The sequence below is a fragment of the Podarcis vaucheri genome, assembly GCF_965113315.1.
Source record: "Podarcis vaucheri genome assembly, chromosome: 1".
NCBI classification, from domain to species: Eukaryota; Metazoa; Chordata; class Lepidosauria; order Squamata; family Lacertidae; genus Podarcis; species Podarcis vaucheri.
In genome coordinates, this window is record NC_138759.1 from 120,470,811 (window position 1) to 120,542,899 (window position 72,089).

Here is a 72,089-nt window from a genome sequence, read left to right on the forward strand (position 1 = left end):
CTGGAGCCAAGCTTTTGTGAAGAACGCTTTTGATGCTATGTCTATTTCTACCCCTCAAAAAGTGAGAGAGCTCAACAAACAATGCACAGTCAAAAGGCAAGTTGATAAATGCTGGGTCGACGCCAGCAATGGCATAAGGCAGCCATGCCCAAAGGAAGCACATGTTCGTACTTGTGGCAGCTCACCCGAGCCTTGAGGGCAAAGAAAAGGGAGTTCTCCTCTTCCGTTCTGCTCCTCCAGAATGAAAAGAAGCTAATCTTTAATAGGAGGTGCAGTTTAAATATTGTTAAGTCCATTGCAAACACAGTTTTTCTTCACTTTAGGCTCCCCATTCCAATATATGCATTACTTTATTTCACATAAAATATTCAAGAGTTGAATGAGAGTTGTTTCATCTCAGTTCCTGGAACAAAACAAAGTTTTGCTGAAATGAAGTTCTCTAGCACAGTGCATAAGCCCTGTTGCATTTGATGGGACTTATTCCCAAGAATAAGGGAATAATAGAATAGGGACGCGGGTGGTGCTGTGGGTTAAACCACAGAGCCTAGGGCTTGCTGATCAGAAGGTCAGCAGTTCAAATCCCTGCAACGGGGTGAGCTCCTGTTGTTTGGTCCCAGCTCCTACCAACCTAGCAGTTCAAAAGCACGTCAAAGTTCAAGTAGATAAATAGGTACCGCTCCGGCGGGAAGGTAAATGGCGTTTCTGTGCGCTGCTCTGGCGCCAGAAGCGGCTTAGTCATGCTGGCCACATGACCTGGAAGCTGTCTGAGGACAAACACCGGCTCCCTCGGCCTATAGAGTGAGATGAGCGCACAACCCCAGAGTCGGTCACGACTGGACCTAATGGTCAGGGGTCCCTTTACCTTTACCTTATTCCCAAGAAATGTGAGTATAGGACTACAGACTTAGAGAATGAAGTTGAAATCCTATGCTCACTTACCTGGGAATAAACCCCGATGTGCTCAAAGGGACTTACTTCTGGGTAGACATGCACAGGATTGCACTGCTGAGAATATGAAATTTGTGGATTGAATTTTAGCTGTGCCATGAGCTCAGCAAGCGGCCGTAAGCAACACTCTCAGCCTTAACTGTACATCTACAATTAGGATAATGCTGGGTGATCATGCAAGTTTGGTGTAAGGAATACAAGATAACGTATGTAAAAACACGCCATTCTAAAGTGCTAAATCAGGCTTCCTCAACCTTGGCCCTCCAGATGTTTGGAGATGTCCCTGACCACTGGTCCTGCTTGCTAGGGATCATGGGAGTTGTAGGCCAAAAACATCTGGAGGACCGAAGTTGAGGAAGCCTGTGCTCAATGTATAAAAATGCTGCACTTGTGAAAATCTAGGGCTATATGTAAATTATTGAATGAGATGATCTTTGGGGTTTGCAGACTGCCCTGCTCTGAAGCCCTGACAATCAGCTGAGTTATAGCCACCCCTCAAATGCCAAGCACAGCCCTCTGCAAGCATTGACCAGCTGACAACCAGAATTTTACAATCAGCAGGGCTCTGCAAACCCCATTTTGGCCCAGCAGTATCTTCACCAGCCCCACACTATATAGAATCACAGAAACCAAGGGCCATCTAGTACAACCCCCTCCATTCATGTATCAAGTAAAAGACAAGTGGACATGGCTTCGCAAAACCAACTCACAGGCCAAATATTTGGCCCACAGACCAAAGGTTTCCCACCAGTTATTAACATGTTCAGGTTAAGAGGTGTTATATACAGCAATTCTGACCTCACCAATTATCTACGGATGAGCAAGCCACACAACACAGTTGCATTGATCTTAAAGGTGGCATCACTTCACCTGTTTCCCATGCTCTTTTATCAGGTTCTTCCCCAGCGCAAAATTGGTTATTTAGGCTTGACCAAAAGTGTGTCCTTCAAAAAATATACCCAGATGGTCCCTGCGCACAGCTTTCTCTTATGCCAAATTTTCAAGCAATGATACAATTTAAACTACGAGCGTTTTCGGTTTTTCAACCTGCACCTAGAATCACAGAATTGTAGAGTTGGAAGGGACCACAAGGGTCATCTAGTCCAACCCCCTGCCATGCATGAACCTTTTGCACCAAGTGGGGCTCAAACCCCAAACCCTGCGCTTAGGAGTCTCATGCTCTACCCCTTTACAGCTGATTCATCTGCAGCATACCCTCCAACATTTCTCCAATGAAAATAGGGGTATCCCATTCCATAATGATAATTTTACTATTTATACCCCACACTTCTTACTGGGTTGCCCCAGCCACTCTGGGCAGCTTCCAACACCTATAAAAACACAACAAAGCATTAAACATTGAACAAACCTCCCTATGCAGGATTGCCTTCAGACAGCTTGAGGGTCGGATAACTCCATACCCCACAACATTTCTCCAGTGAAAATAGGGACATCCTAAGGAAAAGGGGATCAAATCAGAAACAGGGGCAGCTTCTCTAAATCAGGGACGTCCCTGGAAAATAGGGGCACTTGGTAATAACTGAGTACTTTCATTGCTTTTCAATAATATTTGTGGATTCCTCTGCCCCCCCCCCCCGCTACGCCCATGGGCACAGGAGATGGGCAGGAAAGGGGGAGGAAATGAAGTGACAGGCAACAACTCCAAATGTGAACAAATCCTTACCTAGTTTGGAATGGGGCATCGGTTATTTTTATTTTTGGACTGCTCTTTTGTGCAAGCATGGTAGATCACAGGTGTTATGTGTACATGTAAACACATACCCATGAATCTCAGGTTTCCTTGCTTGGAGCAACACACACACACACACACTGCTGCTGTTTTGTGCAAATCTGGTAGATTAAGAAACTTGTATTTTTTTAATTAAAAAAACCCACACACTAAAGGTGTGTGCTCACAGGTATACAGATACCAGTGTGCATACCCATAATGACCTCCGGCAAGGCCAGCCTACCTATGAAGTGGTGTGAAGTAACTGCCTTAGGCAGCAGAAGCCCCCCAGGCAGCACCCTCAAAGGCGCCTCCTGCCATGGCCACACCTCTGCCAGAGAAGTGGTGCCAGGATAGGTGCTCATATCCTGCGAGATCTTATCAAAGTCTTGCAAGATGTTGAAGAGAGCAAAATATCTCAATGTGGGTGAGATCTTGCACGCTCTTTCAGGGAATCGGCGCCTAGGCCAACACTGCAGTGCTAGTACAGCTGCATCGCCACTGGCAGGTGGTACAGTGGTGGTGAGTGGAGGAAGAGGAGGAGTTTGGATTTGATATCCCGCTTTATCACTCCCCTTCAGGAGTCTCAAAGCGGCTAACATTCTCCTTTCCCTTCCTCCCCTACAACAAACACTCTGTGAGGTGAGTGGGGCTGAGACTTCAAAGAAGTGTGACTGGCTTGCTAGCTAGGGGAGGAGGTGTGTGATTCGTCAGCTGGAGTAGAATCAGAACAGGTGAGGGTCACATGCCTTGTCAAGCCCAGAAGGTATGGCAGGAAAGGCATCCTGGCCAGGCATCATGAGATTTGGGTGAGATCTTGCAAGTTCTTTCAGGGAATCAGCACCAATGCCAACACTGCTTCTCCACAAGGCGACACAGCTGGTGGCCTTGGTGGTGGTGGCTCCCATACCCTCCTACATTTATCCAATGAAAGTAGGGACGTCCCATTCCATAATGATAATTTTACTATTTATACCCCACACATCTTACTAGGTTGCCCCAGCCACTCTGGGCGGCTTCCAACATATATAAATACACAATAAAACATTTTTAAAACTTCCCTAAACAGGATTGCCTTTAGAGGGCTCAATTCTGCAATGAAATTAGGGTCAGCGGCCCTAAGGAAAAGTGGGACATTCCAGGATCAAGTCAGAAGCAGCTTCTCTAAATCAGAGACGTCCTTGGAGAATATGGACACTTGGAGGGTCTGCTGCAGCAATCTGCAGATAATCATGTTTAGTCACATGAACTTAAGGCAATTTCTGAAGATTAAATCTCTGTGTTAACAGGGAAGAGAAGGCCAGACTGTGGTTGTGCTTGTTTTTCTGAACCAGGTGGCAACCCAATTTAAAAGCCTCTCCCTCATTTAAGCGGCTTGTTTACTCCGTCCGTCCGCAAGAAGAGTTAAGGAAAAGTTGGGGACAAGCATATCTTGTGATTGTCATGAGAGACATGTATCTCAGCTGTGTGTTGGCATGACTGGGCAAAGCTTACACACCCACAAAATGCCAAAGGATTCTTTCCTCTTCAAAAAATGGCTCCGTTCAAATGCTGTTCAAACCAGGCATCCTGCCTTTTTCAACGTGCTTTCCTGAAGGGGAGCATATAAACACTTGCTTATTTTAGCACCGCCCTTCGGCGTTGCTGCTCAACCGACCTGAAAAGTTTGCATTCCCTGAGGGGGAAGGCCCTTTTGTTGCCCTACACCCCCGTCGGCATTCTTTGTTAGCAGTGATCAGGAATGCGCAAACACACTGGGGCAGGTTTTGTTTTGTTCCAAACCGAGCCTTTTCCGAGAATCTCGTTTGGCTTAATGGATCCCCAACTCTAGTTCTCCATCAGGTAGTGGATCCTGGAGCAACAACCCGGATCAGCCACTTTTTTTTTCCAAAACACCCAGTTCCCTTCCGACATTTTGATCAGTCCCTCTCGTTTTCTGCAGCAACTCTTGATTTCCCCCCCTATCATAACACAGCCCGCCATAACAGGTGGTTGCTGGGTCCTTCGATCCCCATTTTGGGTTTTAGCCAAAAATAACACACACACACACACACACACACACACCCATGCACAAAAAAACTCCATGCAAATCCGCGATCGGGGGTCGGTTGGGGAGAGGGAGGTATTTGCCACACACACACACACCGGCGGAAGTTGGTGTCCTTGGGAGCCTCACCCTGCCTGCTGGCTCCACACCTCCATCCCCCTGGTGGAGAAATCGCAAGGCGGGCACAGGCGGCGAACAAACTTCCGAATAAGCAGCGCCTCCGCTTCCCCAAAGCTGAGCGGATCGTGTGCAGCCCGGGTTCCATCCCCGACAGGACCCCAAGGAAGTGGGGAAAGCACAGAATCGCGGCTGGCAGCGACGGATCCTTTGATCCAAGCGAGCGCGCCGCTTCGCATGGCAGCCTGTGCGCGCGCGAGTGGGGTTGCTTCTGCCCGATCGCACCTGCGGGCCTTGCGCGCGCCGCGAGGGCGCAACACGTTTGCACCCCCCCCCCAAAAAAAAGAAGCAAGCAAACAACTTAAATCGACTTCGGAATCTGGCGATCAGCGCTTCAGCCCAGCCAAGAGACAAGACAGAGGATCCGCATTGAGGCTTCTCGGGAGCCAGAAACTGTTCCAGTCCAGTACGCGGCGCATCTAGGGCTAGGCAAGCCGAGGTACCCTATGGGGATTCCCCCCCCACACACAATTTACTCGCCCCTCTTCCAAAAAACCCAGATGCAGGCAACTTCTTCCCCCACCACGGACCCACTTACAGCCTCTTGTCCTCGGGCTGCAGCTGCCGGTGCATCGCCAAGGAGAAGCCGAAGAGGCTTCCGGAGTCCCCGCTCCACATGACCACGTTGCCCGTGTCCAGGTTGAAGGCGAGGACGAGCCCCGGCAGGAGGGACAGGTAGAGAAGCGGCGGCATGGGGCCGGGAGGGTGCGCCACGCGCGGCTGCAAATCCCAGGGAAGGGCTTGTCGCTGGATGGAGGGCGAGGAGGAAAATCCCAGGCTTCCTCGCCCGGCTTGGCTGCCCGCCTCGCTGCCACTCCGTGAATGAGCTCGTTGTTCTCTCCGGAGACTCGCTCGGGCTTTGCACCAAGTGACGAACAACAAGCGCGGAGCCCCGCCCCGTCTCTCCCCCCGAGCGCGCACGGCTGCCTTGCCGCGCTCTTGCCCTGCCCTGCCCTGCCCAGCCCAGCCCGGCCTGCCGGAACTCCGCTTTGCCTGTTGCCCAGAAAATCTGAGTCAAGGCGGCTGGAATCGCTCGGGCTGACCGCTCTCCAGGAACAGATTGGGGCGTGTTCATAAGAATCGCAGAGTTGGCACGGATCTCGAGGTTCATGTAGTCCAAACCCCTTGCTGCAAGGCAGGAATTCTGCCCACAGGACTCGAACCGCCAACTTTCTGGTTAACAGCCAGAGACTCACTGTTCTCCAGTGTTAGGATGCGGTCCAGCTTCACTGTTGTTAGTGTGTTGCTGTTGTTATTATTGTTATTATTTATTAAATTTATATATGCCACCATTCTTCCTTATGTGAGATCCCGCCCCCGCCCCCCCAAACCAGAGATGACAACTTTCTGGAACAGATGGTGGAACCCGGGTTGGCTTTCTGCCAAAATCTTTTCCATGCTAAACATACCCAGCTCCTTCAACAGTTCCTCATAAGGCTTGGTTTCCAGACCCTTGATCATCTTGGTTGCCCTCCTCTGCACACCTTCCAGCTTGTCAACATCCTTCCTAAATTGGGGTGCCCAGAATTGGACACAGTATTCCAGGTGTGGTCTGACCAAGGCAGAATAGAGTGGTCTAGGGCAGTGTTTTTCAACCACCGTTCCGCGTCACACTAGTGTGCCGCGAGATGTTGCCTGGTGTGCCGTGGGAAAAATTGAAAAATTCAAAAGATTTTTTTTTTTAAAAAAAGTCAAATTTTCGCCTACTAGGCGGGCGCCGGACTGTGTCCACCCTATTTTCCATCCGTCCTGGGTGGGGATCAGATCGGATGGGATCGGATGAGAGCGGACAGGCGGTCCACTCTCATCCGATTCCCCATAGAGAGCAGCGGGGCTCTGACATCTCTCTCTCCACACACAGTGGTGGTGTGCCTCGTGATTTTTTTCATGAAACAAGTGTGCCTTTGCCCAAAAAAGGTTGAAAAACACTGGTCTAGGGAGATGCAGTTAGCCCTGCGAGCCCCAACTTGTAGTGGCTATTTATCTATTTACAGTGGTGCCCCGCAAGACGAATGCCTCACAAGACGGAAAACTCGCTAGACAAAAGAGTTTTCCGTTTTGGAGGTGCTTCGCAAAACGAATTTCCTATGGGCTTGCTTCGCAAGACGACAATGTCTTGCGAGTTCCTGCTGGCTTTTTTCCCTTCCCCCCTTTTTTCTAAGCTGCTAAGTCGCTTATCAGCTGATCCGATCAGCAGATAAGCCGTTAAAAGCCGCTAATAGCGCTAATCCGCTAATCCTTCAATGGGCTTGCTTCGCAAGACGAAAAACCGCTAGACAAAGAGAATCACAGAACGGATTCTTTTCGTCTTGCGAGGCACCACTGTATATCCCACTCCTACAAGGAGTTCAAGGCACCCATAGGCAATGAATCTTCCCCCTCGCCCACAGACATTTTATTCTCATAAGGACCCTGTCAGCTCAGTAGAAAGAAAGCATAGCATATAGCCCAAAACCTCTCAGTGAACTTCATGGTTGGTAGGTTGGTATTTGAACATGGTTTTCAGCACACCTAGACCAAGATTCCGGTGCCCACAACACACTGGCTGTCCGCGAAAGCTAAGCCATAATAATATGTCCTCTTGAAGGCCTTGCACACATTCCATGCTCCTGTGCCAAGCCAAAAATTCTAAACCAATAGGAAACTGAGTGGCTCCATTCTTCCTCGCTGCAGACGGTGTTCAGCTGTCATTTCCTGCAGCAAACAACTGAGGTGTGTGAATGACGGGCACATGCCCTTACACACCTATGTGCACACGCACCTGGGAGCCTTAACCGGGCAGCGCCTGCGTGACATGAATGCATGAATGTTTCAAGGTCCTGTGGTTCAAGCTCACTATCTGGCAACCTAAGACCACCTGACCCTGCAATTGTGTTTGTTTCAGGTGTTGCCCTGATGCCTCCGTAAACAACCACCTAAAGTATGAATGACAAGACACATCTTCTCCACAGCTCTCTGGTTATATGTGCACTTAAGGCCGACTCCGTTGCAATTGGTATATTTGCCAGAGGACAGGTTGATGTGTTCCACCCACAGCAAATACCTTTGCCACATCCAATGTGGAGCTGCTCCTCAACTTTCTAGGTATCTCTCGGCTTCTTTGCTCTTGCTTGCTTTCACCACAAAAAAAGCTTTCCTGGTATCAGCAAAAAAAATTGTAACATATCAGCTGTTCAGGGGAAGCCAGCTAGAGTTCACTCAGTTTCCTATGTTCCTAATTATCAATAGAAAATAAAGACTTACAGATTGATTAGAGCTAAGGCTGGAAAGTTGTGGTTACCTGGTTGTAATGTGGTTGGTTTTTCCAATACAATATGTTGTATGGAATATTAATGTGTTATATGATTCCCCCTTTCTTCCCAGGGCATACAGTTGTACCTTGGATCCCGATCCTGAACGCCTTGTGAGTTGTTGAACGTTTTGGTTCCCGAACACATTAAACCTGGAAGTGACTGTTCCGGTTTGCAAATGTTCTTTGGAACCCGAACGTCCGATGGGGCTTCCGCTGCTTCCGACTGGCTGAAGCAGCTTCCTGCAGCCAATCGGAAGACGCACTTTGGTTTCCGAACGTTTTAGAAGTCGATCAGACTTTTGGAACAGTTTCTGTTCGACTTCCGAGGTACCACTGTAATTTATTTCTGTATATGTTTTTCAATCTGAGTTGCTAGAAAACCCTTTGGGTGGAAAGTGACTAAATAATAATAATAATAATAATAATAATAATAATAATAATAATAATAATTTATTTGTTTTTATTGTGAGCTGCTTTGGGGAAGAAATGGCAGGATGCAGGGGTTGGTTTTTTTTAAAGTAATAAATACGTTTCTGTGGAAGTCATTGTTGCCAAGGATGGTCTCTCGGCAAGATGTAAGCTGTGAGTCTCTTCGGCTCACACGTGTCCTGCCATCGCTGGATTTTCAGCTGCCTGTTTATTAATGGCATGCTGGGACTCTGCCAAGCGCACTGCAAGATGTGGGCCTGCTGGGGTTCCATATTGAGCTGTAGCCGTGCCAGCAATGCTCTCCTCATCAATGTAACGATTCTTTGCCTAATGATAGGGTTGAAGCTGAAATGTTCATTTTTAAAGAGGGGGGAAAGGTGCGTAGGGAGCTGGAGCCAAATGAGGCACTCCAATCTGCCTTCTGGATACACTTTAAGAATGGTCTCTTTCATCGCTAAAGTCTTCATCTGTCAGAGGGACACAAAAAAAGCACATTTGCACATGTATTTGGCCTGAAGTGTATAATTTTGTTGGTGTATGTTGAACAGCTGTGTATCTTTCAGGCAGCAGGTGAAACAAGTTCGTAAACCAAATATACGATTCCCCCCCCCAACCTAGATTACAATCAATGCATTTTAGAATAAAACTCTGTAAAAAAACCCCGAATAGGTTTGTTCTGAATGTCAGTAATTGCAATCTGGCAGTCCAGGGTTTTAAGTACCATTCAAATCGTGGGTAGGAGTCCTGTAGCCATCTTAGCACTGTGGGATGTTTGGCTCCCACAGGAGGCAGCGATGGCGGCTGCCATCTTGGATTAGAAAGATTCAGGGAGGTAAAGGCTATCTGTGGCTATTAGTCACGATGGCTATGCTCTGCCTTCATGGTTGGAGGTAGTATGTTTCCATAGCCTCCAACATTTCTATGATGAAAACAGGGACATTCTGAACACCAGGTGCTAGAAATCATAGGAGGGGAGAGTGTTCCTGTGATTGGGTCCTGTTTTTGGACTTCTCATAGGCATCTGGTTGGTTACTATGAGAATAGGATGCTGGACTCTAATGGACCACTGGCCTGATCCTGCAGCTCCTCCCTCCATAACGTTGAGCATCTTGGTAGCACATAATAGAAGATCACTGAAACGAAGTGTGCATCTTAGGTATTCATTCTGCACTGCATGTCGGTGCTTGCTTCATGCTAGCTTAAAGCGGACCATGTCAAGCCGCAGTGAAAATGTTTGTTTTTAAAGTGTGCTAAGCTCCGTTCATTTCTTTCTCTTCCTTGCACGCAAGCTGCAAAAGGAACAGCGCACTGACAACTGGACTCGTCTCCTTCCAACGTAGAACCGCCAAAGGACTGAGTCAGCAGCACAGAGAGTGTTTTTTTGGTAAACGAAGGCCTGAGCTATTTGCCCCAGACAATGGCTTCATTTCCCCATGTAAGCAAAACCTCTGCATAGTTGCCGTTAGTTACCAGAACGCAAAGAGGTCTGTTAGCTGGGGCAGTTGTGTTACACAAGACAAGAGTATGGGAGATAATAAATCGCCACTGTTAAGCATCGCTCAGGGTCTACATTTCAGCACAGGACTGTCAGAAACCACTGACAATGCCAATACATATTTGGATTTAAGTACAGTGGTACCTCGGGTTACATACGCTTCAGGTTACAGACTCCATTAACCCAGAAATAGTGCTTCAGGTTAAGAACTTTGCTTAAGCATAAGAACAGAAATCAGGCTCTGGCAGCACAGCGGCAGCAGGGAGGCCCCATTAGCTAAAGTGGTGGTTCAGGTTAAGAACAGTTTCAGGTTAAGAACGGACCTCCGGAACGAATTAAGTACTTAACCTGAGGTACCACTGTACTCAGATACCTCCTATGTGAACCTCTCAGCGCTTCTGTGTTTACAGTACGTAGATTATTTTGTGGAAGTGGGTTTCGTTTTGGGGGTCCCTTTGAGAGCCTCGGTAGAAAATACTGAGGTATTAGACAGCACAGTAAGTGCAAGCTGAAAATCTCTAGGTCAGTGTTTCCCAACTTTGGGTCTCCAGCTGTTTTTGGACTACAACTCCCATCATTCCTAGCTAGCAGGACCAGTGGTCAGGGATGATGGGAGTTGTAGTCCAAAAACAGCTGGAGACCCAAGGTTGGAAAACACTGCTCTAGGTCGTTTCTATGCTTGTTCAAGCTTAGGAGAATTTCATGGTGCTATAGATACTTTTAGTTATCTTGATGGAGTAACATCTAGGATGTGGGGTTAGAGTTACAGAAATGCATGTGGACTATGTGGCTTGGGGCGGGGGCTGTAGCTCACTAGGAAAGCATTCAGATGGTAGCAGGTTCACCCCCCAACTGGGGATTGGACTGGGAAAGTCATCTTGTCCCCCAAAGTCAACTTTGAAGAACCCGCCTTTAAGAAACATGAAGGCTCTTCAGTCAAAACACCAATTCTCACCCACAGCCATGACGCTTTAGGCAAAACCGTAGCATATATCAATTCAGAGTAAATCAAGGCTGTCTAAACTCATGACAAATTGAAAGGAAGTGAGAGAGACAGTGTGGCACTGCATGCATATAGGGGGTAGTGAGGGAGAGTGGGTGGGCCAGTTTAAGGGAGCAGAAGTCCTTTTGTTCACTGAAGGTAGTAGATCTGGAAGAGCACACGTCGCAAGCAGGGATCTGAAGAGAAACAAGGGTCAGAAGAGGAGGCAAGGTCATGTTAAAGTGAGGGCAAGGAGTTTGGGCTGGAGACAGGAAGCCTGTGAAGGGATCTGATAACATTCAGCCACAATGAGTACATCAGCACCATTTCAACATTGACAAAAGTAGCTCTGATTGCTCCCACACATTACATGTCGGACAATTAGATTTTCCCACTTTTGTGTGTGTGTGTGTGTGTCTGTGTGTGTTTAATTAGGCGCTGCTGCAACCATTCTTGGATCTTGATGAGTGTACCTGCATGAGAGACTTGTGTCCAAACACATATATTTATACGGTTAATTTAAAAACACCAACCTGTAAGCAGTTTACAGTACATACAAAATAAATATAAAACCTTAAGGATATGCACATAGAAATCAACAGATGTTGAAAACAAGTAGGCATAATAAAATGATCAAGTACACATAAAATCAAGTTTTAAAAACAAATAGATATAATAAAATTATCTGTTTGCCTGTCCATACATTTTTTTTCTTTTTTAAGGCTGGCATCGAAAACAGTACAATGGGGGTGCTTGCCTAGTATTTATTTATTTGTGTTATTTACATTTTCAGGTGTATACTTCAAATAATCTAAAGTGAGAAGTGGCTGTTGAGTGAAAACAGAAAAAGTACTGTTTGATGTTCACCCATTCACTTATACCTTACCACAAACATTGCTTGTTTTGGTGAAACACGCAAACAAAGAATCAGGGCCTCTGTAAGTACATTTGCTTTCAATGCTTTCTATTGGTTTATGTTTTCCACCTTAACCTTTGTTTTGGCTATTATCTACCCAGTTATTTCTAACTATAACTTTTAAGGCCAAAGGGGTTTTCCATTTATGCTTAACATTTCTTCACTAAAAGCAGTTTTACTCCAGCCAATGGATCTACAGTACTTAAAAGGTTTTGCTTACCTAAATCTTTGCAGAGTTGGGGCCTAGTTACAGAGCGTTTTAAAACAGCCATTGTATCGAAATGCTGGCTTTTTTCTTATTTCTCTCTTCCTTTATAATGTGCTTATTTCCACTCTCACCCCCTGCCAAGCAAAGTCCATTCACTATTTCATGCCAGAAACCTTTTTTAAAGGAATAAAACTTTGCCAAATAAAGAGACATGCCAGACGGGAAGTGGATGGACGTGGGGTGGTTTTTTTGGGCGGGAGGGGTTTAAAATTAGCCTCCAGCCAGTCCTGAATGAAAGGAGGAAAGGGCTAAAGGAATAAACGTACACACACACACTCTCACACACTTTGTAAGGAAGCCCCCGCCATCCCATTCCTCTGTGGAGCTCCAGTTTCGCTCTTCAAAATGCTTGATTGCATTATGCTGTTGTGAACAGACAAGCTTAGCAAGTGAACAGTAAATCTAATCAGTTTGGCATAAGGGGTTTCATGGGATCAGGGCAGACAATAGGAATAGTTGTGCGAGCTTCGCTGACTTCAAGTGATTCACTAGTTTATCCATTAGAGCCAAAGTCGTAACAAAGCAACCATTAATTACTGATGTGCAGGACTCACCAATGATGGGCGGGGGTTGGGTGACCCATTCACGACAATTCGGGAAAGCCATTGTCTTAAGAGAAGCAATTAATACACGATGGTTTGTAGCGGTTCTCTTCCCTAAGCTTTTACTCTAATGGCCTTTTTGACAAAACCTAGAAAACTGTTACTGGAATATAGAACTAATCCTCATAGTTTTGGAACAAACCTTAACAGAAAGCAAATTCTAAGTTATCTTCAGTTCTTATGTTAATAATTCCCAGAGGAACTCCACGCTCCCCCTGTAAGTCCTAGCACTCAAAATCTGAGTGTTAAAAAATAATATTTTTGTTACAAGTAATTACTGGTTTGAACAGACTCTCTTAGTCTTCTTTTTAGTCTTCTCAGAATCTTGGGCACATCATAGAGTTTTCCCCACAAATAGACCAACAGTCCATTGTTGATACACAATGCACCTTGATTATTTAACGGCATGGGTGACCTGTGAACCTCTAGATGCTATTCGATGGTGGCTCTCATCATCCCTGACCATTGGTCATGCGAGTCAAGGTTGATGGCAGTTGGAGAACCCTGGGAAGTCCCAGGGTAAAATGAACACAATGGAAACCACTCCCAAATTGTCCCAGGCTACATAACATACCATGTTCCTCCCAGAATCCTGGGAACTTTAGTTTACCCCTCAGAGAGCTACAGTTCCCTTAACAAACTACAGTTTCCAGGATTCTTTGCGGAGAAGTCGTGTGCTTTAAATGTACCGTATTTTTCGCTCCATAAGACGCACCTGACCATAAGACACACCTAGTTTTTAGAGGAGGAAAACAAGAAAAAAAATATTCTGAATGAAACAGTGGATGTATGATTTTTATGGTTCATGCTGTGGCCACAGACATGTGATTTGACAGTGGGTTTGGGGTGATCCAATGCAAAAATCCTGAGGATCCATAGGCTTTTACCTCCCCCCTCCCAGGCAGCCTCCTTTATCGCTAGCGTCCCTTATCTCCCTCCTGATCACTTGCCGATCAGCTGCTTCCTTTCAACACTCCCTTCCCTCTTTTTTGCCTTAGTGTCTTTTCCTTAGCTGGAGCAGTTTTTTGCTCCTCCTTTTCTTCTAATTTCTCTCCTTATTGCTTTAGTCTTCCTGTTTTTCCCCCTTTGCAAGTTCGCTCTTTACCTCCCCCCTCCCAGGCAGCCTCCTTTATCTCTAGCGTCCCTTATCTCCTTCCCAATCGCTTGCTGATCAGCAGCTTTGTTTCGACACTCACTTCCTTCTTTCCCAAAAAAAAGCACGATCTGCTTTTTGCCCCTGGGCAATTCGGCTCCAGGGACCACACATTCGCTCCATAAGATGCACAGACATTTCCCCTTACTTTTTAGGAAGAAAAAAGTGTGTCTTATGGAGCGAAAAATACGGTATGTCCTCAGTGTTTACATCCAAGTATCTGGATTAGGAAATAGGGGTAAGTCCTGTTGGTTCATTTCTCCATTCAATAGGTGTAACGCAGAACTCTTGAAAAAGTACAAATCGATGTCATGCTCACTTTCAGATAAGTTTAGAAACAAACACAAGTTGGTTGCTTTCACGATTTATTCAGTCAGTGAATTTTGGTGAAATGTCTGCTGGAGGTTTCCTTCCTGCTGGAAGGCATTTCTTCATCATGACTGCAGCGAGCCAACACCTAAATATTTTGATGTGCTCTGTCTCCACACGCCAGGGATGGAGAAGATTCATACCCTCAGGTGGCTTTTATGTGAGGTATTTACACTGCTGCTCCTGGGTGTCTATTATCCAGTCCTGTAGTGGGTGGAAGATAACATCACAGGAGTTTAGCAATAATGTCTCTAATGAATCAAATAGTGTCATGAACCAGCAGTCTTTTAATATCAAACAGATTAACTTTCACTGAGTCACAGCCAGCCAGATCTGCAAACCACACGGACTCAGCACATTTGGGCTAATACAGGTTAAGGCCAAAATCACACATTCGTTTTCAAATGCTTTAATGATCACTCCAGAATCTGCGTCACTTAATGCCCTGACAAGGCATGCTTTTCCTGCTTTACAGTCGCTGTGTTCCTCCAACTTGTGCAGAAGACCTTCAGCCAAATTGTTGGCCCACACCCTGACTTGGAGGAGATGCGGTTGCTGACAATCTAACCCTCCCGAATTCTTCATTACCTGCCGTGCTGCATCACCATTTATTTGACCCTGGTCTCCATGAAACTGAGAGTTGTGGGTGGGTGGGTGGGAGTGGAATGCTTGTAAATATCACAGAAACCTCTCTTTGATCCTAAATGAACGTTTTAATTGAAATATTGATAGGGACACAACCCAGTTGTGCTCCAGGAAGATACCTCTGTACAGGAAGGGGGGAATGTTTCTGTTATGTACTGAAGTTCTCACCCTGGGCCAGCAGGGGGATACTGTAGATAGTTATGCAAATAAGGGATCGAAAGTGACGTTCAGTGATTGGATAGTTTTAGAAAATTGTTACAGTTACGTTGTACTGGAGCTGTATATAAGCAGGCTGACTGAACCCTTCTGTTCAGTTCTGTTCTGGCCTGTGAATAAACAAGAGCTGTTTGAAGAATCGCTGTGTCGTCTGATATGTTCACCCACAACTTAACAGTTTCTTTTTCTTCCTTCTTTCCATGAGCAACAACCTAGGCAGGCCAGTTGCATCAGAAGCGCTCCAGTAAGCTGCCACTACTCCCCTTTAGGTTTCTTCTACTCCCAGAGGGGAGCAAATTCTGGGAGAAGTGATGGGTGCAGGGTGGGGGATAGAATATCCCTCCCTCCCAGCTGCTAGTGCTCCCACTTAAGTGCTTCCGTCACCACATTCCTGTTACCTTGGCAGTCAGTGGAGAGATACACTTAATCAGGGGTCGGCAACCTAAGGGCCACAAGCAGCCTGCGGGGGTCGTTTAACCGGCCCATGAGCCACCCCCAAACCGAGCCTCCGTTCGGCGAGTCCCCGCGCACCGCACTAAACTGGTGCAGCGCAGCATGGGGACTCGCTTCTGCGGCGCCGAAAATCACGTCTGTGCCAAAAATTGCATCTGTGCAGATGCTGAAAATCGCGTCTGTGCAGACGCCAGAAAACCGTGGGCACACATGCTTATGCGCGTGCGTGATCCAGCCTACAGAGGGATCTCCGCTGGAGTGAACCGGCCCAGGTGAGGTAAACCTTGCTGACCCCTGCTCTTGATAAAAGACTGTGGCTGGAATAAGTACTCCTTTTCCTTCTTAAGAAGTGGAGATTTGCAGATGAAGCTGTCTGTAGGCACATGCTAAATGGTCCTTCACTGAGGAAGCAATGGTTTGGCTTGAATTTCTGAGCATATTTTTTTCTTCTTCTTATTGTACTGTTCTTGCAGTTTCTAGGAAATGTATAAAATCTTTTACCAAAAAGTAAAGGGGGGGGGAATATTGTTGTTGTTGTTACGAATAATTATGCTAATAGATTTCAATCGAAAACTGAGTGACTAATTTATAGACCACCTGCTTAAATGGAAATCCACTTAGCTAATTCAAGCATTTGGCGGCCATCCAACCAGGTAACTTGAAACCTTATGGGAGCAATTCATCAGGCGCTATGGTGGCTTTGCAGACTTCATTAGTTTCAGCAGAGCTTGTCCAAAGTTCGTTATTAGGAAGAGAAGTTTGCAGGGGGCAGTTTCTAGATAGTCTCCCACTTCTTGTAAGGATCCTTTCAATTATGAACTGCATATCTAACGGGAATGGATTAAAGGCGCAGCAAAGATTAAGCTTTTAGATAATTTGAGTTGGCTCATTGATATGAATACGTCATTCCATTGTTAGTCCCACACTCAGTAATTGCCTAACGCTGAACATCATTCAACATACTGGAGAGCAGCTCTGCTTGCCATCAATGCTGCTCTGATAGATCGGATTTTAAACTGTGATCATTCTACTACTGCGTTCTCCTTTTCACTTCTACATTTTGGGCTTAGACGGTAGAAACCTGTGCATGTCTCCCAAGTTTATTCAATTGTTTGACCTCATCAATGAAGAGGGGATTGTGGGATGGATGGGAAAGATTTGTTCTTTCATAAACCTAAAATCTTCCAGTATTGACCCATGTAACATTTCCCCTACTGAGGTAAGAAAGATTTTAAAGCTGTCCCTTTTAATGGAAGAATCAGCGCTGAAAAGCCATACAATGGAACTCTGTTGTAGAGAGCAGACAATAGCAGCCTGTCATTTTCTTCTTAATTTTTCCCTTGGCTGTTTGTATGTGGGGGCTTATATCTGAATGGTAAATTCAAACCATTTTCTGAAACAATAAAGAAGTTCTGACAGCACTCCATTTCTGCTTTGATTAGTTGTAATCAACACATTTGCACACCATAATGCTGATCACTTAACCAATGATGAAAGTCTGAATGAACTGGAATATATCAAGATTGTTGTGTGTATATATATTGTATACTCATTTGATAGTTACTTTCATTGCAGGTCACTGAGGCTTTGATGTAAGGTATTCATAATGAGAATAAAATATTCTATCTACATAGCCTATCTACATAGCCTAATGGTCTAATGTACCGTAATGTTGCACATGAAATACCTCCTGAAAATAAAAGATTTCAATACATTTAAAATGTGCAAATAAACCACTATAGGACAAGCAATTGGTTCAATGGTGAATGGCATTGCAATAGAGCAGCACTTAAAGTAGGCATTAACAGACAAATATGGAGAACCATTATTATTATTATTATTATTATTATTATTATTATTATTATTTACTTATACCCTGCCCATCTGGCTGCATTTCCCCAGCCACTCTGGGCAGCTCCCAACAGAATATTAAAAACACGATAAAACATCAAACATTTGAAACTTCCCAAAACAGGACTGCCTTCAGATGTTTTCTAAAAGTCAGATACAGTGAAACCTTGGTTTTCAAGTGTCTTGGAAGCTGAACGTTTGGGTTTTCGAATGCCGAAAACCTGGAAGTAATTGCTTCCGTTTTCAAACGCGCCTCAGAAGCTGAACGGCTTCTGATGTGCGATTCTCAGTTTTCTCAGTGGGATTTGTCGACCGCCCATGGTTGAATATTTCGGAAGTCAAACGGTCTTCCGGAACGGATTACGTTCAACAACCGAGGTTCCACTGTAGTTGTTTATTTCCTTGACATCTGGTGGGAGAGCATTCCACAGGGCAGGCACCACTACCAAGAAGGCCCTCTGCCTGGTTCCCTGTAACCTCACTTCTCGCAGGGAGGGAACCGCCAGAAGGCCCTCGGAGCTGAGAACATTATAGACATCAAGCAATGCATTTCACTCTCATTGCGTAACAGATCTAGACTCCAAAAAACATTATGGAAGTTCTGGTAAAATATGCAACCCACTTTTGCAACTGAAAAATACTTTGACATGTAGAAAGAGGCACAGAGTACAGAGCAGGAAACAACAACTTAGCAGACAGGGCGTATGACCTGGTTCACAGTCACAAAAGTATTTATCACATAATAGCCACATAATTATGGGCAGATCCACACCACACACTTAAAACTCCTTTGGCATGCATTGAAAGAACATGACTTTCCCCAAAGAATTCTTAGGAACTATAGTTTTCTCCTCACAGAGCTACAGTTTCCAGCACCCTTAAGAGGTTGTTTTAAAAAACAATAACAATTGAGCAGTATATAAATTTTATGAAATAAAATAAAAGCAAGCTTTACAATTCCCAGGATTCTTTGGGAGAAGTTGTGTCCTTTAAATGTGTTTGATGTGCTTTAAATGTATTGGTGAGGGTTTTGAAATACAGGCTTCCTTCTCTTGTCATCCTCAAGGTAAAAGACCCTTGGACAGTTAAGTCCAGTCAAAGGTGACTATGGGGTTGTGGCGCTCATCTCATTTTCAGACCGAGAGAACCGGCGTTTCTCCACAGTCAGCTTTCTGGGTCATGTGGCCAGCATGACAAAACCGCTTCTGGCACAACGCAACACTGTGAGGGAAACCAGAGTGCACGGAAATGCCATTTACCTTCCTGCCATAGCGGTACCTATTTAACTACTTGCACTGGCATGCTTTTGAACCACTAAGTTGGCAGGAGCTGGGACAGAGCAACAGGAGCTCACCCCATCCAGGGATTTGAACCATCAATCTTCTGATCGATAAGCCCAAGAGGCTCAGTGGTTAACTTTAGAAGCCCTAAACAGCCTTGGCCCAATATACCTGAAGGAGCGTCTCCACCCCATCATTCTGCCTGGACACCGAGGTCCAGCGCCGAGGGCCTTCTGGCTGTTCCCTCACTGTGAGAAGCTAAGCTACCGGGAACCAGGCAGAGGGCCTTCTCGGTAGTGGCACCCGCCCTGTGGAACGCCCTCCCATCAGATGTCAAAGCGATAAACAACTACCTGACATTTAGAAGACACTGAAGGCAAGTTTTTAATGTGTGACATTTAATGTATTTTTAATCTTTGTTGGAAGCCGCCCAGAGTGGCTGGGGAAACCCAGCCAGATGGGCAGGGTACAAATAATAAATTATTATTCCTATTACTGTCTAGACCATAGCGCCACCTGCATCACCCTCAGCAGCACCAGAGGCAGGGAGGAGGCGCGGACAAAGACAAGAAAGAGCTTCTCCCCTTTATTCCCTTCACACACCCCCAATGGTGGCAGTGACAGAAAAAGGAAGAATTGGAAGGCCTCCTGGGCTGTGGATGTATCCACACTCAGTCCTCAGTGTGACGACTGATGAGTGGAAATATAATATAGGAAGAGAAGAAAAATCAGCTACTGAGTTAACCACACTGCCAGCATTATCTTGTTTAAAAAACATATTTTGCTCAGCCTAACTTCAAAAAGGAAGGAGTTTCTGGGCCATTTATAAAGATCTGATTCCCAAACTTCCTGAGTAAGCACAGTACTGGAAACGGTGTCCCATTTGGATTTAAAGTTACTTCCTGCCTGTTCTTCTAGCCCTAATAAAGCAGAAATCTATTTTTGACAACACTTTGTTGACAGCTTCATCATGGTTGTATCAAGTCTGAGTGTGGTCTGATTTCTTAAATTGCTAACAAAACAACAGCAAACCTGAACTGGAAGCAACCAACCTGCAGTTATTCCCCTGACTGACTAGATTACTGCACGAGTCAAAAGAGGTTTTTTCCACTGGCTGACTAGAACATATGCCTAGATAAATACTGAACAGCTCAAGGTAATTGCCGCAGTAACTAACATGTTTTCACTACACTGCTCATTTAAGGATTGTGCAACCACAACTGATGATCACATGAGCTGATATGCAACTACTTTACTGTCTAAATAGCTTAATATTTTTATTGGAAAATGTTTGAAATCACAAGGCACTGAAACAAAGTGCTTGGTTCCAGGAAATGCAGTTGCATGCATGAGAGATCTGGGCTGGCAACAAGAATAAAGGTAAAGGGACCCCTGACCATTGGGTCCAGTCGTGACTGACTCTGGGGTTGCGGTGCTCATCTTGCTTTACTGGCCGAGGGAGCCGGCGTACAGCTTCCGGGTCATGTGGCCATCATGACTAAGCCGCTTCTGACGAACCAGAGCAGCGCACGGAAACGCCACTTACCTTCCCGCCGGAGTGGTACCTATTTATCTACTTGCACTTTGACGTGCTTTCGAACTGCTAGGTTGGCAGGAGCAGGGACCGAGCAACGGGAGCTCACCCCGTCACGGGGATTCGAACTGCCGACCTTCTGATTGGCAAGTCCTAGGCTCTGTGGTTTAACCCACAGCGCCACCCGCGTCCCAGGATAGCTTGTTGCAATAGTGTGTCCTTGTTTTCATCAGAGAAATGTAGGAGGGTATGTTCACCCCATTCACTTGGTGTCCATGATGAGATCATAATAAGCTGTCTGGACGACAGGTTCTGAAGGCAAGGAAGAGGTCATTTCGGGATTCTGGAGAAATGAATAAGAACTATAAGGGTTAATAAGCCACCACAACTGAAAACGTCTTCACTGTAAACCAGGGAACAAGTTGCTCTTGTAAACATCCTATGCTAATTGTCACTTTGATTGTTCTTGAGAACTTTTTTTAACATACATGCCTCACAGAGTTTATAAATTATTATCTTCCCTATTTACACTGCTGCTAGTAGATAAACTCTTTGAAAATAAATGGAAGGGAAGTGGCGGTGGTATTTATTGTGGCTGGCATAAGATAAACACTGAAAAATGCTATAAAGGGGAGAGAGCCCTTGGCTTTATGTAACAGTCACACTGCTGTTTATATAAATGCCCAAAAAGGAGAGAAGGGAAGCAGTTGTTTCCTGCATGTAACGTCATTTTGTCATCTGCCCAACCATTTTATAAAATGATTGGAAACCTTTATTTGGTTTCCCTGGTTGGGGGGTGGAACGCTGAAACAAAATTCTTTGGGTGTTTTTGTGAGACCCATTCCCTCACTATTTGATTTGATTTCTACTTCTGACAAATCCACAGCCGTGAGCCTGTGAACAGGTGAACGAAAGGCTTGTCTTCATGGTTTTCCGCCTCCTGAAACCATATTGCAGCCAGCCTTTCTTCACGCTCGCTGCTCTGGTGAAAGGAAGTTGTGATAGCACAGTGTTTATATTTTGATACACAGCAGGAACAACAATGGTCACGATAAAAAGGCAAGAGGCAGCAACAACATACCCTCCAACATCTCTCCGATGAAAATAGAGACGTCCTATTCCATACTCTCCAACATTACTCCGATGAAAATTGGGACGTCCTAAGGAAAAGTGGGACATTCCAGGATCAAATCAGAAACTGAGACGGCCTCTGTAAATTTGGAAAATAGGGACACTTGGAGGGTCTGCAAAAAACAGCTATTGGAAAATGTGGTGAAAGACGGAGGACAAAAAGTGGGTGCTCCCAGATATTAACAATGGAAATCATCATCATCATCATCATCCCACTCATCTGGCTGGGTTTCCCCAGCCACTCTGTGTGGCTCCCAACAGAATATTAAAAACACGATAAAACATCAAACATTAAAAACTTCAGATGTGTCATGAAGGGCTCCACTGGGTTCCTTCAGATATTTTTTATTCTTGAAATGAGGCAACCTGCTACAGCTGCATGAGCCCACAGAAGAAAGGCAGCATGGTATAAGGAGGCAAAGGCATCTATCGATCAATCAATCAATCAATCAATCAATCAGTCAGTCAATCATTCTCTGATGCTTTCAGTCAAGGCCACCCTTGGGCAGAGTAAGACAGCCACAGGTTCCCCATCCCTGAATTAAACCAAAGTCTCATTTGACTTAACCAGAAACGATATCCTTCCTTCCCTCCCCCCCCCAAGTGACACACAGACAGATGGCAACTGGATGCAACAATATGGTGCCTTCTCTGTAATCTTATATGAGAAGTGACTACTTCTTGTTGCTCAGTTCAAAGGCCATCCCTGATTTCAATACTCAGATGGCTTTCAAAGAGGATTAGACAAATTTGGGGAGGATAAGTTTATCGGTTGGGACGCGGGTGGCGCTGTGGGTTAAACCACAGAGCCTAGGACTTGCCGAACAGAAGGTCGGCGGTTCGAATCCCCGCAATGGGGTGAGCTCCCGTTGCTCGGTCCCTGCTCCTGCCAACCTAGCAGTTTGAAAGCAAGTCAAAGTGCAAGTAGATAAATAGGTACCGCTCCAGCGGGAAGGTAAACGGCGTTTCCATGGGCTGCTCTGGTTTGCCAGAAGTGGCTTAGTCATGCTGGCCACATGACCCGGGAAGCGGTATGCCGGCTCCCTCGGCCAGTAAAGCGAGATGAGCGCCACAACCCCAGAGTCAGTCACGACTGGACCTAATGGTCAGGGGTCCCTTTACCTTTACCTTTAAGTCTTTCAGTGGCTACTCCCCTTGATGACCATGGTCAGAGGCAATATGCTTCTGAGTACCAGTTGCTTAAAACCGAAGGAGAAGAAAGTGCCATTCCCACAGACATCTGGTTGGCCACTGCAAGGATACAGAAAACTAGATGGGCCACTGTCCTGATTTATATTTTCTTATACGTTTAATGCCATTTTTTTTTTAAAAAAATGCCACTTCGTTGCTCTGTGTGCCTGAGAATGTTTTAAATTAAAGTATACATTGGTGTGATTTTTTTCCCCCTTTTAGATTGAATAAACCACTCACGATGATCATATTTTCCAGTTTTCGGGCCTCTCCATTTGCTTTTAAGCTCTCGCTTGCCAGAAAAGTAGGTGGAGCAGGAATTTGCCAAAATAAGCCTTGATTAATTTAACTGTGGGGCATGGCTAATGCTTCGAAACTCTGGAATTTTTGAGTGGAAAGAAACAAACTTCCGTGTGAACGCCTTATATTTGGACTGAGAGTCACAGCTCACACTTTGAGTCCATTTTTCATTTTGCAGTAGGCAAAAGTTGCGGCTGCATTCCTTTACCCATAGCTGTCAACTTTTCCCTTTTCTTGAGAGGAATCCTATTCGGAATAATGGAATTTCCCTCAAAAAAAGGGAAACGTTGACAGCTATGCCTTTACCAGCTCTTCCGTTCAGCTCATTAGAACAGAGAATTAACGCCCGAGCCCTCATTTCTTTCAGTAGCTTTGCACTAGATCTTAATCCAACCAACACGGTAGTTATGTAGAAGGACCATCATAGGAAAAGCATGGGAATATGTCTGAGGAGCATTGAGAACAGCCCTGCTGCAGCAGATCAATGTTTGCTGAACTAAGCCTGGGAATTAGAACTGGCGGCTAACTGGACAGCTAGCAAGAGATGTGCAAATGTCAGACTGTGGTACATTTTATAAAAGCTCTTCTGGAACGGCATACTGCTTTTCCAAAGAAACAAGCCAGCTTCCCAATAACAGACTAAACAGGGAAAAGGAGAAATGGAAGATGGCGGGAAGAGATGTGATTCCTTTTTATTTTCAGAAAGGTTACAGTAAGTCAACAGGAACGATAAATGCAATTTTTTGGGAAGGGTAAGATTCACATGCATTTCTGTTTCTTTAGAGACTGTCAACATGGGGAGGCAGCAATGCAGCTAATCATTCAAGTCTAAACTGTATAAGGTTTTGTAATAATAATAAATTTTATCTTCAACAAGAAGAGGTAGAAATGAATTACTTGGCCACAGTACCTTTGGGTCGGATATGTGTATTTTCTAGAGGCAGCTGATCTTGAACGTGAATCAAACTAAATCAAAGGAAGCAAATCGTTCCTTTCCATTATCAGAATGTTTCTGCTCCCGGCAAGAGGCACTTGTGTGATTTCCGCCTCAAAACAACATGGCCATCCATAACTGAGTCCTATGCACCTTGATGGGGAAGAGGAGCTAGGAGGAGGAGATTGGAAGCAGCAGCTTCCATTTTAGAATTAACCATGGTTTGTTGTTACATATGACAAGGATAACCATGGTTAGTTTGAATGAGCCATGGTCAGAAACAATGGCTCCTCCCTGGCTTGTTTCAATAAACCATAGGAAGTAGCCAAATGACCACTCCTTCTCCCTATCCCACATCAGCTTTAATACATGCCTGGGATAATAACAGGTATGAGTGATGGACACTTTCTAAAATAATTTTGGTTCACAAGACTAGAGCTATTAAGAATCACCACCACAGCATTTTAAGTAGCATCTCATGGACTGCACTGAATACAGTATCCCTCACAAGCAATGGAATGGTGACTGCATTTCTTTCTAATTCCATGTAAACCATACAACACGATCCTGCTAAGTAGATTAGAGGTTTGATGTATTGGACTCCATGTAGTTTGCCTTTAATATTCAGTCATTATTGCTCTTTGAAAAGCAAAGAATTACCTCTCTGTGCGCTAATGCTGGTTTTATCTGGGATTAAGACCTATTTTAAGATTAGATTTGGTTTAATTGCATTGAACCAAAACATAGTCTTGGACACAGGGAACTGAAACTTCTGATTAAACGCCTGTCTGGGATGCTCATAAAGCAAAAGTAAACTTAACAGGCTGTGTGGAGATGGCCGGTAATGATTGCAGGAAAAAATGTCCCCTTTTTTGCAGCTGATTGGATTAAAGAGATCCTGCGATATTTATCACAAGTTCTGAGAAACAGAAGCACCCATCACAGTAAGAGAGAGCCAAAGTCTGCATACACACCCTACTTTTAAAGCACAATTAAAACACCTTCCCCACCCACAGAAGTTCTAGGAACTGTGGTTTAGCTGCTGCTTTTTTTCTGGGGGGAACGCAGGGGTACGCATACCCCTAAACATTTTGTGAATCTTAAGCTTGGCCTCACTGAGGGGCAGTATTTCAATATGAGAATAGAAAATGAGAGTACCCCTAAACATTTTTTTTAGGAAAAAAGCACTGAGTTTAGCCATTACAGAGCCACAGTTCCCAGCACACTTATCAAACTATAGCTTTTAGGATTCTTTGTGGGGATTGCTTCAAATGTATAGTATGTATGCAGTCTACATGTCTGCCTTTTCAACAGCCTACCTAACTCCATATCTTTGTTTCCTTGTAATTCGTGGCTGTGAACTTCATTGCCTCCTTCTCACTGGGCTCCTTCAGCTGTAGCGGGCAGCTGTGAGAAGAAAGCTTCTTCTTCTTCTTTGGTGATCACTTGTAGCCAAGTAAGATTGTCTTCCATGAACACAGTCTTAACAGTGAGTCCATAAGTGACTGTGGAGGCCAATTCTGGATCCACACGTCCTTCCACAGTGTGGACATAGGTTTCCAAGCGGGAGTTGATCACGGTGTGGATTTGCCAAGCGTGCCTTCCTCTTAGCAGATTTCTCCCTTTCGTCAAGAGTTCGAGCATCTTTAAAACCCATGACACCTTTGGTAAAGGCTGTTCTCCAACTGGAGCACTCACAGGTCAGTGTTTCCTAGTTGTCAGTGTTTATACTACATTTTTTAAGATTTGCCTTGAGAGAGTCTTTAAAACTCTTTTGTTGACCACCAGCATTACGCCTTCCATTTTAAAATTCGGAATAGAGTAGTTGCTTTGGAAGGCTATAATCAGGCATCTGAACAACATGACCTGTCCAATGAAGCTGATGTTGAAGAATTATTGCTTTGACACTGGTGATCTTTGCTTCTTTCAGTACACTGGCATTAGTTCGCCTGTCTTCCCAAGTGATGTGTAAAATTTTTCAGAGACACTGTGAGAAAGAAGCACATCTGCCAGGAACAGGTGGGATGCTGGGACAGAGCCAGCCTCCCAACACCAACATTGCCAGTATGTTATCTACCTCTATCTTTGCTTAATGAAATATTTATAGTGTGCACTTTCATAAAACTACAGCAAGACAGTGTACAGCATACAAAATCACAGTAAGGTTAATCAAAACATCTGTAAAAGTATCAGTAAAAACTGGTTGGTAAAAAATAAAATAAAATTCACACTGCAAAGTCCTGTCTGAATAACCCAGTTTGTAGGAGTTAAAGTTCTGTATATCTCATAGTAAATGACTTTCCCCTCAGTTTCTGTAATGCATTTTGTAAGTATACAAAAAAACAAAAAACAAAAACCAACCAACAACAATCAGTTCTATAATTTTGGTGGGGTTTTTTACACCACAACCCATGTCTTTGTTGAGGAGCACAACATTGCAAATCTGCAGGAATGCCAGACAGTGCCAAGCGAATCCAGACACTCAAAAACAGTTTGTTGGCATCTAAAGAAAACCATTCTAAGATACTGTCAGACCTTAAAGCTGTTTGATTGCTTTCTGGAAAAAGGTGGGGCGGCTTATATCCCAGCTAACCAAACCGCAAGGTGAGACATGGAGAGCAAATGTTTACCTGGAAGGTATGCATAATATGCGCTAAGTAGTCATAAGAGATCCAGAATACTGAGTAATATATACTGAGTGTGAATTAAGTTTTGCAGAGGAGGACTCATTCAGTAATGCAGAATGCTTGACAAGTCTTGACCTGTGTCTTGTTCTGTATTCTTTCGGATAGTACTAGCTTAAAACCAATTATTTCCCACAACATTTTATTGTATTTCTTCAATGAAAGAATATAAACCAAATGAACTCCAAAGCATTGCCATTAATGAAAACTGATGTCCATAAAATTAGCCATCATATAAACTTACATACAGAAAAGAGGTTCTTCTGGCAAGATCTGTGTTGACTTGAAAAACACTGATTATTGAGATTATAATATCTCAATAAATGTGAGTTCATCATCAGACACATCATACTTGTTCAGGCAATCTGCCCATCAAATCAAAATTAGATAGAATTAAAATTAAACAGTAGAATATTCAGGCAGAAAAGAAACTGCACTGGGAACAGGAAGAAGATCTTTCATCTGCTAAAATAAGGGAAATAGGGCAATTTGATGAAAAACATGTTTTCAGACAGTCAGACATTACACACAGAGGGCTTGCCTTCCAAAATAAGCTGAGCTGTCAACATCTGATGCTCTTGAGATAAGGGAGGACTTATTTGCCCTCATGCCTAGGAAATGAAGGGAGGCAATAGATGTAGCCATTGTACTCTGAGTGAAGCAGACACACTGTGTTGTTAGGTGAGATGATAAACAGTCCCATTTTAGCAGAGGGAATGAGGAAAGGATTTAGAGCACAGTGGTGTGTTTATATGACCAAAGTTTCTCCAGAGGCTCCCTTTAGTTAGATTTTCTCACGACCTATTCTCCCTGTGTCTCACGACCTTTCCCCACAAATGGCAGCCATTTTAGAGGCAATCTGTGTAGACTTCCAGCCACAGGTGACATGCACTGAGACAGCTGCAGGACTGCACATGTCTCTCTCTCTCTCTCTCTCTCTCTCTCTCTCTCACGCACACACACACACACACAGAGAGACAGAATTCAAACAATAGTTTGATTTTTGGTATGCTACAGTGATCCCTTTCACCCCAACCTGCAGGTGAATGCGAGCCATCTCTCATTGTATGATCCTAGAAAGCTACATAGTGTAGGTAAAGGTAAAGGATCCCTGGATGGTTAAGTCCAGTCAAAGGTGACTATAGGGTTGCTGCGCTCATCTTGCTTTCAGGCTAAGGGAGGTGGTGCTGTGGTCTAAACCACTGAGCCTCTTGGGCTTGCCGATCGGAAGGTCAGCAGTTTGAATCCCCGCGACAGCGTGAGCTCCCGTTGTTCTGTCCCAGCTCCTGACAACGTAGCAATTTGAAAGCACACCAGTGCAAGTAGATAAATAGGTACCGCTGCGGCCGGAAGGTAAACAACATTTCCATGCGCTCTGGTTTCCGTGACGGTGTCCTGTTGCACCAGAAGTTGTTGAGTCATGCTGGCCACATGACCAGGAAATCTGTCTGTGGACGAACGCTGGCTCCCTTGGCCTGAAAGCAAGGTGAGTGCCGCAACCCCATAGTCGCCTTTGACTGGACTTAACCTTCCAGAGGTCCTTTACCTTATACCTTTACATAGTGTAGAATTGTGTGGCAAGTCATATAAAGGAGGCATTGACTGGATATGACAGGCCTATGTGATTAGGCTCCACGTACCTGATTCAGGTATTTACAGATCCTCCAAGTATCCCTATTTTCCAGGGATAATCCAGGATGTACAGAAGCCATCCCAAGTTTCTGATTGATCCTGGAATATTCCACTTTTCCTTAGGACGTATGTATTTTCATCGGAGAAACGTTGGAGGGTATGGAGTTATGTGACCCCCCCAAGTCAAGGAGATAAGTAACTACAGTGGTACCTTGGGTTACAGACGCTTCAGGTTATAGGCTCCGCTAATCTGGAAGTAGTACCTCAGGTTAAGAACTTTGTTTCAGGATGAGAACAGAAATTGTGCGGCAGCAGCGGGAGGCCCCATTAGTTAAAGTGGTACCTCACGTTAAGAACAGTTTCAGGTTAAGATTCGGCCGGATCAGCAATGTAAATATGCTTTAAAAGATACACATAATTTAAAAGAACATGACCTCCAAACCATTTACTACTGTACTTTAACAAGGCAAGGGATCCGTCTCAGGAGTCTTAGATTAATGACAAGCCATGTCTCTCTTTTAGAAGGAAGACGTGTGTTGGTTTCCGAATTTGCTCATCCCCTCTCGAATAGAAATTTCTGCGTTAACAGCACAGCATTTATATGACTTCTGAGAACACCCGGGTTCCTTTGATGGCCACGGGTAATGCATCAATAGATCAGAAAGACAGAAATGGGAAAAGGAAGGGAAATATCGGTAGATCTGCTCTTTTCTGTGATAACTTAATGTAGTCTTCAACTATGTAGGCACACAGGGACATTGATTTCCATCTAATTCTAGAGAGGAGCAAAAGACAGGAAGAAGAGTCAGGTTGCCTCCAGATGGTTGTTTTATTGTGGGTGTATTCTGCAATATAATCTTGACACAATAATAGTGCATTAGTAGTGGATTTGTTATACTTCAGTTTGTTCTGTTATGCTTCCCAAATGCTGTCCGGAAGGGCTATGGTGCAACAAAAGCAGGACAAAAATAAACCACCGGAACACTTGTGGTATAAAATGTTGTGGGATTTCATCAGGAGGTTGTGGGATATGCACTGGTTAGAAATGAAGCAGTGTGGCTTCTGACGCGTGGGTGGGTTCCCACGAGGCAAGACACAGTGATAACAGCAAGAACCTCTATTGAACGAACAGAACTGGACAACAGGGGCAAAGCAACTGCTTATATACATTTCTGAAGGCCTAGGCCACTCCCACTCCCAATGCCATTGGCTGTCTAAACTTCCAAGCTGCGAATCATGACTCAGAGATTAAGGGCCAATGGCAGAGGCCCAAATCCTGAAATGTTCTGTGATTGGAAGTCATGTATAGAATCAGAACACAGGGGCTCAGAATCCTTAGTCCAGACGCAAGCTCAGGCAAACACAGACCACTGAATACAGAATAGCTTCCTGGATAGCTCATTTGGTTGGTGTGTGGTGCTGATAATGCCAAGGTTGTAACATGATCGATCCCCTTATGAGACAGTTGCATATTCCTGCATTGCAGATCCAGATCCTCAGGGTCCCTTCCAACTCTACCATTGTATGATTCTATGACCAACTCAAAAGAGAGAACAGCAAGGGCCTCAAAGTTGCCCACCAAGAGTTAGCACCTGGAGAGCAGAGAGGCCTTTAAACCATCCTCTAGATTCAGTGGTGATTATGTTTTATAAACGGTGAATAAGAATTGCGTCAAAAACAAGAAAATGTGAACCAGTAACTTTTGTGTGCTTACATGTTAAGGTCCCTCTAATGAAAGGTGGTGGTGCTTGCATAATCAAATTGTTTTGTTTATTTAATCCATTCAGTCTAAGGAAGGGCAACAACCATTTAAAGGTGAATTCACTACCACCACCTGTTATTGCCTTAGAGATGCTAAAACATACAAGATAAGTAGAAAATAAGTTGCCTGTATCCAAAGCATCATGGTGATCTACTGCACAGGGTATGATAGCTTACGTTGATGGACCTGTTTGCGGAACATTCACCCCTGATTCCTTTGCACAAAGTTTGACGGGCGGTCAGATTACACTGGCTACTTATTGAGTATGCGTTCTTATTTGTTCATGGAGAGATTATATGATGTGTCAAGCAAGTATCATCCCACTCCCTCCAGTGAATTTCGCATTCCCTATCATAAAAAGTGTGGGTTTTTTGTGGGGAGGGGAAGGGGGAATTAGTTTGTTGAGCAATAGCACCAAATCCACTCTAATCGCACAACCTGAACGTGCCAGTACAGTGGTACCTCGGGTTACATACGCTTCAGGTTACATACACTTCAGGTTACAGACTCCACTAACCCAGAAATAGTGCTTCAGGTTAAGAACTTTGCTTCAGGATGGAATTGATTCAGAAATTTGGTCGGGTGGCGGGTTTTAAGTTGAACAAACAAAAAACTAAGGTGTTAGGGAAAAATTTGACGGCTATTGAAACAGAGGGGTTTCAGAAGGAAACAGAACTAAACATTGTTAAAAAAGTGAAATACCTGGGGGTCAATCTGTCTTCTAAGAATTTGAATCTATTTAAAGATAATTATGAAAAATGCTGGTCAGAGGTTAAAAAAGATTTTGAAATTTGGTCAAGATTGAAATTATCCTTGTTAGGCCGAATTGCAGTTATAAAAATGAACGTTTTGCCAAAAATGTTGTTTTTGTTTCAAGCCTTGCAGGTCGTGGACAGAGTGGAATGTTTTGGAAAGTGGCAGAGGGATATTTCTAGGTTTGTCTGGCAGGGCAAAAAGCCCCGAATAAAGTTTAAAATACTAACTGATGCAAAGGAGAGAGGGGGGTTTGCCCTGCCGGACTTAAGGTTATATTATGAAGCTGCGGCCTTCTGCTGGATGAAAGATTGGATCTTATTGGAAAACACTAATGTCCTAGATCTGGAAGGCTTCAATAATTCGTTAGGTTGGCATGCGTATTTGTGGTATGACAAGGGGAAAACATATGGAATGTTCAAAAACCATATTGTCAGGAAAGCAATATATATGGTCTGGGAAAAATACAAAGACTTATTGGAAAGTAAAACTCCGAGGTGGATCTCACCAATAGAGGCCAAAGCTCGGAAAACAGCCAATATGGAGGCACATTGGCCGAAATATTGGGAAATAATAGAAAACATTGGAGGTAATTGGAGGTTGCAGAGCTTTGAAAAACTAAAGGATAAGGTGCAAAATTGGCTACACTATGCCCAAATTAATGAGGTTTTTAAGCTAGATAAAAAAATAGGATTCCAGGTGGAAAAATCGAAACTTGAGACAGAGTTGCTAGAACCAAAGACCAAGGTATTATCGAGAATGTACAACTTGCTGCTTAAATGGAACACTCAGGATGAGACAGTTAAGTCAGCCATGATAAAATGGGCTCAAGACATTGGTTACAATATTATGTCTGAAGACTGGGAAAGGTTATGGACCACCGGTATGAAATTTACGGCATGTAATGCCTTGAAAGAAAACATTATGAAAATGGTTTACCGGTGGTACATGACCCCAGTCAAGCTTGCTAAGATATACCATTTGTCTGACAATAAATGTTGGAAATGTAAGGAGGCTGAAGGGACATTCTTTCACCTCTGGTGGACTTGCCCAAGATTGAAGGCCTTTTGGGAAATGATTTATAACGAGTTAAAAAAGGTGTTCAAGTACACCTTTCCCAAGAAACCAGAGGCCTTTCTTCTGGGCATTGTCGGCCAGAAGGTGTTAAAAAAGGATAGAACTTTTTTTATGTATGCTACAACAGCAGCAAGAATCCTTATCGCTAAGCACTGGAAGACCCAAGATTTGCCCACACTGGAGGACTGGCAGACGCAATTGATGAACTACATGGAACTGGCCGAGATGACTGCAAGGATCCGAGACTTGGGAGAAGAGGCAATGGAGGAGGATTGGAAAAAATTTAAAGACTATTTGCAGAAGTATCATAAGTTGTATGAAACATAAGACGTCGTATGATTTGGAATGATAGCCCCAGCAATGAAATTTAATTATTTATGAAATTGATAACACTCTTGAAAGAATCAAAGTTTAAACGGGTAAAAAGGATATTATGCTAATATTTTCAGAGTATTTGGAGAATAAGAGATTTAAACTTAAATTGCAACTGAAAATATAAAGAAACATACGAAATAAGGGTATAATTTGCTGATAATTTTATTATCAAGAATGCATCCATGTGGGAGATGTGGGGAAGTCCAATGGAAATTTGAAATAAGTGGTTGAAATGGTTGAGATTTTCTGTTTTCTTTTTCTTTCTTTCCTTTGTTTTGCCTTTCTTTTTGCTCTCTTTGTAATTTTGAAAAAATGTAATAAAAATTATTATAAAAAAAAAAAAGAACTTTGCTTCAGGATGAGAACAGAAATCGTGCTCTGGCGGCGCTGCGGCAGCAGGAGGCCCCATTAGCTAAAGTGGTGCTTCAGGTTAAGAACAGTTTCAGGTTAAGTACGGACCTCCAGAACAAATTAAGTACTTAACCCGAGGTACCACTGAATGTGCCCTTGGAGTAAATAATGAATCCTCTTCAGGTATTCCTCTCATCGCGAAGGACCTTTCATACTGGACATTTGAACCAATAGGGAACTCCAGCTCGCTTCTGATACACGGGATGGAATAGAATGGAGCTGAAACACCACTTCAACTCCATCCTCCGAAATATTAAAATATGGGATATATAAGTGGGGGGGGAGGGGGGACAGGGGGAAAAGAGCTAGAAAAATAAGATGTGAGGCCTGCTGGAGGTTTTCTTTTGAACAGCTCCACTTTCACCACCTGGGGGGCAAACAGGTGCCCACAGTAGATGGCCTCTAAGTGCTCTACTGATGGAGCAGCCTTTGCACAGCTGCGACTATCCTATCTGGCAGGGGTCTGCTTTTCAACTCATGATGCTGATGAAGCCACACACATTTTACCCAGCTGCTACTCCCCACAAAGGCTGCTCTGAGGAACAAAACACCACCAGCCTCTTTTCTCCCTTTCTTCCCCAAACCTTTCCCAGCTCGTAGGGGGTTCTGTCCGCTGTGCCGTATAAAAGAACTTGTTGTTCCAACCATTCCGTTCTCCCCCCGCCCTGTTTTCAGCCCAGCCGTAAATATTCTCTTCAGATTGTTCGCCATGCGCTTAACCCACATAAACGAGTCACTTTCCCTCAGTCCCATTTGTTGTCAAAAGCAAGAAGAACAAAGCACTCGGCTTTTCTTTTGTCCAAATCATAACAATAATAATAATAAAAAAAAGATTCAGAACAGAGGTGGTGTTTTTTTTATGTGTGTCTTTTAGCATTTACATGACAATACCTCTTAAGGAAATGGGTATATTTGTATGTTACAATGTGCTCCACTATTTAGAGCAATTTGCATGAAAGTATTCTTATGGTCCTGAGCACAGGCAAAGCTCATGTCTTTCAGGCTCTGCAACTAGAAGAAACTGTGGATACCTTTGTTAAGTCTGATCTCTTTCTCTCTCTCATATACAGTGGTACCTTGGATTACAGGTGCTTCAGGTTACAGACGCTTCAGGTTACAGACTCTGCTAACCCAGAAATAGTACCTCGGGTTAAGAACTTTGCTTCAGGATGAGAACAGAAATCGTGCTCCGGCGGCGTGGCGGCAGCAGGAGGCCCCATCAGCTAAAGTGGTGCTTCAGGTTAAGAACAGTTTCAGGTTAAGAACGGACCTCTGGAACGAATTAAGTTCTTAACCCGAGGTACCACTGTATAGATCAGGGCAGGCAAGGTTGTGGTCCTCCAGACTACAATTCCCATCATCCTTAAGTATTGGCCATGCTGACCAGGGCTAATGGGAATTGGAATCACAGGTTCCCCAACCCTGATATAGATAGATGGAAAGATAGATATTGATAGAATCTGGTGATGCCTTTTAATTTTAATCTTCATTTTTATGCCTTTATCTGGTGATATCTGTTAGTTTTCTTTGTACTTTTTATTAATCTGGCAGTGTCTTTTATTTTTTAATCTTTATTTTTGTGTGTGTTTGTTTCTTTTTACCTCATCGCTTTTCTGCAAATCCATCCAATGCTATTGTCTCTCCACTAGCCAAGTAAGAATCCCCCCCCCCACCGCCATTGCTACAGTGAACAGCATATAGAAATATTAGATTTCCACGCTCCACGGGCAAGTGACACGATTTGACACTGCTGTGTTGCCACTTACTTGGTGCCAACGTCCTTTGTAGTCCAAACATTTTGGGGGAGGGGAGAACAATTATAATGTCACTCCAGGACCTGTCAGGATGGATCATGGCAATGACTTGTTTTAACAAACGGGAACAAAAACATAAAACTCCTCAGTAGAGTTTTGTATTTTCCTGCCATTAGCGGCTACTTTGTGAATAATACATATCTGAACACCTGGGCTTTGCAGCCATGATTTAGTTATTTATAAGCAGCGGCTTTCATTACATTTTGAAGACATCTCCATTTATAACAATTGGAAATGACAAAGGACGACTGAACTATAGGAGCACATCCAAGGCTTTGGGTTGTAAACCGCTAGAGCTTTCTGAGCAGACAGGATATCCAGTAAATCTAATCTAGGGCAATGTTGGGAATCAGACATCCACCATGTACCTTTGAGGAATTGTGCCTTTTCTAAGGTTACCCAGCACACATAATTGGATCATGGCTTACTACGTTATGAGCTGCCTCGAGTTTAACGTCAAGTAATTTGCTGCATTACAATACAACCTGCGTTTGGCCATTTTCTTTGCTTCTGATGCAGAATGTTGGTCTCGCATTCCCACTCAGGTTCTCTGTCTGTCGCCCAAATATATATAGCTTCACTTTTCACAAAGGCTTATGGTAGGCAACAGTTAAAAGGATGGAGTCTCATAATGATGCTGTCATACAGCTGAGACCCAGATCAGCTGTCCCCCAACAAGCCCAAACCTGCCACTGTGTTTGCTACCACCACCTCCCTCCCCAGGGGCGCCGACTTATAAAAAATATTGGGGGAGCCCGCGAAAGCTCATGAATAATAAATAAGCTCATGAATATGCAGATAAAGTGGCGCCGCCTCCTCGTGAGCGAATAGGGGAGAGCGTGCTGCGCCTATTAATCAGCTCCGAAGGAAATTGGGTGGAGCTTTTGCTCGGGAGGGAGGGCAGGAGGCATGCAGCCCGACCCTGTGCATTTTGGGCTGGGGGAGGGGCGGCGGTGGCGCTCTGCTGGAGGGGTGCCCGAGATTATTGGGGGGCGGAGCCCCCCCAAACTAATTTTTGAGGGGGCTCGGGCCCCCTCAGGCCCCATGGAGTCGGCGCCTATGTCCCTCCCATTCTTCGAGCCATAATCTCTTAAAATATCAGAAATTGTGGACCTCACTGGGAATCCTATTTCCACTTTCTGAACCCTCAGTAAGCATTCTCATTCATTTCACAGCTTCGTCTCCATAACAGTGTGGGCTAGGAGCTTCCTCAGACAACAACAACAACAACAACAACAACAACAACAACAACAACAACAACAACAGAGAAATTGAAGGTCAGGCTAGATGTGAAATTAGACTCATCTTTATGTTTAATGCTTAGGATTTTTTAATGCAAATAGCATCAGCTGAGGGAGACTGATAATGGTCAGACCACTGGCCTGGATGGTAGATTTATTTTATCCCCTGTTGCAGTCTGTAAGAAGATTCCTCCAATGAAACTTGGTATTTGTGTTGGGAAGGGGGAATTACCCATTGGAGCCAATAGATGTCCCCCAAAAGCAAATACTAGCCTCAAGGAAGGCTGTTACTCAAGACTGCAGCAGGGAAGAGTTAAATTCTCCCTTCATGCCTGCTTTGATCACAGTGTGCGCCCCTGTCCTCATCACCAACCCCATGGATGCTATTTGCATTTTTCTAACTTGTGCATTAAAATAAAAGGCACTCAGAGATCTAGAGGTTTCTGTTTGCATCAGATAGCAAAATCCTCTCCCACCACTTTCCCACTGCATGGTAAAATTGCAGACATGCAAATTTGTAGCCTCCCTTCAATCATTCACAGACTACAAATTCTGGAACAGAAGGGCTATCGCTGATTAGACATCTTACTGTGAACTTCCCCTTACTACGAACCAAAAATCTAGATACATTCACCGTGGAGGAGGGAAAAAATCTTGCACCCCCTCATGCACTGGCAAGTTCCCATCTGCGAATTTCTTGTTTGTTCTTCTTCAACAGTCTAAAGAGACGTATGTTTTTAAAAATTAGCTCTGCGTCTTTGTAACAGAACAATTGCCTTCCTTTTCCAGCTTGTGAAGCACAGTTTTCCTTTCTCACACTTGTTATCGACATGCTTGCCGAAAGATAAGAGACAGCCTTGGAACATCGGCAGTCTATTGATATGAAAGGGTCTGCCGTGGATTACAAAGTGAAGTTCGTACTCTGTAAACACACCGCCGCCGACAGATTGGCTCAGAAGACATCCAGAGGGCAACGAGGATATCAGGTCCATGGCAGCTGAGCAGCTGCTGTGCATTTATAAACTTTCTCCTGTAAGAATGCTGAGAATTTTCTGAAATCACCATAACGTATTATGTCTTTACAAGCAACCGGCCAGCTTCAAAAGCCACCCGCTGCTAGCCAAATCAATTTCATGAAAAGAAAGGAAAGCACCATACAAATGGCTCTTTATGAGAAAATTAGCGCCGGCTATAACTCTAATATAATTTACTCCAGAATAATCCCATCGCCCTAAGTGAGATCATTCTACCAGTAGTGGCCTAAAGATCACAACTGATTCCCACACTCTTAACTGTATTATTATATATATACACACACACATTTGAGCTTGATATTGCACATCTGAACAATAAATATACCATGTAGCAGCATCCTAGATATGAGAAGCCCCTTGAGTCCTAAGCCCCTTGATTTCAGGAAACTGAACAGTTCAGTGGATAATTTGTGGAACATTTGGTACCCAGCACCTAGAATTCAGCATCCTAGAGTCAAGGTCTTAGAACTACAGAGAACTGAAAATTGTCTGAGAGAATCTCTTCCCATATAAGCCCCACGTATTCCTGTAGGGGATGCGGGTGGCTCTGTGGTCTAAACAACTGAGACTCCTGGGCTTGTCGATCAGAAGATCAGTGGTTAGAATCCCTGCAACTGCGTGAGCTCCTGTTGCTCTGTCCCAGCTCCTGCCAACCTAGCAGTTTGAAAGCATGCCAGAGTGAGTAGAGAAATAGATACTGCTGTGGCAGGAAGGTAAACGGTGTCTCTGTGCGCTCTGGTTTCCATAACGGTGTCCCGTTGCACCAGAAGCAGTTTAGTCCTGCTGGCCACATGATCCGGAAAGCTGTCTGTGGACAAATGCTGGCTCCCTTGGCCTGAAAGCAAGATGAGCGCCGAAACCCCATACTCGCCTTAGACTGGACTTAAACATCCAGAGTCCTTTACCTCTACCTTTTTTTTAACTGCTTGGAAAAAAATCACTGAAGCCAGAGAGATACTCCTGGTGCGTGGAATTTCCGTGTTCTGCGTAGCTTCTAGCTCCTTCCTGTGACTAATAAAAGCAGAACCAGTTATGCAAAATTGGGGGGGGGGGAATATGTGCATAGACTATTCGTTTGCATAATTTATTCCAGTTAAATAATTTAATTCTTAGAATCATCGAATCATCGAATCATCGAGTTGGAATAGACCACAAGGGCCATCGAGTCCAGCCCCCTGCCAAGCAGGAAACACCATCAGAGCACTCCTGACATATGGTTGTCAAGCCTCTGCTTAAAGACCTCCAAAGTAGGAGACTACACCACACTCCTTGGCAGCAAATTCCACTGTCGAACAGCTCTTACTGTCAGGAAGTTCTTCCTAATGTTTAGGTGGAATCTTCTTTCTTGTAGTTTGGATCCATTGCTCCGTGTCTGCTTCTCTGGAGCAGCAGAAAACAACCTTTCTCCCTCCTCTATGTGACATCCTTTTATATATTTGAACATGGCTATCATATCACCCCTTAACCTCCTCTTCTCCAGGCTAAACATGCCCAGCTCCCTTAGCCGTTCCTCATAAGGCATCGTTTCCAGGCCTTTGACCATTTTGGTTGCCCTCCTCTGGACATGTTCCAGTTTGTCGGTGTCCTTCTTGAACTGTGGTGCCCAGAACTGGACACAGTACTCCAGGTGAGGTCTGACCAGAGCACAATACAGTGGCACTATTACTTCCCTTGATCTAGATGCTATACTCCTATTGATGCACCCCAGAATTGCATTGGCTTTTTTAGCTGCCGTGTCACACTGTTGGCTCATGTCAAGTTTGTGGTCAACCAAGACTCCTAGATCCTTTTCACATGTACTGCTCTCAAGCCAGGTGTCACCCATCTTGTATTTGTGCCTCTCAATTTTTTTGCCCAAGTGCAATACTTTATATTTCTCCCTGTTAAAGTTCATCTTGTTTGTTTTGGCCCAGTTCTCTAATCTGTCAAGGTCGTTTTGAAGTGAAGTCCTCTGGGGTGTTAGCCACCCCTCCCAGTTTGGTGTCATCTGCAAATTTGATCAGGATGCCCTTGAGTCCATCATCCAAGTCGTTGATAAAGATGTTGAATAAGACCGGGCCCAAGACAGAACCCTGTGGCACCCCACTAGTCACTCTTCTCCAGGATGAAGAGGAACCATTGATGAGCACCCTTTGGGTTCGGTCAGTCAGCCAGTTACAAATCCACTGAGTGGTAGCATAGTCAAGACCGCATTTTACCAGCTTCTTTACAAGAATATCATGGGGCACCTTGTCAAATGCCTTGCTGAAATCAAGGTAGGCTACATCCACTGCGTTCCCTTCATCTACCAGGCTTGTAATTCTGTCAAAAAACGAGATCAGGTTAGTCTGACATGACTTATTTTTCAGAAATCCATGCTGACTATTGGTGATCACAGCATTCCTTTCTAGGTGCTCACAGACTGTTTGCTTAATGATCTGCTCCAGAATCTTCCCTGGTATTGATGTCAGACTGACTGGGCGGTAATTATTTGGGTCCTCTCTTTTCCCCTTTTTGAAAATAGGGACAACATTTGCCCTCCTCCAGTCTGCTGGGACTTCGCCTGTTCTCCAGGAATTCTCAAAGATGACTGCCAGTGGTTCTTCTTGAATTCTTCTTGAACCTGGGTTTTCAGAATACTGAAAAAATACAGGCATCGGTAAAGCTTCAAACAAATGAGTCTCACATGAACCACCTGTTGTTGAAGTGTCCCATTGGGGGATCAAATGATTTCCAACGTAACATATTTCCTACACGTACATAACTAGCATGTTGGAGAGAAGGCTCTGAGCTAGATTTTGTTTGACATTCTGATTTTGTATGCCTGAAGTGGAAGCGTTTTATGTCAGGGAGCGCTTGGATTTGTTTCGGGTGAACTCCCCACAGCTTAATTTGGAGTTGGCTCAGTATTTATGAGCTTCATGAGCACAGCTTTGGGAAACGTTTATGGTTTCTAAATATTCCCTCGTTGCTTCTAACATGGACACATATGCACATGAACGCTACCATGAGAACATTCATGTTATCTGCTTGCCTCTGAACTCCTGTGACCCCTGTCTGTATCCACCCCACAACGCCAGCCAGGATACAGAGCTGCTTGGAAAAAACTCTCATTCCAACAAAACATCCAGGGGCAGGAGAGGGTTTTCTATCTGCATGGAGGACAGCAACTGCGCAAAATATTTGCAATGAAGATAATTGACCCAGAGTAAATACTTATCAAACTAAAGGCTGCTTAGTTTGGTAGTTTGGTCATGTAAATTCGTGGCAATCAATGAGAGTGTCACACTAAATAACTCTTCTAGATGCACCCACAAAAAGCCAGTGTTCCCACATTACGTTCTGTTCATGTACAATCGTTTTACCTGTGTACACAACACTTGCGCTATACACTCTTACAGTTTTTCACATGTAATATTCAAGGCATGTGCAGTCTGCATACTTCTGTCCACAATAGCTGAACCATGCAAATAAACAAGTGTTCACTCTTTCACACAAACGCTTGTACGTGTGTACAGACAGCTTGTACCTGTGTCGGGTGCAATGAGTGAACAAGCCTACAGTTGCACAGCAAACAACAACAGTTTCAATGAGACTATGGGGTTAATATTAAAGAACTCTGGGTATCCACCTTCAAAGAGGCTGACCTCGTCTCCTTCCCTTCTCAGTGTGGACTGTGCATGTACAGAATTCTATTTAACATTCTAAACCAGGGAAGAATCTCTGGGGGAAATGGCACTCATCTTGTAATAAAGTTGAGTATTATGAACTTTGCTTTTTAAAGGAATTTTCACTGGGGAAATAAACTCAAAAGGAGCACTTTAAAACCACAAGATAGCGAATTTTTAAGCTTTACATTAGACACACATTTAAAGAGTAAATTATTTTAATTTTTAAAAACTTGGCATTTAAAATTTAGTTAAAAGATCTACAAGACTGAAATATATTTTTTTAAAATACAAAATCCCATTCAGTATAAATTTTTGGAACAGCCTGACATCGTCTCCTGACTCTGGCTGAAGAAATGGACAGCAGCAGGCCTGGGATTGTAATAGGCTTTACCAAGCCCATTCGGAGCTATGTTTAGTTGTGCATTAACAGTCTGCGCTCTCATACTTGTTTGCATGTCATTGATTTTTTTTTTTATGGGACCACAATGTTCAGCCTCCCCTCCTTTCCCCAGACTGCACACAAGAGTTTGAAAGCTTTCAATGGCATAGACACAGGTTTTGCTTAAAATCATCAATAACAGAGTTTGGAGGAAAATCTGAACAGCATCTAGAACTGCATTTCCTTTCCCCCAAATGTAAACTGGAGCCAAACAGAATTAAAAGGGCATGGCTTGAGGGCGGAAGAGGATTTTGAGTTCCTTATGGAAGATTCTTGAAGCCTGCAGGGGTGGGGCTTCCCCCCCCACACACTTTATACATTAAGAAATGTCGTGCTGTGTAAAACTGCATTATTCCCCCAGGGTTTCATCTACTTTTGAATCTGCTTCTTGCATCCCTTGACCAAATGGCCCCTGACTCACAAAATCTTTATGCCACAGTAAATTGGGCAGTGGTGTGACGGAGCCAACAATGTCCTCTGCTTGTGTTTAGTAAAACAGAGGCTCTTAAAAAAGGATTATTGCCCGGATAAAATTGGAAAGGCAACATCTGTGCTAAAAACAGTCCCTGAACCATACCGATTCTCCTGGAAATGCATTAGGCAAACGAACCAAGAAGATACACAACTGCTATTGTTAGGCCACTGCATAGACAATCAATCAATTCCATCCTGATCCTACACAGACGTTTTAATTACTGCCATAAATCATTATCTGAAGGTTACCAGACCTCAAAGACAGCAAAATCACCACTGAAGTTGTTTGGCTAAAGAAAATGGATCGAGGTGGTTCAGTTTAGAAAGTGACAGGGAGAACATTCTAGCAGAGCATTTTCTTTTTGCTGTCAAATAACATTTGGATTCCCGTCCCCCTGCCCCACCGCCTTTAGAAAAAACAATTGGGATCATTTCTCCTCTGTTTTATTTATTTATTTATTTATTTATTTAACTAACCCACCGAATGTAAACAAACTGATCTGGGTACCAGACAAGTCTATGGTAGCGTGAACAAATACATTCATAAAACCATTCATAGTCTAGCACATGAGTAGGCAAACTAAGGCCCGGGGGCCAGATCCGGCCCAATCGCCTTCTAAATCCGTCCCGCGGACAGTCGGGGAATCAGTGTGTTTTTACATGAGTAGAATGTTTGCTTTTATTTAAAATGCATCTCCGGGTTATTTGTGGGGCAAACGAATTCGTTCATTTCCCTCCAAAAAATATAGTCCGGCCCCCCACAAGTTCTGAGGGACAGTAGACCGGCCCCCTGCTGAAAACATTTGCTGACCCCTAGTCTAGCAAGTTGCCTTTCTGGGGAAGGCTTAGGCTGGTGAATGAAGTGATATGCAGACCTTTTAAGGATTTGACCGAATCAACTGGCAGACAATGGATGTTTTGGAATATTCAGGCACAAAATGCAGACCCTGCTAGTGTCCCTATTTTCCAGGGACAGTCCCGGATTTACAGAAGCCATTCCAGTTTCTGATTTGATCCCAGAATGTCCCGCTTTTCCTTAGGACGTCCCTATTTGCATCGGAGAAATGTTCGCTGGTATGGAATTATGTGACCCCTGAGCCAAGGAGACAAGCAACTATACAACCTTTAGAAGACATTTGAAGGCAGCCCTATATAGGAAAGATTTTTAATGTTTAATGTTTTATTGTGTTTTGCTATATGTTGGAAGCAGCCCAGAGTGGCTGGGGCCAACCATTCAGATGGACGGGGTATAAAGAATAAAATTATTACTGTTATTATTATGGAATAGGACGTCCCTATTTTCATTGGAGAAATGTCAGAGGGTATGAGTGATTAGTTCTGCCACTTCCCTCCACTCCACCGCTGAACAAGAAATCACCGTTGAAAGGGAAATTGAGGCTGGCGTAATAAAAGGTCTCCTTGAATTTAATGACTGCTTTTGTGCTAAAAGGTAAAGGTAAAGGACCGCCTGGACGGTTAAGTCCAGTCAAAGCCGACTGTGGGGTTGCGGTGCTCATTTCGCTTCAGGCCAAGGGAGCCGGGGTTTTCCACAGACAGCTTTCCAGGTCATGTGGTCAGCAGGACTAAAGAGCAACGGAACACCATGATGGAAACCAGAGCAGCGCACAGAAACGCCATTTACCTTCCCGCTGCAGAGATACCTATTTATCTACTTGCACTGGTGTGCTTTTGAACTGCCAGGTTGGCAGGAGCTGGGACAGAGCAACAGGAGCTCACCCCGTTGTGGGGATTCGAACCGCCGACCTTCCGATCAGCAAGCCCAAGAGGCTCAGTGGTTTAGACCACAACACCACCCACGTCCCTTTACCTTTACCTTGCTTTTGTGCTACACAGGCAGTGACACCGGCAAACTGCTGCCACTGCTGATTCCTGTTGAGGTGTCCCTCCCCCTCGTACAGTACTTCTGTACCTGGTGCAGCTGCCGCAGGGAGTTTGGAGCAGCAAACTAGCTTCTGAAGTCTGTGTGTTTATTATGCTACTCATGGTTCCGGCAAAGAACGCCCTTGCATGAGTTCTGCCTGCCGGGCTGTTAGCCAAACGGCGGCTCCTCTGAGCTCCCAAGGTGCCAGGCGGATCAGACAAGGTCACCTCAACCTGGGCAATGAAAGAGAGCTTGTTTCATTTCAGAGATACCTTTCAACACTGGAACGACTTGCCCCCATCCCCGCTTCCCCCTCTCGCAGGCACTCTCATCAGCAACCTTGCACAGTGCAGCCAGCCAGCCAGCATTCGAGCAAGCAGTGGGCTGCAGGCCAAAGCCCTTATGCGTTAATTCTTCCACTTCCCTCCCCACTCCCTGCTTAGCGTAAAGCCATTTAAAGCTGGCATGTAAAAAAAATTGTGTCAGGAGAGCTGGAAAGCGTTTCGGCGGAGGCCTCCCACAGGAATAATGTTTGCACACCGTCTGCAAAAACACTTTGCAACTTCTGTTGAAAACGGCAGGATTGAAAGGCACTTTGAGGACAAAGCAAGTTGCCGGACTCATTTGCTAGAGGTGCAGAGGCAGAACGTGTGCGGATCACCAAGAAGACCAACTGCTGAGGTCCATCTCTGTGATATTCCTGCATGGGCTGCAACTTCCTTAGGTGTCTGGGCACCAACCATATCATTTTAAGAATCCCAGGGCCAGGAAAGTGTTATCTGTGGCCCTCCGTATGTTGCTGGACTCCAGTCCCCATCAACCTCAGGCAGCAAGGCCAGGAGCCAAGGATAAGAAGAGTTGTAGCCTAAAATGATTTTTTGTATTTTCTGTATTTTTTGCTCCATAGGACGCACCGGACCATAGGACGCACTGGAGCATAGGAGGGGGAGAACAGGAAAAAAATAATTCTCCCCCTCTCTGCTCAGCGCCCCTTAAGCGAAGCAGCAGGAGAATCGGAGCCCCTTCCATTTCTCCTCCTGCTTCGCTGAAGGGGCGCTGCGCAGAGAGGGGAAACTGTGCAGCTCCTCTCCAGCGAAGCCTGGAGAGCAAGAGGGATCGGTGTGCACCGACCCCTCTCACTCTCCAGGAATCAGGCGGCTATCCGCAAGCCTTTGGAGCGCAGCAGGAACTCCTGCTGCGCTCCGAAGGCTTGCAGATAGCTGCTTGAAGCCTCCAGAGTGCAGCGGGAGCTTCAGGCGGCTTCAGTGAAAGCAACGCGAAGCCTCTGGAGCGCGGGGGGAGCTCTCCCTCTGCGCTTTGGAGGCTTTGCGTTGCTATCGCTGAAGCCAAGGAGCTTGCATTCGCTCCATAAGACGCACACACATTTCCCCTTAATTTTTGAAGGGGGAAAAGTGTGTCTTATAGAGCGAAAAATACGGTATATGGAGGGCTGCATGTCCCCCATCTCTGTCCTAAGCTCACCACAGCTGCCAGTTCCATGGCTCCATGACAGACTGTCTTTCCCTTCCATCTTTTTTGCCAAATCCACAGGATGAGACATATAAAATATCCAATGGATGGGGCTTCCCCAATTTCTTTTGGGGGAGTGTTCCAGAGGGTTGGTGCTACAGCTGAAGCAGCCTCAGAGATTTCCAGATGACAATCTGCTGGCCAAGAGAGGATAATTAGGTTCTCCTCTGCTGATTGTCAAGGCCAATTTGACCTGTAACAGAGGAGGAGGTGATACTCTACAACATACAACATTTCTCCGAAGAAAATAGGGACGTCCTACGGAAAAGCGGGACATTCCAGGATCGGATCAGAAACCAGGACGGCTTCTGTAAATCCGGGACTGTCCCTATGAAATGGGGTCTGCATACCCTCCAACATTTCTCTGATGAAAATAGGGACATCCTATTCCATTTATATATATATTCCAATTTAGAATATTCATTTAAACAATCTTAAAATATCAATGACTTCCTTTCTTTCCTTTCCGTGGTTCATTTTGCATAGCGTAAACCCTTGCATATTTTATATAAACTGAAACATTCAGTATTCCATTATTACTTCCATCAAAACTTATTTACACTGTTGAATTTATCTTAATGCTGCCAACGTTTTCAAGTGTACACAACTTCCCACATATATTTAATAAACATTTTCCGATCTTCTTTAAACGAATTTTCTACTTGCTCTCTTATTCTATAAGCTAGATCTGCAAGATTGTTATTTTATTATCTATACCCCGCACATCTTTCTGGGTTGCCCCAGCCCCTCTGGACAGCTTCCAACATCTATAAAAACATAATAATAATACAGGGCTGCCTCCTTGGCTCAGGGGTTGCGTAACTCCATACCATCCAACATTTCTCCAATAAAAATAGGGATGTCCTAAGGAAAAGTGGGACAGTCCAAGATCAAATCAGAAACTGGGATGGCTTCCGCAAATCTGGGACTGTCACTGGAAAATAAAGGCGCTTGGAGAATCTGGGAGGTCTCCCTGCTATCCTCATCACAAGTGGTTTAGAGTTTTATATGTCAACAGTAAAACCCCGAACTTGGCTCAGTAGCTACTAGGTAAGCCACCAGTGCGGCTTAAGTAAGGCTAGGTGTACAACTCAGTACTCTAGCCACAGCATTCACTCTGTACTGGCTGCAGTTTCTGAACCAAGCACTAAGGCAGCCCCACACAGAGAACATTACCGCAATCTCAACATGAGGTGACCAATGCATGAATCATTGTGGAGAGTCCATCTTTGTCCAGGTAGGGCTGTAGCTGTCGTGCCAACTGGAGCTAGAAATGAGCACTCCATCTGAAATGTAGGTGGGTTCCCACGAGGCAAGACACAGTGATAACAGCAAGAACCTCTATTGAACGAACAGAACTGGACAACAGGGGCAAAGCAACTGCTTATATACGTTTCTGAAGGCCTGGGCCACTCCCACCCCCAACGTGATTGGCTGTCTAAACTTCCAAGCCGCGAATCATGACTCAGAGTTTAAGGGCCAATGGCAGAGGCCCAAATCCTGAAATGTTCTGTGATTGGATATCATGTATCAAATCAGAACACAGGGGCTCAAAATACTTAGTCCAGACTCAAGCTCAGGCAAACACAGACCACTGAATACAGAACACCATGCTTCACAGGAAGTTCCCCACCCTGGCCAAGAGTTAGGAGGTTGGAATGATTCAAACCACAGAGGCTGGGGAGTGGGAGGTGAAGTGGGGAAGGGCCAACATCAGGAGTACCCCCAACCCTCCACCTCATCTGTGAAATTTCACAGGTCTTTAGGTAGCTCGAGATAACCAAGAGCCTATTTTCTACATAAAGCCCAATATTTCTGCCCCCCCCTTTTTTGGGTGAAACCCAGTTTCATTAAGTTAGCAAGCTCTAATGAGCAGGCTAAGGAAATAACAAGAGGCCTTGCTGCAACAGGAAACAAAGTAGAATCTTAACTAAGAACGTGCTGGCTGGGAAATGCGCTATTGTTAGAGCTTGGAGATTTTAAAATCCCTCAGCAATTATTGACCGGCTTCTGCAAGTTTGTCAAGCTGGGGGTCTTTCTTTCTTTCTTTCTTCCTTTTTCTTTGCAAGGAAGGCAGCCCAGAAGCATATGTAAGTTGCAACCCATCAGATAACTGCAGTTGGCAGTAGCAAAAGGATATGATTCAAAATCAGGCGATTTTACTAATCAGAAAACACGATGCCTTTAGGTAGATGATAGGGCTGGTTATCAGCAAGAAGCACACATTGCAGGAAGGGGATCTTAGTGAATCTGTGTATCTGAAAATATCTTGCAATGATGGTCTGAGCCTAACCTACCCCACACAGGACCGTTGCTATGAAAATAAAACAGAGAGGGAGAGAACCACAGGTGCCTTGCTCACCTGGGCATCTTGGTGGAAGAGTGGGGTAAAATTATAATCAACCAATTAAATCCCTGGATTTTCCATATATAGATACAGTAGATATTCAAAAGTGATTCTGTGGCATGTTTGAGTGGGTGGGATCTAACTGGCATTTGGTAATAAAACATAGGTTGCAACTATACGCTCTCTCTGAGGTTCCAACATCAATTTCCTCCCATCGCTCCCAGGAGCGTTTCAGGAGGAAACGAGACACAATAAAGAAGACAGGGCTGCATGACCCAAGGGTTGAGTTCAGCGAGAACAGAGCCCGCCATACGGCACTCTGAAGCAACCTACCTGACGTTGCACTGGGCTAAGGGGACAGATGGAGGCAGGGGGTGATGCCTGGATTTTAAAACTTTTTTAAAAAACCAGTTGATTGGCACTGACAGTATGCTTTCAAAGGGGACTTGCCAAAACAGATGATCAGATTATGGGCAGTTACAGGGATAAGAACAACAACAACAACATATGCCACCAATCTGATTGGGTTGCCCAGTCCACTCTGGGCATATTATAAAACCACAGTAAAACTTCAAATATTAAAAACGGCCATCAGATGTCTTCTATCTCCTTGACATCTGATGGGAGGGCGTTTCACAGGGTGGGTGCCACCACCAAGAAGGCCCTCTGTCTGGTCACCTGTAACATCACTTCTCTCAGTGAGGGAACTGCCAGAAGGACCCTGGAACTGGACCTCAGTGTCTGGACTGAAAGATGGGGCTGGAGAGACGCTGCTTCAGGTATACAGGGAAGTATTTTTGATGTTGTCTTTTGGTGTCCTAATGACATCAGGTGATTGGCAGGTGGGTGGCCCAACCCACCCTGTCAAAGTGGGTTCATGGAGGGGGGAGAGAGAGAAACAGTTCACCATCCTTGTTTTAAAGTATTGGCTCTAGCTGGGTGGGGTGGGATTTTGGTTCCACCTCAGGCCGCTAAATGCCTTGGGCTGCTGCTCCACTCATGTGAGTTTTCCAGGAGCAGGATGTGAGCTCCACATGGATCATTCTGACCTTGCTTACACTAGAGGCATAAGAATGCTAAACTGTACAGAAACCAAAGCAGCAGCTTTTCACACAACCCCCTCCTGTTTTTCATTCAACTCGCTTAAAATTAAAACTAACATTAATGCTGGTGCAAGAACTCAAAATGTAAACTTCCAAAAAAGCCAGAAAAGATGTTTTTTAGTAAGTTGCAAAGCTATAAATTTGGTGGAAACCCCATTAGCATCCATACTAATTCTCCCTCCCCCCCTGAATTAAATTGGATTCTCGTATAAATAAATAACATGCATGACAGCTTCCTAGGAATCCACATATTAATCCCTCTGACAGTTTCTCAGTGTTGCTTCTGCACAGTGGACTAACTTTGATTATTAGCACTCTGGTAGTGGCTGTTTTCAGAGGCATTTGTCATCTACCAGCAACTCCCAGCTATGAGCCTAAACAATTGGTGAGGTTACTGGCAGACTCTACTGCCATTTGAAGGCAGAGCCAAACAGTACATTTAAGGTAAATGTAAAAGACCCCTGGACGGTTAAGTCCAGTCAAAGGCAACTATGGGGTTGCGGCACTCATCTCATTTTCAGGCTGAGGGAGCTGGCATTTGTCCAGAGACAGCTTTCCTGGTCATGTGGCCAGCATGACTAAACCACTTCTGGTGCAACGGAACACCATGACGGAAACCAGCGTGCACGGAAACGCCGTTTACCTTCCCATCGCAGCGGTACCTATTTATCTACTTGCACTGGTGTGCTTTCAGACTGCTAGGTTGGCAGAAGCCGGGACAGAGCAAGGGGAACTCACTGCATCGCAGTGATTCAAACTGCTGACCTTCTGATTGGCAGGTCCAAGATGCTCAGTGGTTTAGAGCACAGTGCCACCCACATCTAAAGCACATCCAACACACTTTTAAAACTCGTTGCTTCCCCCAAAGAATCCTGGGAGCTGTACTTTCCTTCTCAGAGCTTCACACAACCCTTAACTACCTTAAGATGGTCTTCGCCAGTCTGCTGCCCTCCACAGCAACAATCTTTTGCAGCTATTGGTTAGGGAATTCAATGCATGCCTACCATTCGGATTGCAAGCCCATTTGCTTCGGCAGAGAAAAGGCCAACGCCATGCACACAAAGGGATGGAGAGGTACATTTGTGCAGGAGATCCATGCAAATGTGTATCAGGATACACACCCAAGCTCACTTATGTGTGCACATCACTCGATTACTGCAGCTGAATGTGTGAACAGGCTCCACGGAAAAGTATTGTTTTTGAGATATTAGACTTTCTCACTCACAAATGAAAGTCAGGACTTGACCTCTGGCTTATTCCTCAGTCCTGTTTCTTGGCTTGTCCTTCAGCCCTGCTTGGTTCATTGGTCCTGACTTGTGGCTTTATCACTTAGCTCTGATCTTCTGGCACAACTTCTGGTTTTTGGCTCATCTCCTACCACTGTCTACAGGTAAAAAGTAAAGGTAAAGGACCCTTAAATGGTTAATTCCAGTCAAAGGCGACTATGGGTTGCGGCACTCATCTCGCTTTCAGGCCGAGGGAGCTGGCGTTTGTCCACAGACAGCTTTCCAGGTCATGTGGCCAGCATGACTAAACCACTTCTGGCACAACGGAACACCGTGATGGAAACCAGAGCGCATGGAAACACCGTTTACCTTCCCGCCACAGTGGTATCTATTTATCTACTTGCACTGGTGTGCTTTTGAACTGCTAGGTTGGCAGGAGCTGGGACAGAGCAACGGGAGCTCACCCCATTGCGAGGATTCAAATCACTGACCTTCCAATCAGCAAGCCCAAGAGGCTCAGTGGTTTAGACCACAGCGCCACCTGCGTCCCTAATTACTGTCTACAATTCATCCCCAACACAGTGATAGAAGCAAGGTTTGTTTTTTCAGCCGGAGCTCTTCTGAGCTGAGCTCCGGCACCTCTCAAGTGGGCACCATTGCCATTCTAAAAGAACTCCAGCACCTCTTTTTCTAGGAAAAAAGCACCGGATAGAAGTCTTGACTGAAGGGGGGGGGGTGGAAATACTGGAGTTTCATGGATATCAAACCACCTTCATTTTAGCAAAGTATCAACCAACACTTTGCCCCTTAGGCAAGGCTATTTCTGCTCGCCCTTCTTCTCTCACCCATAGCTAATTCGCCTTCGTTTGAAATTGTGCTTTATTCCAGCATTTCTCCAGCTGCTGTTCATTTGGGTCACATTGTGTGTTTAGATCTACCTTTCATATTATTTTTTAAAAAAATCTGAGCATGCTAGTTTACGAGAAGGTATAACCGCCAGCTTACAAAATATATTAAGTTCACTTATACTGTATGCTTTTAATGGTTTGGGTCTAAAACATCACTTTAAATGGAGCAGGCTTTCCTCCAAGGAAAGCAAACAGGGTTATTTCAGGAATGGCTATAACTGTGGTAGCTATAGCAAATCCTTGGTCAGTTTCTTTTGCTGTGTGCACAGTCTTACAGTTTTTCTACAGCTCGTACCTTTGAATTCACCTTTGATCCCCTCTGGGGAAGGGCTATAAGTAACTATAGAACCTTTAGAAAACATCTGAAGGCAGCCCTGTATAGAAGGGTTTTTTTAATGTTTAATGTTTTATTATGCTTTTATATATGTTAGGGGACGCGGGTGGCGCTGTGGGCTAAAGCCTCAGCGCCTAGGGCTTGCCGATCGAAAGGTCGGCGGTTCGAATCCCCGCGGCGGGGTGCGCTCCCGCTGCTCGGTCCCAGCGCCTGCCCACCTAGCAGTTCGAAAGCACCCCCGGGGGCAAGTAGATAAATAGGTACCGCTTACCAGCGGGAAGGTAAACGGCGTTCCGTGTGCGGCTCTGGCTCGCCAGAGCAGCGTTGTCACGCTGGCCACGTGACCCGGAAGTGTCTTCGGACAGCGCTGGCCCCCGGCCAATAGATGTGAGATGGGCGCACAAACCCCAGAGTCTGTCAAGACTGGCCCGTTCGGGCAGGGGTACCTTTACCTTTACCTTTATATGTTAGAAGCCACCTAGAGAAGCTGGGGCAGCCCAGTCAAATGGGTGACGTATAAACAACAACATCATCATCATCATCATCATTGAATAGGACATCCCTATTTTCATCAGAGAAATGTTGGAGGGTATGCAGCTACCCAGTCATTCTTTTTCCTGTCCTCAGGGTGTTAAGCAGGTGGGAGAGACTGAAGAGACACACTTCAGGTATTACAATGGACAGGGAAGTGGTTCCAACCAACCTGAGAGCTGAAGGAGGCTGAAAAGGAAACAAGTGTTTGAAAGGAAGCATGTAGTCATCTCAGCCAGCTATAAAGGGACACTTGAAAAGCTTGTAGCCTTGTTGAGATGTATAAGACAGAATCAGATAAGTGCTGGAGATGCAAGGAGGTTGAGGGAACATTCTTCATATGTGGTGGACCAGTGAAAGAGTAAAAGAGTATTGGGAAATAATCCATAATGAATTGGAAAAAAAATGTTTAAAAGTACTTTTTGTTGGGGATAATTCAGACGGAAATTCCCAGGTGTCAAAAAAGGTTATTTATGTATGCCAGTGCTGCAGCCTGTGTTTTGTTAGCCCCAAAATGGAAAACAACCGAGGTCTCAGCTAAAGAAGAATGGCAACTTAAGCTGATGGAATATGCACAGCTTGCAGACCTAACATATATAATAAGAGAACAAGAACATACGTTTAGAGAAGATTGGGAAATGTTGATTGAATATATGGTGTACACTTAAAAGGTTGGCAGCATTAAGATAAGTTCAACAGTGTAAATAAGTTTTGATGGATGCAATAATGGAATTCTGAATGGTTTAGTTTATGTAAAATATGCAGGGATTTATGGTATGCAAAATGAACGATGGAAAGAGAAGAAGGGGAGGAATTGATATTTTAAGCATTTTTAAACGAGTATTCTAAATTGTAAAACAGAAAATTTAATAAAAATTAGAGTGGTACCTCGGAAGTCGAATGGAATCCATTCCAGGAGTCTGTTCGACTTCCAAAATGTTCAGAAACCAAGGTGCAGCTTCCGATTGGCTGCAGGAAGCTCTTGCAGCCAATCAGAAGCCCCAGTAGCCACGTTCACAAATCAGAACACTCACTTCTGGGTTTGCTGTGTTTGGGAGCCATAATGTTCGACTCGCAAGGCGTTGGGGATCCGAGGTGTGACTGTATATATATACTGTACATATAAACTGCCACCTCTTTAGCACGCCACTCAGAGGACTCAAAAACGCCTCTGTGTGATTTATCCATAGCTGTCAGCCATCCCTTATTTGGCGGGAAAGTCCCTTATCCCAGCGCCGTTTCCCGCTGCTGTTCCTTATTGATGATATCCCTTAAATTTCCTGGGTTTCAAAGGAAGCAGCTCCTCTCCCTCCCTCCCTGCCGGCCAAGGAGAAGGGAGGCTCCAACTGTGTTGCTTGGCTGCGTTGCTCACCCAATAAGGAGTCTAAGAACGACTGGGGGGTGGAGCTTGCATGTCTTGTGCCAATCAAATCGGCCGCATTGCCTGGGGACTCGCCTTTGCTCAGCGCTTCCCAGCAGAGAGGTGACGGTGGTTTTCCTTGCTGTATCCCCTTTGCCAGGTTGCTGCGCTGTGGGAACCACCGCTTGAGGCTTTGTTTGGCTGCTGGCTGGGCTTTCTGCCTTTGGCTCGGAGGGGCTCAGAAGTTGAACATACCTGTGCTTGGAATTGGATGGATACGTCATCGATGGCCCACTCACCCTTGCCGGGGAAAAGGTCTGTCTGGAGCAGGGGCACATAGTGGGGGAAAAGGAAAGGAGCTGGTTGAGTACAATGGCGGGCGGCGAACTCGTGGGGGGGGCTTTTGGATTTGTTTTGGAGGCTCCTTCGATTGACTGTTATGGGGGAAAGGAAAGGAGCTGGCTGACTAAAATCCCTTATTTTGGCTGCTGATCCCTTATTTTCGAGGCTGCTGGTCCCTTATTTTCAAATCTGTAAGTTGACAGCTCTGGATTTATCACCAGAATGCATCCAGCTTTGTCCTGCTTCCAGTGCCTGCCACTTCATAGGCGCTGTGCTCATACCACACCTAGAATCCAGAGATGCTAGCAAATGTTTTTGTCTCCTTTTCATTCCCTGCCCCCCACCCCTGGTATGTAACATTGACTGGGGCAGGTTGTCCCTAAACTACAATAATCAACCCAGAGGGGGTGGGTTTTATGGGAGAAATGCCTGCTCTACGAAGGACAAGTAAACACCGGCATTCCAGAAAGCGCAGTTGGGGATTCACATTCATTTCCTTTCCATACCACCGAAGGGCTCGTATTCTAAAACAAATCTGTTGTTTCACATCCTGAATCTGCCTTTGGGCAGGGCATCCTCTGACAGGGTGGAGCGCCAGATTGTTAAAAGGAAAACACTGGCTATCGGCCAGCAGAAATGTCATACGTTGCAGAGAGCCTGGTGCCATTCTGCTGTGATTCATGGACCCCTGCAGCATGACGTGCCTTAGGCGCTTGCAGACTGAGGGGAAGAGGAGAATGTGCTTTTCCACCCAGGCGGAATGGTTTTATTTCTAAGCACCCAAATATCTAGCTTTAAATGCTGTGGGGGAGGATGCACCCCCTGTGGTGTTTCCCCCTGGCCCTAAATGTCAAAGATTTTGGTAGACAGTTAATAGATATAGATATAGATATAGATATAGATATAGATATAGATATAGATATAGATATAGATATAGATGATATAGATAGATATAGATAGATATAGATATAGATATAGATATAGATATAGATATAGATATAGATATAGATATAGATATCTGAGAGACATTTCTGTTAAGTATTGTTGACAGGGACATCCCGAAGGCCTTTAGGGAGGTGTTCTTATATGCAACGGCCGCAGCTCGGACTATGGTGGCAAAGGGGTGGAAGGAACAAGAAGCCAATAACAGACTGGCATTACAAGCTACAAGAATTTGCCAAAATGGCACACTTAACAAATACCCCAAAAGGCAATTCAAAACAAAAAAATATGGAAAAGTGGGATAGATATAAAACATATGTTCAAAAATACAGTAAAGGTGTGCTATCTACGCTAGCATTTGATTGACGTTGGAGTGAGACTGAGTTGAGAAATAAGACTAAGAGCACATATTGATACAGTATAGGAATGTATTAGATAAAATGCAAAGAAAGAGACAATAATAAGAGTACATTCATTTCTAAAAAAAAAGGAATATACAACGGGATAGACAGGAAGTCTAGTGTGTTGGTATGTATATGATTTGGGGGGGGGATTTGTTTTTGTTTTTTCTCTTTGTTCTTTCTTTTTGTTTCATTTTCTTTCTAGGTACAGTGGTACCTTGGGTTAAGTTCTTAATTCGTTCCGGAGGTCCGTTCTTAACCTGAAACTGTTCTTAACCTGAAGCACCACTTTAGTTAATGGGGCCCCCTGCTGCCGCCGCGCCGCTAGAGCCCGATTTCTGTTCTCATCCTGAAGCAAAGTTCTTAACCCGAGGTAATATTTCTGGGTTAGTGGTGTCTGTAACCTGAAGCGTCTGTAACCTGAAGTCTGTGTGCTGGTCCCGGGGGCTAACCGAGAGGCGAGGTCCGAGTCCAGTCCGAGGTCGATGGTGCGGTATGGAGGCTGTCCATCAAAGCTGTAGCTGGATCCAAGGCGGGGAGTCGGGTGGGGTCAGGAACTCTGGCAGAAGAGCAGGACAGGGTGCCGGCAGGAACAGGTAACCAATGATGTTGCTCCCGCAACCTGGGACTGGGCGGGCTGGCCTTTATCTCTTCTGAGGCATAGGGCGGCCCTGGTCCACAGGTGACTCGCCTCTCCTGGCCTGGAGGCGAGCACTCCTCCTGCAGGAACTTAGTTCCCTCCGCCTCTCTGCCCTGAGCCTCTGCAGCTCAGGAGAGGCTGGAGGGTTACCAGACCCAGAGGCAACCTCACCTTCCCCTGACGGGGCTGAGAGTGGAGAACCTGCAGGCAATGGGTCCTCCATCACCTCAGGAGCCAGAGCAGACTCAGCTGGTGCCTGCACCTGAGGATCCAGCACAGGTGAGGACCCTTCAGGCTCAGGCCCCAGCCCCGGCTTAGCTGGTTCTGGAGGTGGGGACTCCTGTGCAGGCTGGGATTCTTCAGGTTCAGCCTCTGAGTCCGAATCCCAGGCCATCACAGTCTGTAACCTGAGGTACCACTGTAGTACTATTGCTTCCCTTGAAAGTAACCCTGAGAAATACCAAGTCTTGCTAACCTCTGGAGTGCGAACCCTCTGGAGGAGGTCCTAGCACCCCTACAACAGCCGTACTCTTCACTACATTAATGATAGGAAGAAAACAACACGGGACACAATGTTTCTGAGGTGCTTTTCAACAAGGGAGGTCCTGCCAATGTCTCCAGACACCTGGAAAATCTCTGGATATTTTCAGATACCAGGATCTTGTCCTCAGGAGCCACCCGGAAAGGCCACTGATTAGTTAATCAGTGTCTGCCCCCCTGCCCCATACTAGTAAGCCATTCTCTCCTGTTTCTGCAAGCACTTGAGTGCTGGAACTTGTGGACAGACAACATGCAAGCTCTGGAAGTTTAACAAAATTAGAGCAGTTCAGCGAACACCCATATATTCAGCTGTGCCACAGTCCAGCATTTAGCCCAGTCGCCAAGGGAAGACACGCTTGCCAGTTTCTATACGCTTGAGTAATAATTTAACAAGACTGATAGCCTTGGGTAAATAATCTGGGGACAAAGTTTCTCGGATCAAAGGCTTGCTCTGAGATTGGACTGGGAAACGCCATGGCTGACTGACCTTACGGAACGGCAAAAGGGTTCCTCTATTCCTATGGGCCTTTCCCCATCCATTCTAAATGAGGTGAGTATTTCATGACTGGCCAGGAAGACAAAAGAGCAAATATGGCGGTCATTCATTCAACCTGCTCTTGAGGAGAGGGGACCCAGCAGATGCATCTTGGGTTTCTGCTGAATAATCAGGAAAGGCAATAGGAGGTTATCTCTGGAAACTTTTATCGCTTCTTTTAGGCGGCTCAGGTTCACTGGCCGAAGATGTGAGAAAAGAACTCTGGAGACAGAAAGCAATTAGCAACTGATAGACCAAGATCGCTGGTCATATTGTGGCACACCATTGCTAATGCTATTTTGCTGAGGGTGGAGGTGAGGTTCAGTGCCGAATTTACGTATAAGCTAAACAAGCTATAGCTTAGGGCATGGGTAGGCGACCTAAGGCCCGGGGGCCAGATCCGGCCCAATCGCCTTCTAAATCCGGCCCACGGACGGTCCAGGAATCAGCGTGTTTTTACACGAGTAGAATGTGTCCTTTTATTTAAAATGCATCTCTGGGTTATTTGTGGGGCATAGGAATTCGTTCTTTTTTTTTTTTTCCTTTTCAAAATATAATCCGGCCCCCCACAAGGTCTGAGGGACAGTGGACCAGCCCCTTGCTGGAAAACGTTTGCTGACCCCTGGCTTAGGGCCTCTCTCTCTCTCTCTTGGGGGGCGTCAAAAAAAATTAAAGGGGGAAAAACCTGGATGTACATTTCCAAAATATAAGATAAAAAACAAACAAAATAAAACGTACATACAGCAACAGTGTTTCATGGCTCCTATGATGTAAGTAGAGGGCCCCGCCTGCTAGCCTTCTCCCTAAAATATCACTGCTTTGCTCATTTCTATATATACATTTTGCATGAGCTTTGCATTCTGCATGGACTTTTCAACAATTACTTTGATAAAATACATATTCTATTGTGTGCAAATGGCTTTAGATACCTATTAGGTCCATAAATTACCATACAGCATATATTCAACACAAGAAACAGCAACAATTTGTTGTTGACAAAGAACAGCTGGACATAGAAATGGCCCCATGACCTTCAGTAGCTTAGGGCCTCATCAAACCTAAATCTGGCCCTGGTGAGGTTAGTTACCAAGGAAGCAATTCTATGGCTGCAAGACAGCGAGCTGAAGGCCAGACTGGATCCTACAGAGCTCCCTCTCCCTGGTGCTGCCACCTTCTCAACAGTGGATCATGTACCACAATGGTGGGGGCACAGCAGTGGTGAGGTTGGAGCTGTGTCAGTGCACAGGCAAAGCCAATCCTATGCTCCCACCATTGCACTCACAAAGCCCTGGCACTGACATCCTGGTAAGTTGCAGGAACCCTGCCGTCAGGAGAGCAGGCGGCGCTGTGATCTAAACCACTGAGCCTCTTGGGCTTGCCGATCAGAAGGTCGGCAGTTCGAATCCCCGTGATGGAGTGAGCTCCCTTTGCTCTGTCCCAGCTCCTGACAACCTAGCAGTTTGAAAGCATGCCAGTGCAAGTAGATAAACAGGTACCACTGTGGCGGGATGGTAAATGGCGTTTCTGTGTGCACTGGTTTCCGTCATGGTGTTCTGTTGCACCAGAAGCGGTTTAGTCCTGCTGGCCACATGACCCAGAAAAGTGAGATGAGTGCCACACCCCATAGTTGCCTTTGACTGGACTTAACCGTCCAGGGGTCCTTTACCTTTACCTTACCTAGTACAGCATCACCCCACCCCCTGCATGGACCTTTCCTACTTCAAAGCTTTGATGTGTGAGGCACTGCAGAATTCCACCTTGTGCCCCATCCTTTTTAACACCTACCTGTCACAGACTGGTTGGATGCAGAGAAAAAGTGGCAGGAACCAGCCAGGGAACCACCAAGGCAAGAAGGCTCTGAGACTGGGAAGAGGAGGTGGGATGACAGTGAGTGGTCAGAGGGAGAAGACTGGGAAGAGGTGGTGTTGAAAGCTGAAGAGGTAACAGGGCTTAGTGAGCAGAGAGAGTCTGTGGCAGAGAGAAGTCCGGAATCAGAGCCAGAAGCTGAAACAGGAAAGTGCAAGGAGGGGGGACCAAGAGGCAGAGATGAGTCTGGCTGGTGAAGAGTCACAGGTGTCTCCCCTTCTTCCTGAGACAAATTCTTTTTTAAAAAATGTTTTTAAATGTTTTTGTTTTTCTTGTTGTTTTGCTGTATTGTTTTTTATTTTTATTTTTATTTTTGATGTACTGTAAGGTATTGTTTTGTTTAACTTTTTATTGTTTCTTCCTTCTTTTTTCTGTAACTATTAAACCTTTAATAAATATCATTTTTTTAAAAAAGAAAAGAAAAGCATCCGGACTGTACAGCTAAATAGGCACTTGCAATTAAAGAGTGTGTGTGGAAATCAGTGTGAGAAATTCAGAACCAAAAAAGAAAGTGGATTCGTACAGGCTGATGAGAGGTTTGCTGTGATTGTTTTCTCCCCTTGAGAGATTTCAACTGGTGCAAGGTTACATCCACTTAAGAGGCAGTGATCCGCTATTCATATCAATGTCAGTTTTGAAGAACTCTCTGAGCAAGAGCAAGTATTGACTGACATGTCGCAGATTAATTTGACTTCAGTGTTGATCTGGCAAAGACAGCTCTTCTCTTTCCCCCTCTGATATGCCAATGTCTTTCATCACAAGTCCTGTCACAATGCAGAAATCCTGACAGAAAACACATTCCTTCCCCCCCCCCCCGAAATCTTTATTTAAAGTTTTAAAATTCATAATTTTATGTGCAGTAAACATGGTGCGACATAAATAAAAGAGAGAAAAAGAGAAAGAGAAACAGCACCCGTGTAGAAGGGAAAGTAAAGGGGGGGCGGAATCCAAAACTGTATACTTTACAAAGTTGTTATTGTACTTCACAGAAAACGTATTCCTAATGGTTACTTTGCTTCTCAAACAAGGTGGTCCAGCCCCTCATTGAAGGGATCTTTAGAAACTTGGCCCTCCAGATGTTTTGGGACTACAACTCCCATCATCCCTAGCTAACAGGACCAGTGGTCAGGGGTGACGGGAATTGTAGTCCCAAAACATCTGGAGGGCCAAGTTTGGCCATGCCTGCTACACAAACCTTAGCTGCCATATCTAATGTAACTGGCTTAGCTCTAAGAGGGTAATCTTTGCCTGTGCAGTGTCAGTTGTCTCTGAATATTTTTTGGGTTTTTTCCTAGTTTTATCAGTGGGGTAAGGATGTTTTATCAATGAGGAAGCATTTCATTCAGTGCCTTCTAGAGATACCTCCAGACTGGTCCTTATTGTGGGATGCAGGTTCCTTATGCATGCGGCATCAATGTGATGTTGTCAGCATCAAAACGGCAGCCTGTTTCCTACCCCCATCCCCATTTTATCCTAATTTACCCTTTCTAGGGAAATCTGATAAGTAACATAATAACATAACATAATGTCAGCTGGCCCATTTGTGATATCTCAGTAACCTTTCTGCAAATTAAGCGCTCCATCTCACTCCTGTCTGTACCTTCCAGTCTAGAAGCACACTAGGATTATTGTCCTCAATCACATCCCCACAATGCTCCCACCTAGGATATGAAAGAAAAGATTTTATATTAAACAGGAGGGTCTAACTACAGCTGGAAATTGCTAATTGAAACATGTATTTGGTACTGCAATCTGGTCTGTCGCTGGAACTGAATTTTAAATGTGTTCGAAATACAACTTCCTCCTTCCTTCCTCGCTTTCCTCTGCAGTGGCGCTTGGAAGGAGGAAGGCTTTTTCCCCTTTTTTTTTTCAAGGCAGGGAAATTAACGGTGTGCCAGGGCACTGGGCACAAGGTGACCAGGGGAAGGTGGCATTTCCTGGGCAATTCTGTCATGCCGCTCAGGAAAACTCGGCAGACTACCAGCTTCATTCTGCAGGCCAGTGCATATTTCCTGCCAAATATAGGACGGTCGTTCACAGAGGATTCATAGGATATCCATCTTTTGTCTTTAAAAGAATATATGGTTTACTAAACACTGGAAAAACCCTGTTCCTTTGCTGTGAACTTTAACATGTTTTTTCCCCTTCTATCATATCCTGAGCTCAGCCAGTAATTAAAAAATCAGATGAGGGTAAAGGAAAGCCAAGCAAAGAGTTATATTAAGACAGGCTTCCTCAACCTTGGCCCTCCAGATGTTTTTGGCCTACAACTCCCATGATCCCTAGCTAGCAGGACCAGTGGTCAGGGATGCTGGGAATTGTAGTCTTAAAAACATCTGGAGGGCTGAGGTTGAGGAAGACAACAATTTGAGCCAAAGGCATTGCTCCCATTACATGTTGGGGCAGTTTTTCATATGGACAAAAAACACCTCTTGATGCTCTCCATTATTTGTACACTCCCCTCCAGACAAAGTCAGATGGCCGCCCGAGGCAACAGAGAGAAAAGTGTGAGAAACAACAAGGTGTTGAAGGAGCTCTGTTTGTGTTTTTTCTCCAGCACAGTGGGGAAGAGCACTGTGGCACCGCTTAATTGTTGGTCTGAACATCCCTGGCTGGTCCCAAGACACTCTCTATACTCCAAATGGTGGTTTGCATTGTCCAACTGGGCACATTTATAGACCCTCCAAGTGTGCTTATTTTCCAGGGATAGCCTCCAATTTATAGAAACCATCCCGGTTTCTGATTTGATCCAAGAACAGCCCGCTTTTCCGCAGGACGTCCCTGACACGAGTCAGCTCCTCCTGAAATTTACTTCAGGAAATGGGAAGCACCACTAAGCATTCCGCTTGAGTCTCATAAAGACAGCTTCTCAGCTTACCAGCTTTACCCAGCCTACTTGGCACAGGCATGGCATTTTCATCGGAGAAAAGTTGGCGGGTATGGAGTTATGCAACTCCCAAGTCAAGGAGATAAGTAACTGTACAACCTTTAGAAGACATGTGAAGGCAACCCTGTATAGGGAATTTTTTTAATGTTTAATGTTTTATTATGTTTTTATGTTTGAAGCCACCCAGAGTGTCTGAAGCAACCCGGTCAGATGGGGTGGGGATAAATAATAAAATTGTTATTGTTGTTGTTATTGTTATTGCCATCATCACCATTATTGAATAGGACCTCTCTATTTTCACTGGGACGTGGGTGGCGCTGTGGGTTAAACCACAGAGCCTAGGACTTGCCGATCAGAAGGTCGGCAGTTCGAATCCCCGAGACAGGGTGAGCTCCCGTTGCTCGGTCCCTGCTCCTGCCAACCTAGCAGTTCAAAAGCACGTCAAAGTGCAAGTAGATAAACAGGTACCGCTCCGGCAGGAAGGTAAACGGCGTTTCCGTGTGCTGCTCTGGTTCTCCAGAAGTGGCTTAGTCATGCTGGCCACATGACCTGGAAGCTGTACGCCGGCTCCCTCGGCCAATAAAACGAGATGAGCACCGCAACCCCAGAGTTGGTCACGACTGGACCTAATGGTCAGGGGTCCCTTTACCTTTACCTTTATTTTCACTGGAGAAATGTTGGAGTGTGTGCATTTATCTCAATAAACCTAAACTCTGAAATTAGCTCAGCCCTCACAATCTCATAAATGTCAAGAATTAATCCCTGCCTCCTCCCTGCACTGCATTCTAGAGATTCTTTTCCTTATCAGGTCTAAAAATGAGGAACCTAACATGAGATGCCACGGAGAACTCCTCTCATCTCTTCTCAAGGGTCAGGGCTGAGCATTACATACAACATTTGGACAAAAATGCCTGGCAAGGACAGGAGAGCAAAATTGTGCTGACTATATTGGCTATTGATGTTTTTTTTCTCTGAGGAAATGTTAGCCCTTTGGCCTTGCGTCATCATTTCTCTCAGGGCTGCTGAAATGAAAAGTCTGCTTTGTTTGGTAATGGCTATGACTGTTAGCCATCGACTCCAGAAGCAACCTTCTTCCACGATGCATTTGCTGTGCCAATTAAATAGCTGGAATATACTGTAACTCCTTTTGGTGCAACCCAAACGCCACTTTCTGGGGTAACAAAAATAAATCGCTGACAGATGGCTCATGCTGCTTTGTGATATTTTACCTTCACTGCTTTGTGATATTTTACTGGGGTTTATTTCTTCCTGGGTCAAAAGGGTTGGTGAAAAGGCTGGGCCACAACTTGCCAAATTTCTTTCGAAATAATGAGGATGATGGAAAACGAGCGAGGTCCCAACTAAAGAAGAATGGCAACTTAAACTGATACGCGCAGCTGGCAGACTTAATTTACAGAATAAGAGAACAAGAAGAATATACGTTTAAAGAAGATTGGAAAATGTTTAATGAATATATGGGTGAAAATTGCATACGTTTGAAAATGTTGGCAGCATTAGGATAAATTCACCAGTGTAAATAAGTTTTGATGGATGTAAAAATGGAATACGGAATGGCTTAGTTTATGTAAAATATGCAGGGATCTATGGCATGCAAATTCATAGAATCATAGAGTTGGAAGAGACCACAAGGGCCATCGAGTCCAACCCCCTGCCATGGAAGGAGAAGAAGGGAAGTCCCTGATATTTTAAGGTTGTTCAAATGAATATTCTAAAATGTAAAATAGAAAAACTTCATAAAAATTATACCAAAAATATTTTTAATTAATGAGGATGAGGCTATTTGAATTGCCTGCCATTTCTCTCTCCTTTGTGTGTGGCTAGCTCTTCCTACTGCTGGCCTCCTTGCCTTCTCAAAGCCTATAATCCCAGAGGCATCAAGTCATCATGCCTGGAAACCTCTCATATCATAATTCTCCATGCATTTATCGAATCCCTTTTAAAATCTGTCACCACCTCTTGTGCCCTGTGAAGAAGTACTTCATTTTGCCCATCGCAAATCTCCCACCATTCAGTTTCATTGGATGTTCCCACTGGAGTCCAGTATTATGAGAGGGAGGAAAACATCTCTCTATTCATTTCTTTCCTTTCACTTTCTCCAAATCATGCATAATAGTTTAAACCTTGATCATCTTCCACAGTTGATCCTCAGATCATCTGAACTGGAAAAGGCCCACAAATTGTAAGCTTTCTGCTCCAGTTCCCTTTTCCTATTCTTTTTAGCCCTCTACAATATTCTTTCTGTGATGCCATTTCCAGAACTGTATGGAGAATTCTAAGTGTGGTTGCACTATGGATTTGTATTAAGGCATTATGAGACAGACGGTTTTGTTTTCAGCCTCTTTCCTAATGATCTCTTAGTATGGAATTTGCCCTTTTCACAGCTGCCACACACTGGGTCAATGTTTTCCTTCAGCTTTGCACCATGACCTCAAGATTCCTTTCCTGACCAGTCACTGCCAGTTCACATCCCATCAGCGTTCGTGTGAAATTAGGATTTTGGCCCCGGTGTACATCACTCTACAGTTTATACTTAATTACACTGGACCCCATTTGCCATTTTTTTGTGCATTCAACCAGTTTGGATAGATCTTTCTTGAGTTCCTCACAGTCCCTTTTTGTTTCCATCGTAATTTGGTACAACCAAAACCACAGCCAGCTCACCCCTAACAACAGATCATTTATGAGCAGTTTAAAAGTATCAGTCTCAATATACATAGATGGGGAACCGTGCTTCTTATATGCCTCCATTGTGAGAATGGCATCTATTCCTATCCTCTGAAATGAGAACATTTTCCCATCTTCAAATTAGTAAAATAATAATTTGTTTATTTATTTATACCCCACCCATCTGGCTGGGTTTCCCCAGTCACTCTGGGTGGCTCCCAACAAAATAATAATAATAATAATAATAATAATAATAATAATAATAATGCGATAAAACTCAGGCATTAACAATTTCCTGATACAGGGCTGCCTTTAGATGTCTTCTAAAAGTCAGATACAATGGTACCTCGGGTTAAGAACTTAATTCATTCCGAAGGTCCGTTCTTAACCTGAAACTGTTCTTAACCTGAAGCATCACTTTAGCTAATGGGGCCTCCTGCTGCCGCCGTGCCCCCAGAGCACGATTTCTGTTCTTATCCAGAAGCAAAGTTCTTAACCTGGGGTACTATTTCTGGGTTAGCGGAGTCTGTAACCTGAAGCGTATGTAACCTGAAGTGTATGTAACCCAAGGTACCACTGTGGTTGTTTATTTCCTTGACATCTGATGGGAGGGCGTTCCACAGGGTGGGCACCACTACCGAGAAGGCCCTCTGCCTGGTTCCCTGTAACCTCACTTCTCACAGTGAGGGAACCGCCAGAAGGCCCTCGGAGCTGGACCTCAGTGTCCGGGCTGAACGATGGGGGTGGAGACGCTCCTTCAGGTATACTGGGCCGAGGCCGTTTAGGACTTTAAAGGTCAGCACCAACACTTTGAATTGCGCTCGGAAACTTACTTAGCAGTTTATAGATAAAGCAGTTTACTGATAAAGTGGAATGTGGTCCACAAAGCTTATGCCTTAAGAAATTTGTTGGTTTTTAAGGTTCCGTAAGACTCTTAGTGGTTATTCTCTCATTTATCTGTCCATAAGGTATCTGTCCTCTCATCCCATGTTTGCTGAGTTTTCTTCATAGCCTTTGGTGAGGGATGTTGTCAAAAGCAGATCTACTGGATCACTCCGACCTACATGCTTGTTAGCACTCTCAAAGAACTCTAGAAGGTTTGTGAGGCAGGACTTGTTGATTCAGGGTTTCATATGCCTCCTGTTCTGCACAACCATTTCTCCAGACAAGACCACCTTGAAGTGTTCATCATCCTTATGGTGAAACTTGGGACAGGTAGATGTTTAATACTAATCCATGAAAGAGCACCAGCCCCTGGGACACCTGCACAATTTCTCTGAGAGAAGCACCATTTTTTGCTTATTCTAAGGGTAAAAGAAATCTTTCAAAGGAATCTAGCCACATTGTTCATCATTGAATAATAGACTGACATTTCCTTGTATCATCAATCAATTTTACAGACTTCTTGTCTTTAAATGGAGAAAATAATTTAGCAGTGTCTCCTTTTTTATTATTATTATCTAAACAAACCATTCTTTTTTGTGTTGCATGCTGGCAAATACATCACTTAGTAGCAGTGAGAGCCAGTGTGGTGTAGTGGTTAAGAGCGGTAGTCACGTAATCTGGGAAACCGGGTTCGTGTCTCCGCTCCTCCACATGCAGCTGCTGGGTGACCTTGGGCCAGTCACACTTCTGTGAAGTCTCTCAGCCCCACTCACCTCACAGAGTGTTTGTTGTGGGGGAGGAAGGGAAAGGAGAATGTTAGCCGCTTTGAGACTCCTGAAGGGGAGTGAAAGGCGGGATATCAAATCCAAACTCTTCTTCTTCTTCTTCAATCTTATATGCTGATCTTTTGCCCTATCAAAATGGGGTTGTTTCTCTCAGTACCATCCTCTGAAACCTTCCAAGAGAAAACAACTGTGTGTACAGTTAATAACATTTGATTATCTATGTGCATGGTGGCTGTTTTCTCAGAGAAACCAGACTTCTACTAATAGAGAAAGGGAGCGAGAACCTCTTTGTTCCATTTTTACAATTTCAGCATCAACATTTATTCATTTATTGACGTGTTACATTTATATTCCATATTTTCTCTTTCTTTTAATATTCCATTCTACTTCTTTATTTAATATCATCGCAAATTGAGTTTGTAACATTCTTATATTTTGCTTCAGTTTTTTTAACATTTTTATATTTTGCTTCAGAAACAGAGGAATTTTGAGTTCGCAAATAAATGAGGGAAATGGCAGACCAAAAAAAGGAAAGAACAAAATACAATTAATAAAATTAAGGTGGAAGATCATGAAATAGATAATCCGAAAGGAATTAGCAAAGGATTTGTGGATTTTTACAGACATTTGTATAAAAGAAAAGAGAGAAGTAATATTAAAAAAATAGAAGAATATTTAAAAAAGAAAAAGTGCAGAAAATACCGACGGATAAAAAAGATAAGCTGAACCAATTGAAATAGAAGAAATTAAAAGTGCAATAAAAAAATTGAAAAGTGGAAAGACACCTGGAGCGGATGGATTCAGCGCAAGATATTACAAAGAAATGAAACACACCCTACTTGTACCGTTGAAGGAGGTGATGAATAATATTTTTAAAAAGGAAGAAATACCAGAAACTTGGAAATAATAATAATAATAATAATAATAATAATAATAATAATAATAATTTTTATTTATATCCCGCCCTCCCCAGCCGAAGCCAGGCTCAGGGCGGCTAACAACAATCAAAATAGTCCAACATTCTAAAACATTCATTATAAAATTAATTAAATCAAATTAAAATCAAATTAATGGCAACCATCAAGCAAAATTTTGTGCAGATTGCCAGAGGAGGGGGTCAGGCTGCGCCCTGACAAAAGGCCTGGTGGAACAGCTCTGTCTTGCAGGCCCTGCGGAAGGATGTCAGGTCCTGCAGGGCCCTAGTCTCTTGTGACAGAGCGTTCCGCCAGATTGGAGCCGCGGCCGAGAAAGCCCTGGCTCTAATTGAGGCCAACCTAACCTCTCTGTGGCCTGGGATCTTTAGGGTGTTTTTATTTGTAGACCGTAAATTTCTCTGTGGGACATACCAGGAGAGGCGGTCCCGTAGGTACGAGGGTCCTAGGCCGTATAGGGCTTTAAAGGTTAAAACCATCACCTTAAACCTGATCCTGTACTCCACCGGGAGCCAGTGCAGCTGGTATAGTACCGGATGGATATGATCTCGCAGCGAAGACCCCATAAGGAGTCTCGCCGCGGCATTCTGCACCCGCTGGAGTTTCTGGGTCAGTCTCAAGGGCAGCCCCACGTAGAGCGAGTTACAATAATCCAGTCTGGAGGTGACCGTCGCGTGGATCACAGTGGCTAGGTCAGGGCGAGAGAGATAAGGAGCCAACTGCTTAGCTTGGCGGAGATGAAAAAATGCCGCCTTTGTTATAGCTGTAATCTGCGCCTCCATAGAGAGGGAGGTATCGAAGATTACACCCAAACTCTTAACGGACGATGCTGGCACTAACTGCACCCCCGCAAGAGATGGGAGTTGCCCCCTCAATCCCATATCGCTCCGTCCCAGCCAGAGGACCTCTGTCTTCGAAGGATTTAACTTCAACCGGCTCCCACGTAACCATCCAGCCACAGCTTCCAGACATCTGGTCAGTGTATCTGGGGCCGAGTCAGGATGGCCATCCATCAACAGATAGAGTTGGGTGTCATCGGCATACTGATGGCAACCCAGCCCAAAACTCCGGACAAGCTGGGCGAGGGGGCGCATAAAGGTGTTAAAAAGCATCGGGGAGAGAATCGCACCCTGAGGCACTCCACACACCAAGGAGTGGCGTGATGACAATTCCCCCCCAAGCGCCACCCTCTGTCCCCGACCGGAGAGAAACGAGCGCAGCCATTGAAGGACTGTGCCCTGGATCCCCATGTCGGCAAGGCGGTGGTCCAGAAGTTCGTGATCGACCATGTCGAAGGCTGCTGACAGGTCTAGAAGAATCAGCAGCCCCGACCCACCTCGATCCAGCTGCCTGCGGAGATCATCTGTTAGGGCGACCAGAGCCGTCTCGGTCCCATGACCAGCGCGGAAGCCGGACTGGAATGGATCGAGAGCAGATGTTTCATCCAGAAACCTACCAAGCTGTTCAGCAACCGCTCTCTCAATCACCTTACCCAGGAATGGAAGATTCAAAACCGGGTGGTAATTGGATAGATCTTGTCAGGGGATGATTAGCTGCTTGTGCTTAAAATAGTGCCCCTTCAGAGTTTGTGCGACCCCACAAACCTCTGTGTGTGACAGAGCTCCTCAGACATGTCTGCTCTAGTCACTTGTAGAGTCCGACAGTGGCTGTCTGCGGAAGCGCTTCCAGCAAAGAAGTTCCTTAACGGAAACGCGTCTCCTGGACTCACGACGTGACAGCTTCCGGCGAAGCATAGGTCTCCCTGCAGTTGCTTCTGACACCTCCCCGCTATTTTCGCTCGAAGTGTCTCTCACCCCTTTCTCTCCCCTTCTGCTTCCTGCCTGGGCTGCTGCGTCTCTCTCAGCATTACTGAGATCCTCCTCCAGAGACCCCGCGCTCCCCCTGCTGGTCCCTGCCTTGGCTGTTGACTCTCTCCCAGTCTCTGGGAGCCCTACCACTTCCCTTTCCTCCGATGTCAGTTCCCTGACATCCACCTCCCCTCCAGGGCCCCCCTCTCCCCCGCCCCTACTCTCTCCTCTGGGCGGTGAGGAGCTGAAACCCCTAAAAGAATCCTCTTCATCTTCCGACGTCTCGAACATTTCCCTCCATCGGTCTTCGTTCCGACTCGCTGAATCCTCCTCCACCTCGGAATCAGCGAACCCCTCCAACTCTTCTTCTTCGTCGGTGGTGGCGAAGTATTCCCTCCGGAACCTCGCCACTGGCTGGGGTTTCCGAGGGAATCTCTGATGAAAAGTTTCAATCAAAACCTCGTCATCTACATCCTCTGCCCTGACCCAGGTGTTTTCCGACTCCGGCTCCCCTTCCCACATTACCAAATACTCTACTTGCTCTCCCCTCCACCTGGAATCGAGAATCTCCGCTACATGGTAGCTGTGTTCTTTTTCCTCCATAGCTGGTCCCCTATTGACCCTCCCCTCTCTGTCCCCTATATACGGTGACAGCAATGATCTGTGGAACACTGGGTGTAACTTCATGTGGTTAGGTAACCGGAGTCTGAAAGCCACTGGGTTGACCTGTTGCGTGACTTCAAATGGGCCCAGCCTTTTGGGTCTTAACTTCTTACAACCTCCTTTAAATGGTAACCCTTGGGTGGACAACCACACCTGGTCCCCCACCCTAATGCTTTCTCCTTCCCTTCTGGTTTTGTCTGCCTGCCTCTTATATTCCTCCTTCGCCCTGTTTAAATTAAGTTGGAGCTGGCGATGGATCGCTTCCATTTCTTCAACGAACTGTTCTGCGGCTGGAACGCTCCAGTTCTCCCCCTCCCCCCCTGGGAAGGCTCGGGGATGACACCCGTGATTGGCCAAAAAAGGGCTCATTCCCGTGGACACGTTCTCCGCATTGTTATAGGCAAATTCTGCCAACGCCAGCTTCTCCACCCAATCATTCTCTCTGTCATTCACATAACACCTCAAATATTGCTGGAGGACACCATTAGCTCTTTCCGCCTGCCCGTTGGTTTCTGGATGGCGGGCAGTGGAAAAATTCACCTCTACATGCAATAAGCTCATGAGCTTCCTCCAGAACCTGGAAGTAAATTGTTTCCCTCGGTCCGAAACCACCCTCAAGGGGGCACCATGCAATCTAAACACATTTTCCACAAACAATTTAGCGGTTTCTTCTGCTGTGACCGCATGTGAGCAGGCTATAAAGTGGGCCATCTTGGTTAACAGGTCTACCACAACCATAATGGCTGTCTTCCCTTTGGACCTGGGCAGATCAGTCATAAAATCTATTGCCACTGCCTCCCATGGTCTTTCCGGCGTGGGTAGTGGTTCTAATAAACCTGCCGGTGCCCGCCTCTCCCCCTTGGCTCGTTGACATCGGTCACACCCTCTCACATACTCCCGCACATCTTCCCTGACCTTGGGCCACCAGAATTCCCTGGTAACCAGCCACATGGTTTTGTGTTGCCCAAAATGCCCTGCTGTGGGGCTATCGTGCAGTTGCTTGAGTACCTTTTCCCTCAATTCTCCTTCAGGTACGTATAACGCTCCCTTGTAGTACAACGCCCCGTTTCTCTCCTCAAAACCCCCGGGTTTGTCTCCCTCCCTCCTGAGACCCCTGAGTTTGTCCTGGGCATATTCATCCTGCACCGTTCCCTCTATCAGTTCCCTTAGCCCCACCAATGCCGCCCCACACACCCAGCGATCCTCGGGAATGACATGGGTCTCTTCGGGTGCACCCTCTCCCTCCAAATATTCAGGTTTGCGTGAGAGAGCGTCCGCCCTAACGTTCTCCTGGCCTGGTACGTAACAAATCTCAAAGTTAAATTTGGAGAACTCCTGGGCCCATCTCAACTGCCGTTGGTTGAGCACTCGCGCAGTTCTCCAATACTCTAGATTCTTATGGTCCGTGCGCACTTGCACCTTCTGTTGTGCACCAATTAGTAGGTGCCTCCATCTCCGGAAGGCCTCATAAATCGCAAGAAGTTCCCGGTCGTACACCGTGTAGTTTCTCTCAGATTTGTTCAGCTTTCGCGAAAAGAAGGCACACGGTCGCCACTCGGACCCCTCCTTCCCCGGCTGCAGAAGAAGCACCGCCCCTATGGCTCTGTCAGAAGCGTCTGTTTCGACCCTCAGCTTTTTTTGTAAATCCACATGTAGAAGTTGTTCGTCAGAGGCGAAGGCCTTTTTCAGTTCCTCAAACGCTCGCTCCGCCTCCCCCGTCCAAACAAACTTCTTTTTGCTGCTGAGACAGTCCGTGATGGGCGCCGTCAGGTGAGCGAAGTTTCGGATGAACTTACGATAAAAGTTTCCAAACCCTAGGAACCTCTGCACATCCTTCTTAGTCTTGGGGGTTTTCCATTCCAGCACCGCTTGAACCTTGCCGGGGTCCATGGCCAACCCCTTGTCTGACAAGCGGTACCCCAGGAATTCCACCTCCTTGGTATGAAACTGACACTTCTCCAGTTTCACCCACAGTCTGTTGGCTTGCAGCCTGCTCAACACTTCTCTGACGTCTCTCACATGTTGCTCCTCATTCTCCGAATACACCAACACGTCATCTAAGAAGGCCACGCAATTCTTGTAGAGCAAAGGCCCCAGTACATGGTTCATAAAGGCTTGAAAACACGCGGAGCCTGCTTGTAATCCAAAAGGCATAACGAGATATTCAAATGCCCCCAAAGGGGTGAACATGGTGGTCTTCCATTCATCCCCTTTCCTTATACGTATCAGGTTGTACGCCCCCCTTAGGTCCAGCTTTGTAAAAATCTTTCCTTTTCGCACCCTGGTCAAAATATCATCAATCCTGGGCATAGGAAAAGCCACCGGCTCTGTCACTGCATTTAGGGCCCGAAAGTCACATACCAGTCTCGGCTTGTCCGTGTTCTTTTTATCCACAAAAAACACTGGGCTACCCCCCGCTGCCTTGGACTCTCTGATGAAGCCTCTCTTCAGGTTCTTGTCAATGAACGCTCGCAACTCCTGCATCTCCCTGTCTGACATGGCATACAACCTGCCTACAGGAAGCTGTGCTCCAGGGAGTAAATTGATCTGGCAATCAAAGGGCCTATGCGGGGGTAGTTGGTCAGCCTCCTTCTCGCTGAACACGTCGCTGAGATCAGCATACTGTGATGGCACCTTCCCCTTCTCCATCACTTCCGTCCCTGCTAGGGTGGCTTGGGCCCCTGCTGACCCCTTTTCCCCCCTGCAGTGTTCTAAGCAATGTGCGGAACCGAAGGAAACCACTCTTTGATGCCAGCCCACCAGCGGATCATGTAGGGCTAGCCAGCTCATTCCCAAAATAATGGGAGCGCCTCCCAAGGTGGCCACATTAAACGCTATCAGTTCTGTGTGCCTTGCCACCCTCATTATCATTGGGATGGTCTGCAAGCTGACGCCTCCTCCCAACAGTTCTCTGCCATCGATCGTGGTCACCTGCAGGGGGTTGCTTAAGGGGATAGTCTGTATCTGGTGTTCAGCAGCAAACTCCTTGCTCATGAAATTGCAGGAGCTGCCTGAGTCCAACAGCGCCTTTATTTTTAGGGGGTGTCCATTTTGCAACTCTAGCGACACTTCAATCACTAGAGCAGGTCGAGGAGCTTCTGGCACTGGCACTTGGGGAAGGGGCACTTTCACTGCTCTTTGGCCTGGCTGCAGTGCCCTGCTGGCAACCAGGCGTTGGCTTTTACCTGCTCCGTTTCTCCCTGCTCTTCCCCCTCAACAGTTCCCACCATCCCTTGCCATTCCTTCCTCTGGGGGCAGACTCTGGCAAAGTGGCCTGGCTGTTGGCAGAGATAGCATTTCCGGGGTCCCTTTCCCTCCTTCTTCGCCCCCTCACTGGGCTTTGAAACTGCGCGCGCGCGGGCTGTTCCGATTTCCATCGGCTCTGCCGGCGGGAAAGCTGGCTCAGGAATGTCTGGAATGCGTAACTCCTTCCAACGTTCCCCTCTCCCTTCCCGCCTCTCCAAGGCTCTTGCCTCCTGGCGCGCTCCAATGGTCAGCGCAGATTTGGTCAGCTGATCCATAGACACCGCCCTGGGGCTCCTGGCCAGCTCGTCTTTCACAGCTGAAGAAAGACCTTCTTCAAATAGCATCTGAATGGGTGCTGCCGATAAATCCCACCCCAATCTGTGAATCAGCATGGTAAATTCAGTCCAGTACTCACGGACAGAT

General features: G+C 45.3%; 1 protein-coding gene and 3 long non-coding RNA genes across 4 annotated transcripts in view; 1 reads left to right on the forward strand and 3 right to left on the reverse strand.

Annotated features, from left to right (window-relative positions):
• ITGA6 (integrin subunit alpha 6) overlaps positions 1-6,145 on the reverse strand; it is a 70,918-nt gene extending 64,773 nt beyond the window's left edge. The window contains exon 1 of the mRNA XM_082215798.1: positions 5,440-6,145. Coding sequence (XP_082071924.1) covers positions 5,440-5,594 — 155 coding nt within the window. The 5' untranslated portion in view covers positions 5,595-6,145. The remainder of the gene's footprint in view (positions 1-5,439) is intronic.
• A 2,387-nt stretch (positions 6,146-8,532) lies between these two features.
• On the forward strand, positions 8,533-15,407 carry LOC309525130. The gene is made up of 3 exons (XR_014216058.1): positions 8,533-10,057; positions 11,893-12,037; positions 14,883-15,407. It is a non-coding gene; the product is annotated as an uncharacterized lncRNA (long non-coding RNA).
• Positions 14,086-43,422, reverse strand: LOC309525536. Its single transcript, XR_014216394.1, has 3 exons — positions 43,123-43,422; positions 21,468-21,596; positions 14,086-14,611 (listed from the first exon to the last, which is right to left on the reverse strand). It is a non-coding gene; the product is annotated as an uncharacterized lncRNA (long non-coding RNA).
• LOC309525661 lies at positions 26,850-35,061 on the reverse strand. The gene is made up of 3 exons (XR_014216478.1): positions 34,936-35,061; positions 34,403-34,473; positions 26,850-26,991 (listed from the first exon to the last, which is right to left on the reverse strand). It is a non-coding gene; the product is annotated as an uncharacterized lncRNA (long non-coding RNA).
• Positions 43,423-72,089: the final 28,667 nt, after the last annotated feature.